This window comes from Gobio gobio (assembly GCF_949357685.1).
Source record: "Gobio gobio genome assembly, chromosome: 21".
NCBI lineage: Eukaryota > Metazoa > Chordata > Actinopteri > Cypriniformes > Gobionidae > Gobio > Gobio gobio.
In genome coordinates this window covers 6,769,953-6,842,041 of record NC_137117.1, presented here as the reverse complement: position 1 = coordinate 6,842,041, position 72,089 = coordinate 6,769,953, and the positions used below count along the sequence as shown (strand labels likewise).

The following is a 72,089-nucleotide window of genomic DNA, read 5'->3' as shown; positions in this document are numbered from 1 at the left end:
ATTCACTGGATGGTCATATACCTTTCCACCACTAGATGGGGGAAAATATCACACAGTGTAGCTTTAAAAGCGCTATATAAATAAAGTTGACATGAGTTCGGAAAAGGAGGATTTCGAACTCTGGGTCAAAAGCTACCTGTTATGGATAGGCAACCTCCCTTGGTCTTTTTTTAATCCAACACGGAAGTGACTTAAACTGCAATTCATCAAATGGCCACTAGGGACAGGCTCCAAATCTTAAAGGGTTAGTTCACCCAAAAATGAAAATTCTGTCATTAATTACTCACCCTCATGTCGTTCGACACCCGTCAGACCTCCGTTCATATTCGGAACACATATGAAGATATTTTAGTTGAAAGCTGATGGCTGAGAAAGGCTTCAGATAGGCCTCCATTGGCATTCAGTACATTGACATTTCCAAGACCCATAAAAGGCACTTAAAACGTTGTTACAAAGTCCATCTCACCACAGTGGCTCTACAATAATCTTACGATGCGACGACAATAGTTTTTGTGCGCAAAAAAAAATCTAAATAACACCTTTATCCAACTTGTTATTGTCTTCCGTGTGTGCCTCCACGACGCATGCGCGAGAATATGACGCAGATCCGGCGTTCGGACACATGACCCAGAAGCGATTTGTTTACGGGCAGAGGAAGACGCGCGTATCTCAGCTGTTGGATTCTACATTGATCGTGCTTTAGGTCTCGGCGTAGTGCTCAAAATGGGGCTTAAGTGTGCATTTCATGGATTTCCGAACGCCGGCGCTACGTCATATTCTCGCGCATGCGTCGTGGAGGCACACACGGAAGGCAATAACAAGTTGGATAAAGGTGTTATTTTGATTTTTTTTTGCGCACAAAAACTATTTTCGTCGCATCGTAAGATTATTGTAGAGTCACTGTGGTGAGATGAACTTTGTAACGACGTTTTAAGTGCCTTTTATGGGTCTTGGGAGTATAAGTGTACTGAATGCCAATGGAGGCCTATCTGAAGCCTTTCTCAGCATCAGCTTTACACTAAAATATCTTAATTTGTGTTCCGAATATGAACGGAGGTCTTACGGGTCTCGAACGACATGAGGGTGAGTAATTAATGACATAATTTTCATTTTTGGGTGAACTAACCCTTTAAGTTGACCGAACAAACACTTATTAAGTAATGTTGACAATACTCATTTTTAGTAGAAACAACTCAGTGAATTTAAGTTCATGTAGTTACATGAGTTTTTTAAGTAATGTGAACAAGGATGATTTGAGTGCAACTAACAACAGTGGAAGTTCTTTTTTTTTAGTGTAGAACACTAAAAAACCAAAAATGGAATCAAAAGACTCCATTTAATCTCTCCTCCCTTAGGAGACTGCAAAACAATAGAGATCTCATTAGTAATGTATTTCCTATGGGCATGCAGTTCTTTTACGATTGGAGGTCACTTTCACGGTCATTTCATGTACATCGGGTTGAGGAAAGGTGTTGTGGTTTCACAACACCAAGGCACGGCATCTCTCTCTTATTTCCTTCCTCGTGCTCTCTTTAAGCACTTTAAGGCTGCTGTGGAGCACAGGAAGTTAACGAGTGTAAACCTGAAAAGCCTGGTGAGTGGTAGGAGCTGATTCAGTGCCAGGTTGGTTTCAGGCGTTCTAAAATCAAAGCCAAGGCCGCTTCCCACATACAGGCAGCCACACAGGAAGAACTGCAAGTCGGACGGCAGGAGTTTAGCAGCGGAAGAGTCGTGCAGATTGGGTCTTGAAGTCGGGGATGCCCGGTGGCCGTTTCTGTTCAAACATTTGAAAGGATTAACCTGCCGTGCCGCGCGCACATCACCAGGGCATGTGGCGGGATTCCTGTTTTGGGCTTCCTGTTTCTCCTGACGCTGAGGAATTTTGGCGGTGAGCGGACTCCCCATGCTATGATCAAAACGCATGTATATACCTGGATCAGCAAAAATATGAAGGAGAGAGACCTTACACTTTCCAGGCACAAATATAAGAAGATAAACAGTACACAGCCGCGAGTTAATATCATGTTAATGGAAGAACATATTAAGAGGTAACCCATCAGCAGGCTGATGTGAAAGAGAGTTCAATGGGTACATTGACATTTCTTGCTAATGTTTAATACACAATTGTGTACATTTTGTGAAGAAAATGTGAGTGGTGTTTCTGTGCAAAACTCAGAAGTCAACCCCTTTGGGAAAAATGGTGTTCCGTTGCTTCTTGAACGTTTTGCGACATTTTCAAAGCGAAATGTCCAGTGATTGCCGTTAAAAGTATACGTTCTGTTTTACCCAAAACAAACACAATCTGCCAATGTTTCATGTTGGTTATTCTACATATCGCATCGGTTTTGTTTTTCTTGCAATGTTCAGAATAGATCTTCTTATTATTATGTGTTGAGTGTCACCATTGTCGTGTTTTGTATGTCGAGTGTTATTGATGTCTGTGCATCATTACGTGATGAAAGAACAAATATCTTTCCAAGATAAATCTCAGTTGCTTTACTATTGTGAAATATCCATCTACAAACAATTATGAATTTTAAATACGATATTGGTAAATATTTATGCTGAAAATAACACGAATAATAGTATAGTTTGACTAACTTAAAATCAGCCAATTAGCTTATTATATATTTTAGCTTGCTTTTATTTGTCACACTTCTGGTCCAAGTTTGAAGATCCCAAGCAATTGAACACTGATCACCATCATGGTGACTTCAAAACAATTACAGAACTAAAAATTATAATTTCTTACAGTGTTATGGTTGAAGACAACTTCATCATGTGAATTTACAGTAAATCAAGAGCACCACTGTGATGGTAAGAAAACGACCCAGCATGCATTTCACTGTATATTCCTGACTACAGTAATTTATTGTAAAATAATACTCTTTAATTCTGTAAATTCCTGGCAATATTTTACAGTGTAAGTTTAATCTCTTGGAAAAGTAATCGCACACCTCCCGTCAAGAAGCCACTGTATTATTATTTATGTTTGTTGCACAAACAATATCTGCACCAAAGATCAATATTTAAATATGAGCATTTGTAATGATTTATACATGCAAAGCCTTGACATGCTAAGAGTGTTAAACCAAGCTGGCACTACTATGCCCAGTCATTGGGCTCACCCAGGATGGTGACGAGTCTGCATACAGACAAGAGGATGAACAACAGGCTGTCTGGTGCAGTCATAACAACCTGGAGCCGAACATGCTCAAAACTGTGGAGATGATAGTGGACTTCAGGAGGAACAGCCCAGCACTCCCCCCACTCTGCATCATGGCAGCAGTGGAGTCATTCAGGTTCCTGGACACCGCTATCTCTTAGGACCTGAAGTGGGACAACCTCATTAGCCGCTTTTCCACTGTCGGGACAGTGCGAGCCAGGGCTTTCAACGGGCCAGGCTGGGCTAATAGCCTCAGACCTGTAGCACCGATCCCAAAACCATGCGTTTCCAACATCAGGCCAGAAGCTCCACAGTGTTTCACTAAAACCCACCCGTAACACACCTCTCTGCAACAACGTCACACAAGCCCATCATCTCACCAGCAAATGGGAATTTTATCAGAAATTAATCACTGGATACTAGCGAGATTGCAAAATGATCATGATAAAAGCGGCCGTTTGTTGGCATTTTTGTTGTTTAACTTAAAGATTTAAAAACCAAGCATTGCTGTTTTACTCCAGTTTTACAGTAATAGTTATACATGGATCATAACAATTTAATTTGTGTCAAGATTGCACATTAGTCACACAGAAATAAAGTGGTATTTACCGCTATTTCACAAAACACAGAGGAAACACATCTGTTTCTGTCTATTTGTAGTCAGGACAGTATGTTTACATCACAGAATTATAAAATGATGATCTAATATTTCTACAAATTGATAATTTCTACAAATTTTCTATTTGTAATTCTTATACATGGTATTTTTTTTCTTATGCATGTTATCACTATTTTAATTAATTTGCTAAAGCACTTTGAATTACCATTGTGTATGAAATGTGCTATATAAATAAACTTGCCTTGCCTATAATTTTCCACCAAGAATACGACCTGAGAGCTTTAGCACTCTCTCCAGTGACAGTCCCAGTACAGAAACAGAGGAAGCTCCCGAAAAACCGGCTTTATTTTATGACATATGCGGAGCTAAATATGGATATCAGACAGTCCAGTATAAAGAGATGAGACGTACTGACAGATAAAACTAATACAGGATTGTGAAAGCCTATATGATTTGTCTGGTTTCTTCAAGAGGCCATATTTACCATGTTTACTATAGTAAATATTTAATATATAAAATATATAAATATATTCTATATAAATATTTCTGCCTTATACGATGATCAGAATCCACATGGGACCACAAACAGAAGTTATTTCAAACACTCGCTGCTCTGTGAAAGTGAGTTTTGAGCTGAAATGATTTTAAAAGTCTTTAATGCTGATGTTAGCTGGTATATGAAATCTTCCGCAGCGCTGCCGTCTCCAGACTCAGATAAACTCCGCCTTTGTTCATGACCACTCCTCAAGCTCCAGCTGGCCCGCTGTGGACCAAGGTATTCGGGCGGCCAAAAAACCCTGGCTGTTGGCCCAGAGGAAGCCCAGACGAGGCCCAATCAAGCCCCAGAAGTGACAGTGGAAACGTGACTGGCCCTGGCACGCACTAGCACACCCGCTTTGGGCCCGATAGTGGAAACGCAGTTATTGACTCCATTGTCAAAAAGGCCCAGAGGTTGTACTAACTTCAACCTGCCACAGGAGCTGCTGACACAGTTCTACTCAGCCATCATTGAGTCTGTCCTGTGTTCATCTATAACTGTCTGGTTTGGTTCAGCCACCGAATCAGACATCAGGAGACTATAATGGACTGTCCAGACAGCGGAGAGGATTATTGGTGCCCCCCTGCCCACTCTTCCAGAGTGAGGAAAGGGGCAGGTAAAATCACCACAGACTCCACTTACTCCGGCCACAAACTATTTGAATTGTTGCCATCCGGACGACATCTAGGCACAGCACAGGAACAGTTTTTTTCCCACAGGCTGTTTCCCTCTTGAACAGTTAGACACCTTCCAAGTGCAATACCCCACTTTTTTGTGCAATATCCTTGTAAATTAATTCAGTTCTATTTATTCATATAACCATGCTATTCAGAATACTGTAAATAATGTATGTTCATTATCTGTAAATGTTTATCTGTCATTATACTTTTTTATATTTGTTATACTTAAATGTTATTATGTCTTATATGTACACTCACCTAAAGGATTATTAGGAACACCTGTTCAATTTCTCATTAATGCAATTATCTAATCAACCAATCACATGGCAGTTGCTTCAATGCATTTAGGGGTGTGGTCCTGGTCAAGACAATCTCCTGAACTCTAAACTGAATGTCAGAATGGGAAAGAAAGGTGATTTAAGCAATTTTGAGCGTGGCATGGTTGTTGGTGCCTGACGGGCCGGTCTGAGTATTTCACAATCTGCTCAGTTACTGGGATTTTCACGCACAACCATTTCTAGGGTTTACAAAGAATGGTGTGAAAAGTGAAAAACATCCAGTATGCGGCAGTCCTGTGGGCGAAAATGCCTTGTTGATGCTAGAGGTCAGAGGAGAATGGGCCGACTGATTCAAGCTGATAGAAGAGCAACTTTGACTGAAATAACCACTCGTTACAACCGAGGTATGCAGCAAAGCATTTGTGAAGCCACAACACGCACAACCTTGAGGCGGATGGGCTACAACAGCAGAAGACCCCACCGGGTACCACTCATCTCCACTACAAATAGGAAAAAGAGGCTACAATTTGCACAAGCTCACCAAAATTGGACAGTTGAAGACTGGAAAAATGTTGCCTGGTCTGAGTCTGGATTTCTGTTGAGACATTCAGATGGTAGAGTCAGAATTTGGCGTAAACAGAATGAGAACATGGATCCATCATGCCTTGTTACCACTGTGCAGGCTGGTGGTGGTGGTGTAATGGTGTGGGGGATGTTTTCTTGGCACACTTTAGGCCCCTTAGTGCCTATTGGGCATCGTTTAAATGCCACGGCCTGCCTGAGCATTGTTTCTGCCCATGTCCATCCCTTTATGAGCACCATGTCCCCATCCTCTGATGGCTACTTCCAGCAGGATAATGCACCGTCACAAAGCTCGAATCATTTAAAATTGGTTTCTTGAACATGACAATGAGTTCACTGGACTAAAATGTCCCCACAGTCACCAGATCTCAACCCAATAGAGCATCTTTGGGATGTGGTGGAACGGGAGCTTCGTGCCCTGGATGTGCATCCCACAAATCTCCATCAACTGCAAGATGCTCTCCTATCAATATGGCCAACATTTCTAAAGAATGCTTTCAGCACCTTGGTGAATCAATGCCACGTAGAATTAAGGCAGTTCTGAAGGTGAAAGGGGGTCAAACACAGTATTAGTATGGTGTTCCTAATAATCCTTTAGGTGAATGTATATGTGTGTGCTGGAAGCTTCAATACCATAAGGTAAATTACAGGGAGTGCAGAATTATTAGGCAAGTTGTATTTTTGAGGATTAATTTTATTATTGAACAACAACCATGTTCTCAATGAACACAAAAAACTAATTAATATCAAAGCTGAATGTTTTTGGAAGTAGTTTTTAGTTTTAGCTATTTTAGGGGGATATCTGTGTGTGCAGGTGACTATTACTGTGCATAATTATTAGGCAACTTAACAAAAAACAAATTTATACCCATTTCAATTATTTATTTTTACCAGTGAAACCAATATAACATCTCAACATTCACAAATATACATTTCTGACATTCAAAAACCAAACAAAAACAAATCAGTGACCAATATAGCCACCTTTCTTTGCAAGGACACTCAAAAGCCTGCCATCCATGGATTCTGTCAGTGTTTTGATCTGTTCACCATCAACATTGCGTGCAGCAGCAACCACAGCCTCCCAGACACTGTTCAGAGAGGTGTACTGTTTTCCCTCCTTGTAAATCGCACATTTGATGATGGACCACAGGTTCTCAATGGGGTTCAGATCAGGTGAACAAGGAGGCCATATCATTAGATTTTCTTCTTTTATACCCTTTCTTGCCAGCCACGCTGTGGAGTACTTGGACGCGTGTGATGGAGCATTGTCCTGCATGAAAATCATGTTTTTCTTGAAGGATGCAGACTTCTTCCTGTACCACTGCTTGAAGAAGGTGTCTTCCAGAAACTGGCAGTAGGACTGGGAGTTGAGCTTGACTCCATCCTCAACCCGAAAAGGCCCCACAAGCTCATCTTTGATGATACCAGCCCAAACCAGTACTCCACCTCCACCTTGCTGGCGTCTGAGTCGGACTGGAGCTCTCTGCCCTTTACCAATCCAGCCACGGGCCCATCCATCTGGCCCATCAAGACTCACTCTCATTTCATCAGTCCATAAAACCTTAGAAAAATCAGTCTTGAGATATTTCTTGGCCCAGTCTTGACGTTTCAGCTTGTGTGTCTTGTTCAGTGGTGGTCGACTTTCTGCCTTTCTTACCTTGGCCATGTCTCTGAGTATTGCACACCTTGTGCTTTTGGGCTCTCCAGTGATGTTGCAGCTCTGAAATATGGCCAAACTGGTGGCAAGTGGCATCTTGGCAGCTGCACGCTTGACTTTTCTCAGTTCACGGGCAGTTATTTTGCGCCTTGGTTTTTCCACACGCTTCTTGCGACCCTGTTGACTATTTTGAATGAAAAGCTTGATTGTTCGATGATCACGCTTCAGAAGCTTGGCTATTTTAAGACTGCTGCATCCCTCTGCAATATATCTCACTATTTTTGACTTTTCTGAGCCTGTCAAGTCCTTCTTTCGACCCATTTTGCCAAAGGAAAGGAAGTTGCCTAATAATTATGCACACCTGATATAGGGTGTTGATGTCATTAGACCACACCCCTTCTCATTACAGAGATGCACATCACCTAATATGCTTAATTGGTAGTAGGCTTTCCAGCCTATACAGCTTGGAGTAAGACAACATGCATAACGAGGATGATGTGGTCAAAATACTCATTTGCCTAATAATTCTGCACTCCCTGTATTTGTGTGTGCAAGCACACTTGGCAATAAAGCTCTTTCTGATTCCGATTCTCTCTTTGGTAGCTGAACAGGTGACTTCCAACAGGTGATGATTTGGGAACCTACGTGGGCGACTGAAGAAGGGAACATGAGAAAAGGAGGTATGAGAGTGAATCTGGGCATGACACATCTGAGGAAAACAAAACCCTCGCCTCTCTCACGGCACAAGCCTGCAGGAGGAACATGCAACGCTAATTGCCGCTTTTACACAGCCTTGAGACTCAACACTATTTCACATTCTCTCATCAAAGAAACCACATGCACAACTTTATGAAATTTTCATTCAGTATGTTACTTTCTTCTCTTTTTTTCTACCTCTATCTTCCCTTAAAACAACTGCCACCAAAAAAAGGGGGGAGAGACAAGGAGACAGTGAGAGCGAGTGTTTTGCTGGACCATTTCCTTCCTGCCTGGAAGCCCTACTGTAACTTGTTAGATCAAACTTAGAGAACTTCAACAGCTGCCAGGAGCGAAAGAAGAAGGAAAAAAAAACACCGGGAAAGAAGAAAAACATGTAGCAGGTTAGAGAATTTACTGTGTAGAGGCAGGAGCCTGATGGAGATCTGGAAACTAATTACTGAAACAGTGTGTGGGAAGGAAAGACAACAAGCGTTGTTGAAGCATCTTCTGTCCCTGTGGACAGTGTAAATAAACTTGCCGTTCGCCACTGATTGCTGGGAAGAGTTTCATCATAAATTCCCCTGTCACTCACAAAGAAGTGCAATTAACACTTTATCTACACAAACCCCAAACAAATGGGTTTAAAAAGCAATATTGAGGCATAGTGAGAGCTCCTCTTAAAAATTAAAGGTTCTACACATCACCTTCATCACCTTCAGGTTCATTATCAAGAAACATTTTCTTGGGGATTTTGATTTTTGCTACTGTGTATCAAATAGATCTTACAAGGGATCTCCTACAGTTTCATAAGAAACTTTGGTAACACTTTATTTTGATAGTTCACTTTAGATATTCTACATGTCAAATAGCAGTCATTATATTGGTAGACTGTCTATAATATCCGCTAACTCTATTTTGCAACTACATGTCATGTCACTGTTTGTCCGTTGGCCAGAGGAGAACTTCCACCCCGACTGAGGCTGGTTTCTCCCAAGGTTTTTTTCTCCATTCTGTCACCTGATGGAGTTTTGGTTCCTTGCCACCGTCGCCTTTGGCTTTTTTCTTGCTTAGTTGGGAACACTAAAGGTGCGTCCCAATTTGCATACTTATGCACTATTCTATAACGTTAACACCCCTTAACTGTCACCCCCCTTTTTGAGAATACACATGAAAATGCACTATCCAAACTTAAAGGGCTGTAATTCAAGAATACTTATAGACCATAGTTTGGTCTCGTGAAAGCAATTCAAAATATGAAAGTATGAAAAAGTTATGGAAGTTTAAATCTACTGTAAATGAAAAATACTGTACTAAATATTTTTTATTTCATATAAAATATATATTTTACAAAAAATGTTGTACTCTAAAATTACTATAAAATCAAAGCCATATGTCTAACCAAGTTGTGTTCCAAATTTGAAGTTGATATCACAAAAATTGAAGTCCCCATGAGATTTTATTTGGGCCCCTATACCAAAAATAGCCACCAGGTGTCATTCAAATTCCATTGATTGTTTTTTTGATGCATTTTCCTGTAAATTTCTGTCCAAATATCACTTCCATCACAAAACAGTCACCAAATATGGACCCTTGAGACTCAGACCTTTCCGACCATATGTGTTTTGTCAAGATTGAATTTTAATTCTAAAGTAGTTCAAATAATATGAAACATGACACCGCCCACTAGAATAATTTAGAGTACCGTTTCCATATAAACACAATGTCCGAAAAAAAAGTCCTGGTCCGCTTACCGTTCACATTGGCTTTTTAACACAGAACCTAAAAATACAGAGCCAAAAGGCACAGGGATACGTTCACAACCTGATTGGTCGGCTTTTATTACGTATATTTTGTGACTATTCAAAACAGTGCTGTGTGCTGGGCTAAATGCGCTCGTTGTATGAGTGATGAAGAGCTTATAAAATAAGGAATCCCTCCGTCACACACACACAAGCGAAGATCTGCTGCAAGGAGACGCGGTTCTGACGCCTGTACCGGACTGTGATGGGCAACTTCACGACTATAACGAGAAAAAACTGGTGTGCTGGAGCACTCTGTCCTTTTTAGGGTCACATAATGTCCTGTTTTTGGTTCGTTTACATGTCTTTGGTCTGTGTTGCGTTCTTATTTCAGTGGAACCGCACCAGAGTTGGTTTGGAAGCGGAGCGAGACCCATCTTTACAGCGTCTCGGTCCTCTTGTTTGGTGCGCTCCAGGGTTCAGACGGCAGCGTTCACACTCATTCAAATTAGCCGCTCTAACAGAGCAATCGCACCAGGGTTCGTTTTAATCCAACCAAACATGCCAAATGTTGAACACACACTAAGTGAATAGTTTTCTTTTTTGGTCCAGATCAAAAGAGCCAAGTGAATCGAAGTGCAAGTGTGAACACCCTCATCCAATTGACAATACCTGGAACCAGGTCCAAGCCTTTCTGTTTCAAGTGATAGCACTCAGAAGCCACTACTCATTTATTGCACACTTGCTAAAAACTCGCAGTGTGCACTACAGTCTCTGGACTCACAACATCAACGTTACAACCAGTACAACGATTCATAAAAGATGAATCACTGTCCAATGGAGATTTTAGTAAAGTTCACAAATACGGACAAACCCAACCATTGGGTTAAAAATGTAACACAAAAATTGAACCCAACAGCTGGGTTTGTCCATATTTGACCCAAATTTGGGTTGAAACAACCCAGGATTTTTAGAAGGATCATGTTTTTTTCATTAGTATTACAGCACACCATGTGTGTATGCTAGCAGTGTGTGTTGTTTTGTTTTGGGATCTGAAGGAGCATTCGGAAACTGTGACGTGAGATGTCAGACTAAACAGGTGATAAGGAACTGAAAATGGTTCCTATGTTCTATCATACACTCACCTAAAGGATTATTAGGAACACCTGTTCAATTTCTCATTAGAGCAATTATCTAATCAACCAATCACATGGCAGTCGCTTCAATGCATTTAGGGGTGTGGTTCTGGTCAAGACAATCTCCTGAACTCCACACTGAATGTCAGAATGGGAAAGAAAGGGGATTTAAGCAATTTTGAGCGTGGCATGGTTGTTGGTGCCAGACGGGCCGGTCTGAGTATTTCACAATCTGCTCAGTTACTGGGATTTTCACGCACAACCATTTCTAGGGTTTACAAAGAAGGGTGTGAAAAGGGGAAAACATCCAGTATGCAGCAGTCCTGTGGGCGAAAATGCCTTGTTGATGCTAGAGGTCAGAGGAGAATGGGCGACTGATTCAAGCTGATAGAAGAGCAACTTTGACTGAAATAACCACTCGTTACAACCGAGGTCTGCAGCAAAGCATTTGTGAAGCCACAACACGCACAACCTTGAGGCGGATGGGCTACAACAGCAGAAGACCCCACCGGGTACCACTCATCTCCACTACAAATAGGAAAAAGAGGCGACAATTTGCACGAGCTCACCAAAATTGGACAGTTGAAGACTGGAAAAATGTTGCCTGGTCTGATGAGTCTGGATTTCTGTTGAGACATTCAGATGGTAGAGTCAGAATTTGGCGTAAACAGAATGAGAACATGGATCCATCATGCCTTGTTACCACTGTGCAGGCTGGTGGTGGTGGTGTAATGGTGTGGGGGATGTTTTCTTGGCACACTTTAGGCCCCTTAGTGCCTATTGGGCATCGTTTAAATGCCTGAGCATTGTTTCTGACCATGTCCATCCCTTTATGACCACCATGTCCCCATCCTCTGATGGCTACTTCCAGCAGGATAATGCACCGTCACAAAGCTCCAATCATTTCCAATTGGATTCTTGAACATGACAATGAGTTCACTGAACTAAAATGTCCCTCAGTCACCAGATCTCAACCCAATAGAGCATCTTTGGGATGTGGTGGAACGGGAGCTTCGTGCCCTGGATGTGCATCCCACAAATCTCCATCAACTGCAAGATGCTCTCCTATCAATATGGGCCAACATTTCTAAAGAATGCTTTCAGCACCTTGTTGAATCAATGCCACGTAGAATTAAGGCAGTTCTGAAGGCGAAGGGGGTCAAACACAGTATTAGTGTTCCTAATGATCCTTTAGGTGAGTGTACAGAATTTAGGAAATTCCTTTTACATCATCAGGCTGTAATGTCTCAGAGACTTTATTTTTAAGAATGATGAGCAGTTTTTGTGATGGGTACCTTTATAAAGGTTTCTGGGAAAGGGCCTGTAACTGTTATAGCGTGTAGTGTTGCTCCCCCCTCCATTTAGTCATCCATCAGAGAGGTGGGTGTTGTTTCTGGCCCAGCATGTCTAACACATCGGTATAAATCACTCACGGTGATTTCAGGGTCCAGTGTTTAAATAATTAAAGAGCTTTAATTTATCAGGATTTAGCACCTTCAGACATGAGAGCTGACAGTCGCTGGGGGACAGGAAATGAACAGCAGTAATGGAGTTAGAGCGGACGGGAGGGAGAAAGATTCACACTGTAACCATATTGAATGCACATGCATTAAACAGGGGGACGGAAAGCAATATGTGAAGGGGTAATGCAATAAAGGCTGCTTTTGAACGTGCTCCTAATAACATAATCAAGGACTGAGAAAAGATACACTGCAAAAAAATACCTTTTAGTCCAAATATCTAAAAATACTAAGATGCACGGTGTATTCTGACACCTTTCTATCAGAACCAGCATTAACTTCTTGAGCAGTTTGAGCTCCAGTAGCTCGTCTTGATTGGACCACACGGGCCAGCCTTCACTCCCCAAGGGCATCAATGAGCCTCGGCCGCCCATGACCCTGTGGCCGGTCACAAGATCCAAGAAACAAGATTTCTTACCCCATATGCAGATAATGTTGCTTGTTCTAAGCAAAAACTCACTTCATTTTGATTTTATTTTCCAGAAAACAAGAACAAATCTTTTCATTTTAATTAGTGCTGGGCATCGATTAAAAAAAATTACCTAATTAATTGCATTTTTTTCTGTAATTAATCGCGATTAATCGCAAGTTTTTAATATTTTGATATTGTAATAATTTCAGTTACTCTCCAAATTAATGTAGAAACAATTTAAAGACAGCATATTTTAAATATGTGTTGTATTGTCATCTTTTTATGAATGAAGGCCAGTATCACTAATACTAAAGTGTCTATGAAACATTAATGACGTTACATTACAGTATAACTGAAAGCTCCCAATTTCAACATTTATTAGGCTTTAAAAAAACAACTTTTAATTTAAGTGAATTTAAAACAATCTTTACATAAACCCAAAATAATAAATGTTATATTTACCCATGGCCTTCCCTGTTATACATATACATAAATGTAATAGTTATCAAACACCTTTCTTAACTGCATAAATAATAAATGAAATATAGATTAATCATCATTAAAGCTACACTTTTCTCTGTTCCCGTTGTTCTTTGATGAACATTAATGACATCATAATCAGTGCTACTGTCACTTTAAGAACAGCCGCGGATCTCACGCGCTGTCCCGCGCATCTCATTTCCTCACAACTCTTTAAGTTCATTTAAGACGTTATTTAACTCATTTAAGACCCTAATATGAGAATACTCAAAATCCTCTGTGTTATTGTTTGTTCAAGAGCAAAAGAGAACTCGATGTGAGCAGGAAACTGTCGCGAGTCTATGCGTCGAGTGTTAGAGCAGGAAACTGTCGCGAGTCTATGCGTCGAGTGTTAGTGTGCACACACACACACACACACACACACACACACACACACAGGACATTGGCATACAGCGCGTTCTCTTGTGTCTTGTCGCGCTTGGAAGCATTTACGTGAATAGGAGCGTGATGATCATGTAACGCTAAGCAAAAATGGATATAAAAACGGACGCTGTGTTAAATATTTTGAATGCGTTAAGCTGAAAAAATTAAATCGCCCGCGTTAACGCGTTAATTTGCCCAGCCCTAATTTGAATACATCTTCGTTTAAGATTTTTAGACTAGAAACACAAATAAATGAGAAAAGCATTATTTTTGCAGTTTAACACTAAAGCAGTTTTATTTGAAACATTTAAAAGGCTTTTGAAGGAAAAAAAAAAAAGTTTATTAACTAAACACAAGCAATTCACCCAAGAAATGTACAGGTTAATGAACCAGTAACATTAAGCACTAATAATAATAATAACAACAACACATGAATTAAACACGCAGATGATATTATTTATCTGCATCATCAAACTACATGCAACACTTTATAGTTTCACTTTATAGTCTGCAATATTATAACTTTGTTTAATATAATGTAGGATTTCAAATTACATGTATTACAGAACATATTATAAAACTGCTATCTACAGAAGGACTACTATATACATTAAGCAGTGCAAACAGCCTCTACTGGGTTATATGAATTATGAGCTTAAAGAGATGACCCAAAAAAATGAATATTCTGTCATCAAAAGAAGATATTTTGGAGAACTTTTTTTGGTCCACACACTGAAAGTCAGCATGCATGTCCGGGACATCATATTTCCTTTTGGGTGTGGAACGAAATGAGGGTGAATAAAGGCAGAATTTTCATTTTTGAGCGAACTGTCCCTTTAGGAGCAGATTCTGTCAGCACAAACCTTTTGATAAGTCAGATCAAGAGGAGAGAAGAGAGAACTGCTTAGGTCAGAGTACAGGGACGATAAACATTACGGCGGATTAATGATACAACACTGCCCCCTATTGGTTTGAACATAAACTCATCTCAACACATACAGCAGCTCAAGACTAATCTCAAAGTCAAACACACCTTGTAGCAACTCATAATGTAATAACTGCACATAATGTAAAAAGTATTGCATTATTATTTTTATAATAAAACGTATTGATTTTCTCAAAATGTAATAAAATCCTTGTTAAAATGATTACATTATGAGAAAATTATTACATTATAAACTCTTATAGTACTTAAAACATCTAAATCCTGTCTTAAACTACCTGCAAAATGCAACATTTAAATAATCATGTAATTATTATTAGCCTATTATCCTGTATGTTTATTAAACATAAAATATTGTTATTCTTTTACAGTAAATTTAAGAAATCTAAATCCAGATAAATACAATTTTACAGAACTTTTGCACCTTTAAAACTACCACTACTACTACAAGTAATAATAATAATAATAATAATAATAATAGCATGCATATTTAAATATGTAGCCTTTCGAAGGTAGTTTAAGACTGGATTTCGATTTTTTATTTTTTTATGTACTGTAAGGGAATACTAATTTTTTTTATGTTTTAAAAGCTATTACTATAATGAAAATATGACATGTTTTGATGAGTTTTTAATGTAATACATTTCTCATAATGTAAAAATTGTTGCTACATTATGAGCTCAAGATTTTATTACGGTTTGAGAAAATTATTACATTATGAACATTTTATTACAATAATAAAATAATGCTTATTGTATTATATTATGAGTTGCTACACACCTCCAACAAGTGTAAAACTGAACTGCTTCTTAAAACAACTAAATAATACAAAACAAGTGGTCAGAAAATGCTTATTCCTTTGTTTGCTAAATTGCCTCTGAATTGGCGGTCACAATCTCAGGATCAGAAGACTGATCTGATTCAATATCAATATTTCCACCCTATGAGCTCAACATGGAGGAGGTTTCAAAATAATCCATAAAGGGGAAGAAAAACTTTCAAAATCCACTGTTTCAGTGCAACAAAATCTGTTATACAAACCTTACTATATAAACAAAAATGTGATAAAATTTGAATTAATTATAGATTGCCAGAATATATTGATATATTTTGACAGCTAAGAATGTATGAGATATATGACGGAGTTTGAATAAGCAAATCATCAAAATTACACCAATAGGAACTTTGGCATTACCAAAATGAGTGTATGTATAATTATAATAATAATATATCAGAATAGCCCTGAATACCCTTGTAGTTTGTTGATTTTATTAAGCATCATCAGTAGTTTTTGGTTGTGTTGTTAAGTTTAGCCTGGGGTCCATGTGTCCATCACATCAGTTTTCCACCAGGGAGCGCTGTAGAGCTTCCTGGATCATGGCTTGCTCATCTGTACCATAATCCTGATAAAAATAGAAAAATATATACAGTATGTATTTAAGATTGGTTACAAGCAGTCTCAGCTCGGCCCACCAGCATTTCATTCACTTAATGACTGAACTATTTTGTCTAGGAATAAGTTGGCATTAGATACAAATTTAATAATCAACTTTTAGACAATTTAATCAAATCAACTTAAAATATTAAACAGCAAAGAATCAGAAACTGAAAGTTTGATCAGTGAGGGAAGGCATTTAGAGCAGAATAATTCCCCCCTGCTCATAATTGCTTTCCTACTTTAAGAAAGAATATTTTGAATAATGTTGGTAGCCAAACAGTTTCTGGTCCCCATTTTTGTCCCATACTATGGAAGTCAACTGTCTGGTTACCAACATCCTTCAAAATATCTTCTTTTGTGACATATAGGTTTAACAACTTGAGGCTGAGTAAATGACAGATTTTTTTTTTTGGCTGAATTTATCAGGCATAACATTATTATTATTATGACAGAATAACACGGATTATCTCTTCATCACGGCACCTGTTAGTGGTTGGGATATATTAGGCAGCAAGTGAACATTTTGTCCTCAAAGTTGATGTGTTAGAAGCAGAAAAAATGGGCAAGCGTAAGGATTTGAGCGAGTTTGACAAGGGCCAAATTGAGGTGTTGACTTGGCCTCCAAATTCCCCAGATCTCAATCCAATCGAGCATCTGTGGGATGTGCTGAACAAAAGTCAGATCCCACCTTACAGGACTTAAAGGATCTGCTGCTAACATCTTGGTGCCAGATACCACAGCACACCTTCAGGGGTCTAGTGGAGGCCATGCCTCGACGGGTCAGGGCTGTTTTGGCAGCAAAAGGCGGACCAACACAATATTAGGTCATAATGTTATGCCTGATCTGTGTATATTCGACTTGTTTTGGTGCACAGAGGTAACTCTATACAGCTTCATAAGTTTGCACAACTATGTGATACACAAGTTAGGCAAACGTCAATTGTTCAGTACAAAGCTCTGCTAAACTAAAAGGCTTTATATCAGTAGGACACAATATTAATGCCCAGCTTAACTTAAATTAGATCAACTTTGTAGACAAAAGGTAAAGTTAGGTCAAATATTTATTATGTTAAATCACTGAAAAAGCAAACCGCAAGATTAAATGTGTTGATAGCTGCATATATAAGAATATGAACAGTATGACATTATTCTTTTAACAGTGGAAAAGCAGAGCATGTGACAGTTTTAACCTACTCACCACAAAAGTGTCGTAAGAAAAAGCATGTCTCATTCTGAGGTGCTGAAAGAAGTCAGCGCTCCTGTAATTGGGGTCGCCCCAGGGCATTGAGGCACATATCGGACACACCTGCAGGGGTGGAGACCAGGTTTACACACTCAGATTAGAAAGAAAAACTCCTGACACCACGGCTGGGTGAATAAGTAAATCCTGATATTAACGATATTCAATATACAATCACAATATATGTACAGTATATGAACATTGATTCCAATACTCTGCGCCACTTCTAGGAATCTTCACTCAATGGAGAAACTCGGAGATGCTCAATTCTTTCTGGTAAATTGTTCAGTACATATATCAAATGTACGATATAACAAACTGGTTGCAGTAAAGCCTGATATGGCCGGTTGCATAAAAATAGCCACTTACACTTACATAAAAAGGGTCCCTTTGGGTCAATTTGACCCGAAATGAGTTATAAAATATTTTTTGAGAATAAAAAATTAAATCAAGTGTTCATCTGAATGGTATTACACTTGAAATAGGAACACACACACCCAAACACAGATAGAAATACACACATTTATGTAATTTTCTCTTCTTTTTTTTCAAAATATAGATTTTTTTTTAATGTCTTAAAGGGTTAGTTCACCCAAAAATGAAAATTCTGTCATTAATTACTCACCCTCATGTCATTCAACACCCGTCAGACCTCCGTTCATCTTCAGAACAGAAATGAAGATATTTTAGTGTAAATCTGATGCCTCTGAAAGGCCTCCATTGGCTCAATGGCACTTTACACTCTCAAGACCCTTAAAAGGTACTAAAGACGTCGTTACAAAGTCCATCTCACTACAGTGGTTCTACAATAACTTTATGAATCGCCGAGAATAGTTTTTGTGCGCATAAAAACCCCTAAATAACGACTTATATACACTCTAAAAAAAAGGCTCGTAATCATAGGGGAACCTTTTTTAGTGCTATATAGCACCTTAGTCAAAGAACCGGTGAAGAACCTCTGAAGAACCTCTGAAGAACCACTGAAGCACCAAAATTGGTGCTATATAGCACTAAAAAAGGTTCCCCTATGATTACGAGCCAAGAACCATTTTTGGTGCCATATAGAACCTTTTTTTTTTTTAGAGGGTAGTGATGACGATTTCAAAACACGGCCTCATGAAGCTTCGAAGCGTTATGAATCAGTGAGTCGATTCAGCAGTTTGAATCGCCAAATTTCAGCAGTTTGACACACGATCCGAATCATGATTCGACTCACTGATTCATAACGCATCGAAGCTTCATGATGCCGTGTTTTGAAATCGTCATCACTATATAAGTCGTTATTTAGGGGTTTTTTTGCGCACAAAAAGTATTCTCGCCAATTCATAAAGTTATTGTAGAACTACTGTAGTGAGATGGACTTTGTAACGACGTCTTTAGTACCTTATAAGGGTCTTGAGAGTGTAAAGTGCCATTGAGCAAATGGAGGCCTTTCAGAGCCATCAGATTTACACTAAAATATCTTCATTTCTGTTCCGAAGATGAACGGAGGTCTTACGGGTGTCGAACGACATGAGTTTTCATTTTTGGGTGAACTAACCCTTTAATATATATCCAAATGCATAAAAAGCATTCAACTTAATACAATATAAAAAAATAAAGGGTTTCAGATTGGAGTTTTGTTCCCATATTCCAGTGTATTTGCTCTGTATAGAATCTCCATAGAGACCCTATATGCCCCTCTAGTGGAAATAATCATAAAATGCAGGTTAATTAAATTTTTTCCCCCATAAGAGGTCAGCTGAGACACTTAGGCCTGGTTTCACAGACAGAGCTTAGACACGCCTTATAAAAAAGCATTACTGATACGCATCTTGAGACAAAACAATGACGCTGACATATTTGAAGATATCTCAGTGCAAGTTACTTTCAGTTACAACAGCTCAAAAACAGCTCAAAAGCCTTGTGAAACTCAATGCGTGATCTATTATGATGTTTTCTCTAGAATTGGACTTGCATGATGTCTTTGTTGTTGTATTTTGTGAAATAATGCTTATTTTCAATTATTTTCTTATAAAATAATACAATTAAAAAATGTTGAGGTAAATGAAATACAAATTTTGACCTGTTGTTTTACACTGTGGGGAGAAGAGTAGTCAGGGGTAACCAATCTTACTTTTTCAAATTCAATTTGCACTATTCTTATGTAACTGACTTTTAAAAGTTATGACTACTCTTGAAAAAGAAAAAAAAAACATAACTAACTTGTAAGTCTAAGCAGTTTATTCAACCAGCCTCTACTAGTGTTTAGTCCCCCGAACCTCTGGCCATGTGAAAACAAATACATTCCATGGAAAATTGTTGGCTTTTTTCACATATTTGCACCAGTGAAGATTTGATCCTCTTTGAAACAATGCCTATTAATCAAATTGAAATAAAAATCTACATTTTGTAGTAATTTTTGCATTTTAAATAGGGGAAAAAAGATCAGTCAGATCATTCACATGGAAAAGGTAAATCCACCCTTTCGTTTATCACACACTCAAAAATCCATCAAATTAGAATCCGGTGTTCAAGACTGGGTGCCAGTGATTAGAACCGGCTTAGGAAGTGCAGGTGGAACCGGTTTTATTTAAACAGGTTGTTTACATATCTACCGCTCAGGCAGTTTGGCATAAAGTTGCCTTGAACGCTACAAAGTCGTGAGTCGTGGTTTGAAGTCGTAACTTACAGGCTCAAAAACCTGCCTGGAACACAGTATAAGCCCTTGATCACTTGGAATCCATCATGGAGTTGATTTTTTTTTTTTTGTGGTGGGGTAAATTAAACGCAATATGCAGTGACGTCACAATCGTGTTGCATTGTGGGATATGAAGCTGCCTGAAGTGTACATATGAAGTCGATTTTGAGCGAGGGAGCGAGGGTCTGTCCATATAAACGTCCCTCGTCCCCAGTGTTGGGGAAAGTTACTTTGAAAAGTAATGCATTACAATATTGCGTTACTCCCTTAAAAAGTAACTAATTGAGTTACTTAGTTACTTTTTAAGAAAAGTAATGTGTTACGTTACTTTTGCGTTACTTTTTCTCACCTGGGCTGGGCTTGTTTTTGTTTTGTTTTTTATAACAAAAAAGTTATATTTTTGTGCAACGGTAAAGACCTCTTCATACCAAAATTGAAATAATAAAAATGGTAAAAATGCAGATTCCCGCATGAACAGTAGAGGGCGCAGCTCTGGATAATGGTAGAATAGGATGCAGGAGAAAAAAGTTACCAATAAAAACTAAAAATCTAGTAATTTTCATCATCAAAGGTCAGCAGCAAGACATTGGTCAATTCAATATAAAGGTAGATTATGCATACAAATATTATGTTTTATTTAACATTCAATTATTGGAGGTTTGCATAGTATTTTGATTTTGCATTTGACTGATTTTATTCATTCTGAGGAGTACAGAATCTTTATTGTGCAAGTGAGATAAATAAATGCTCACATTTAGTCTAGAACTACAATAACCATCATGTTCACACACACACGCCTCTGCACTTATTTTTCTCAACATGAGGGCAGGAGAGCTGTCAGTCAAATTAATGTGAAAAAGTAACTTGCGTTACTTTTTTAAAAAAGTAACTCAGATATTTTGTTGTAAATTTGAAAAGTAATGCGTTACTTTACTAGTTACTTAGAAAAAGTAATATTATTACGTAACTCAAGTTACTTGTAATGAGTTACCCCCAACACTGCTCGTCCCCTTCACAAAGTGGAACGCACTTCAAAATGGCGGCAGTGATTCCCCCGAGGGGAAGTGCTTAGGGAAGTTTGCAACTGCGCGTCTAAAAGTGGAGTGGAACGCAGCCTTACAGGGCCCTACGCAGTGTTCACTGTCCCCTACTTCCGGAGCACAGGATCTCCGCTGAAGTGGACTTCACTGACAATAAATCGCTCATTTGGAACGCCCTGCAAAGTCATTAAAGAATTAGTTCACTTCAAAATTTAAATTTCCTGATAATTTATCTGCATTGATTTGGACCTTCAACCGTTGCCATTGAAGTCCATTACGTGGAGAAAAATCCTGGAATGTTTTCCTCAAAAAACGTAATTTATTTTCGACTGAAGAAAGAAACATGAACATCTTGCATGAGGTGGGGGTGAGTAAAATATCAGGACATTTTCATTTTGAAGTGAACTAATGCTTTAATGAGTGATTTGGTTAACTGTGTGCATATGCGTTCTTAATCCAAGGTCTTAATAATGGAATTGTAGCGGTCACATCTTGTGCGCTATTTTAGAAAATAGGTTCATTTTCCAGCTCCCCTAGAGTTAAACAGTTGAGTTTTACCGGTTTCGAATCCATTCAGCCGATCTCCGGGTCTGGCGGTAGCACTTTTAGCATAGCTTAGCATAGATCATTGAATCTGATTAGACCGTTAGCATCTCGCTCAAAAATGACCAAAGAGTTTCGATATTTTTCCTATTTAAAACTTGACTCTCCTGTAGTTACATCGTGTACTAAGACCGACAGAAAATGAAAAGAATCAAGGAGCTTTGCTGCCGTCCTATGGGTGCAGCGGCACAATATTCCGATCTATTATGACCAACCGGTAAAGTTGCCAGAATAATAATCATACGCTGTTTGTTAATTGGTCAGAGGAGAACTGGCACCCCGACTGAGCCTGGTTTCCCCCAAGGTTTATTTTTCTCCATTAGGTCACCTGATGGGGTTTTGGTTTCCTTGCCACTGTCGCCTCTGGCTTGGCGTGCTCAGTTGGGGACACTAAATTTTTCAACTAAATATCCAAATAAATCGAATTATTAAACTAAATTAACCATATAAACTAAATTACGGATCTAAACCCCACAACAAAAACGAAATAATCTGCACTGTAAAACATCTTCACAAACTAGCAATGTGAAGCGTTCATAAACCTGTTGTCCAACAAAATACGTTTAATAACTCACTTCATATAGTCAGTCGAGCTGATGTGGCTTCTTATCACAGAATGTCAATCAGCACTGAATACTTTATTATTATTATTATTATGAAAATACCCGAGAAGGCTTGAAGAACTCAATAAACCATATCTTGTCGCTATAGAGATTGCTAATGTGTCGTCATCATGACGTATTCCCAGTGGTAAACGCAAAGCATTTTGGGAATCCGCGGCACAAACGCCGGGCGCCAGTCTTCTTTGCATGGAGGGAAGAACGCAGTGTTCAAGATGCCGTCTACCTACTGTTATAAACTGCAATAGTCCTTCTCACGATAGAAGTGGCATAAAGCTTAAGAACGGGGTATACAAATATAAGTAAACACTTTGCCGTTTGAATGATGTCCTGTATGAACAAAATGACGGAGTATATTTTTATGTGTCCACTGTTCCGCACCCCCCTCTCTCAGGCCGGCTACACACTGCAATCGTGGCGTTTTTTGTCTTTGCACACCAGAAGCGTGTCTGACGCGGCGATGCTGCTGCTAGGTGACATAGTGGAAGGCCTATACTTCATGTTAAACGCTTCCAACGTGTTGCGTGAAAGATAGGCGTCGGTTCTATTTGTAGCATGCACGCGTTTTCCGCGCGGCTCGCGCTAACCTGTTAACATGGGAGCCGAAATAAAAACGGACACCGCCCAGTTGGTCACATGTCTTAGCGATCTCTATAGTATTATCTTCATGTTTAATCAGTCAAAGCGTTTCGATCATGTTTTATTCCGCCCACAGTGTGAGCTTCACATTAGGGATTTCCTGAAAACGAACGATTACTTCTCTGAGGAAAATGTGGAGTTTCTGCTCGAGGGCGCCCTCTTGCTTCCAGTATGAATTAAACTTGTGTGTAGAAGAATACTTCTAAATAAATGTATATTATATGACAATCCATATGTTTTTCTTCAATGTACAGGAGTTTTAATCCCCACAGTGGATGCATAAGAGGCTCATATTTTATATTAAAGACATAGACTTTAAGAAATTGATATCACAGATAAAAAGCACAGATTTTTATTATAATAATATATATTTTTTACTACAAATCCTTAGACCTTTCTAATGATTTTTAGTCATTGGTTGTCTGCATACTAACAGGTAACCCATACGTTTTCTGTAAAATGTAAATATTATGATTATTATACTGTTATATTTATTCTTAAATGCGATTTTACATTTTTTATAATGAAAATGTTATTGTAGTAGTAATATTTCTTAATTTTATTTAGCAAAACTAATAATCATAATTATTATTAGCCACATTAATATATAAACACAAAAAGTTATATACACACACACACACTTTTCAGTTGTAAAAGAAAAAAATTATAATAAATCGCATTTTAAATCGCAAAGCACCATTTTAAATACCCCAAATCATGCAGCCCTAGTAAAAAACAAATCTTTTCAGCAATAGATAAAGGATTAAAGCAGTTTGGAACTGGTTTTCTTCGCGGAAGCTTTGCATAAGAGCTAATAAAATATTTAAACTCAAGACAATATTTCGTGTCTAATTTACTTGAGACAGGTAGCCGTGTAATAAGCGGGATAATGTACATCCAGCCGGTTGTTATCACAGAATAAACCCCTTCAGATCTGATCACTCTATCAAGGTTTAATCTGCGATAACAACCAGCTGGATGTACATTATTCCTTACATGTTGCCCTTTGGAGGAGGATTCGGTTCAGAACTACAAACACGAGAAAAAAAGTGTTAGATATGCGCAACCGATGTTCAGATAAAGCTTAACAAAAGACAGACTAATAAAAGTTTAACCTGATAAAAAATATTTATTTAAAGGGTTAGTTCACCCAAAAATGAAAATTATGTCATTAATTCCTCACCCTCATGTCGTTGGACACCCGTCAGACCTCCGTTCATCTTCAGACACAAATGAAGATATTTTAGTTGAAATCTGATGGCTGAGAAAGGCTTCAGATAGGCCTCCATTGGCATTCAGTACATTTACACTCACAAGACCCATAAAAGGCACTTAAAACGGTTACAAAATCCAAAATCGCAAAAAAAAAAAAAATCAAAATAACGACTTTATTCAACCTCTTCTTGTCTTCTGTGTGTGCCTCCACGACGCATGCGCGAGAATATGACGCAGATCCGGCTTTCAGGAATCCATGAAATGCACACTTTAGTCCGATTTTGAGCACTACGCCGAGACCGAAAGCACGATCAATGTAGAATTCATCAGCTTAGATACGCGCGTCTTCCTCTGCTTGTGAACAAATCTCTTCTAGGTCATGTGTCCGAACGCCGGATCTGCGTCATATTCTCGCGCATGTGTCGTGGAGGCACACACGGAAGACTAGAACAAGTTGGATAAAGACGTTATTTTGATTTTTTTTGCGCACAAAAACTATTGTCATCACATCGTAAAATTATTGTAGAGTCACTGTGGTGAGATGGACTTTGTAACAACGTTTTTAGTGCCTTTTATGGGTCTTGTGAGTGTAAATGTACTGAATGCCAATGGAGGCCTATCTGAAGCCTTTCTCAGCCATCAGCTTTCAACTAAAATATCTTCATTTGTGTCTGAAGATGAACGGAGGTCTGACGGGTGTCGAACGACATGAGGGTGAGGAATTAATGAGAGAATTTTCATTTTTGGGTGAACTAACCTTTTAATGTTACCCATGTTATATTTCATCTGCAATAACAATGTAGACTTCTATAAAGATCCATTTGTCCATTAATATGAGGAGAGTCTCTGCATGAAAGACTGCAGATCAATGTTCTCTCTGATGCGGTAGGAAATGAAATGAAATGTGGAGGATGTTACTGCGACAGAGAGCAACCATTAAAGACGCAGTTATATGATGTGATAGTACGTCCCAAAGCTTGTCTACTCTTTTGCTACACACTCAAAGGTATGTACTTTTTCTTCACAGATGGAGTACATACTTTTAGGGCGTAGTATAAGTACCGGTAGGTGAATTGGTATGCAGCAAGAGCCTGCACAAATCTGACACGGGAGGCGTGCCAGGAAAAAGCCTTCACTGTCTAAAAAGAACATAAAAGCAAGACTACAATTTGTGAATGAACTAGGCAAAGACGAAATGTGCAGTTCAATCGAATGCGGACCTTTAAACAGGATTACAAAAACGGGCAGTTTTTGTAAAAGCCATCAACAAACATCTTGAAACTTGCTACTGCAGCCACTGGATGTACTTACTTTTTCCACAGAAGAAAATAACATTCAGAGCTCGACATTAAATCTGTCATTCACTTGTCCGAGTAAAACATTTGCTTGTCCGGATTTTTTTTGTTAATATAATCTACACTGAAGCAATATTCTCACCAGTGTTTAATCAGCTTTGACATATTTAAATATGCATATTTGTCATATTTGTACCTTTTTATAAAGGGCATTTTTCCATAATCTTATTAAATATAGGGTATGCTTCGGCTTTCCTTTTAGATTCTTAAATTTGATCAATAAGTTAAATTCGAATAAGACACTATAGGCTGTTACCAATCAAATTAAATCATTTACACTGAAAAATTACAACTGCATTAAATAATGTTATGAGATTATTTTAAATATTTTTGAATATACAAATAAGAAATGTTGGAAAGATGAAACTAAACCACCAGTAGGTGGCAGCATGTGACCGTCTGAATGAGCGAATCATTGAGTCGATTCATTGAAACGGCTGATTCATTCAAGAATTTGGCGGTCGTTTACGAATAGGCCATTGAATCTTTGATTCAACCGATTCTTTAAACCGCTGAATCATTCACTAACACACACTGATGTTGTGATATTTGTTTGGAACTATTTTCGCTGCTGAAATAGAACAAAAACAGTCCATATTACATCTACAATGTAAGTGACTTAATGTTAAATTGTTTATGGAACTGGCGTATGAAATCAGCCTCATGTTCAGTCGTGATGGTATTCAGGAAAACAACACTCTTGTTAGTGTAATGTTGCTTAACTGTATCATATGTTATAAATATAAAAACTGCACAATTTTAACCGTGTATGTTAACTGAGTTTCTGTGTGTGAGCGGCGCTCATTTGTTTTCGATTTTTTCCTCGTGAGGCGGCGCGACCCTCAACAGCTCAACCTTGTCAGTTGGTTTTATATTATTATCCACTATCGATCTCCACTTACACTGATGAATGCAGAATCATTATTGCACTTTGGTGATTCCCTAGTTATTTTTTGTTTTGACGTTTTAACCAGGATACTTGTCCGTCGGGCAAGTAGAATTGTTTTTCACTTGCCCCTTCAAAAAAATCCACTTGTCCCGGACAAGTGTTAATGTCAAGCTCTGATATTCATTGTATTTCTGTTGAATAAATAATTTGCTTGTCCAAATAGGTCAACAATTTCCAACGGGGAAATTTCCGTACTTATTTCTTCACATGATTGTAACTACTATGCTTTGATTTCTTTGTATCAAGACTAAAGGGGCATTTACGTCTTCACATAATAATTAGGAAAACTACATTAAAGGCATTAAAAGATTAAAGAGGGAATCAAGAAGGGCACATCAGTGTATTTTAGACCCAAGCAGAAGCCTCACCACTGGACGCAGGTCGTGTGTGTGCTGAGAGGTGCAGTGCTCCACCAGCCCATCCTGGTCAAAGTTCTGCTGCTTACAGAAGGGACAGGTGAACGTGTACCGGTTCGGCACTGAACTAAAGCAACAAGAAACCAAGCAGTGTGTAAGTCAAGAGGAAAAACTCAGGGCCACTTCAATCAGGGCCACTTTTGAATCATTTAAAGATCTTATTCAAGATGGAATAAAGGAATACAGATCTGATCGTGTCCTTGATCAATCTTCACGTAAGGATCGTGTGGAGATTTCATATTCTTTGTGGCGGTAATTACTTTTTTCCACATTCTTGAACAAGCCTTGAACTTGCTAACACAAAATGTTAACTACCAAATAATACTTTAAAGAGATTAATTTAGAGTAAAGAAATGATTCGTTGTTATACATATACACCGATCAGGCATAACATTATTCCTAATATTGTGTTGGTCCCCCTTTTGCTGCCAAAACAGCCCTGACCCGTCGAGGCATGGCCTCCTCTAGACCCCTGAAGGTGTGCTTTGGTATCTGGCACCAAGATGTTAGCAGCAGATCATTTAAGTCCTGTAAGTTGTGAGGTGGGGCCTCCATGGATCTGACTTTTTTGTTCAGCACATCCCACAGATGCTCGATTGGATTGAGATCTGGAGAATTTGGAGGCCGACAAACTCGTTGTTGTGCTCCTCAAACCATTCCTGAACCATTTGTGCTTTGTGGCGGAGCATTATCTGCTGAAAGAGCCACAGACATCAGGGAATACCGTTTCCATGAAAGGCCATGGTCTGCAACAATGCTTAGGTAGGTGGAACGTGTCAAAGTAACATCCACATGGATGGCAGGACCCAAGGTTTCCCAGCAGAACATTGCCCAAAGCATCACTGCCTCCGCCGGCTTGCCTTCTTCCCATAATGCACCTGGTGCCATGTGTTCCCCCGGGAAGCCACACACACACATCCGGCCATCCAAGTGATGTACAACAAAACATGATTCATCAGACCAGGGGCCTATACCATGAAGCCGGTTTAGCTGGCTAGCCAGATATGTTTAAGCTTAGTTTGTGCCAATCCTGGGTTTTAGGTACCATTAAAGTGGTTTGGCTTTTAGCCGTGTTCATCTCCATAGTAGCTTGCGCTCCACGGCTAACCTGCTCCAGGACAGGATATGTTCTGGATAAGAGATCTCAAACTGGAATTAGACCAATCAGCTGTGAGCAAAGTGACACACCTCTGATGCAATGAAGTCACTCCCCCTGTTTCTACTCCAAATTAAAGGTCACTACATAGCAAATGGTTTTTAAAGACTAAAGTGTCTGGCTTTTAACAATGCTTATTTATTATAATAACAATTTTGAATGACTTAGATATCATTTAAGTAATTATTATACCCGTAATCGATTACACATGTATCATTTTAGTTAATCAATCATTAATAGGCACATAGTTAAAATTAATATAAATAGCCTATATACAGGTCATACAAATAAGCTTTAAAATCAATAAATAAAGCTAAAAAAATGACTACATGTGAGTTTAAATGTTCAATTATCTTTATCAACTAAACGAACTTCATAACGTTTACTTGCACTGACTAAGTAAGATTTTTCTTAAAGTTGTCCACTTTCATAGACAGCTCTTTTCTTCTTCCTGTGTACACATTTTTAAATTCTTAATATTTTCAATCATGTAATATTCTGCAGAAGAGAGAAATCAATTTCGCTGCTTCTCTCACGAGAAGTGAATCTCAGTTTCACTGATCCACAGCGTGTGATTGGCTGTTCACTACTGATGTCACAGCTAAACTCCTAAACTCAGCATCAAAGCCTGAGTTGACAGAGAAAGCTGATGATCAGCATCATGGGACCAACAAAACCTGAATACATTGGTTTGGTTTTGTCAACTCTAAACTAATCCTGTAACCCTGAGTTTGTTAAACTACCATCATGGTACCTGGCCGCCTTCTTCCATTGCTCCCTGGTCCAGTTCTGATGCTCACATGCCTCTGTTGGCTCTTTGGGCGGGGTCAGGGGTCAGCATGGGCACCCTGACTGATCTGCGGCTATGCCGCCCCATGCACAACAAACTGAGATGCTCTGTGTATTCTGACACCTTTCTATCAGAACCCGCATTAACTTCTTGAGCAGTTTGAGCTCCAGTAGCTCGTCTGTTTGATCGGACCACACGGGCCAGCCTTCACTCCCCACGGGCATCAATGAGCCTCGGCCGCCCATGACCCTGTGGCCGGTTCTCCACTGGTCCTTCCTTGGAGCACTTTTGATAGACACTGACCACAAAATGTTCACTTGCTGCCTAATATATCCCACCCACTAACAGGTGCCGAGATAATCAGTGTTATTCAGTCATAATGTTATGCCTGATCGCTGTATATCATAATTGAAAAAAAAAAACCACCCATATGTACAGTATTAAACACTGTTTAGTACGTTATATTACCTGACAATGGAAGGTTGGTTCTTTGATATGGACTTCATCCCATCCTTGATGTAGTCTTGATATTTGGTGCAAACTCCAGTGTGGCTTCTCATGTCAGACAGAAGAACCTGGGAAGAGGACACACATTTTAACTAGTCACATCTTCAGATTCAGACAGCAAGCTCACGGACCACCCACAGTCTGTTCACGGCCCGTCTGATGCATACCACGCACTAAACTCAAGAGCACTTGTGAAAATCGAAAGCTCCATCAGATTGCCTGATAGTACACAATTTCCACAAGTCAGGGTGCACAAGTTTCGATCAGTATGACTTGAATCACAATTTTGTTTAGAAAATTTTGTTTTCGGGGGATCTCCCTGGTCGCTAGTTACTATAACTGAGTTTTTATGGTGTGAAAGCCCCTTATCTCCAGCCACGGCCTGTGTCGAGCTGCTCGCTCACGTGCAATACTAAATATAGTATTAGGAAATATAGGGAAGCCCCGCATCAGGGTCTTGCACAAGGGCAGGTAGTGCTGGGCGGTATACCGGTTCATACCGAATACCGGTATTTTTTTATTTTTTATGATATGAATTTTGATGATACCGCAATACCGGTATGTCGCTTAAACGACGTTCGGAACGCGGCGCAGCGCGTCATTGTTTGAGAGGGGACCCATTTCATTGATGCACTGTATTAAGGGCAGTCAGAGCACAGTTGAGATCGCATTACAGCACAGCCTATGGCTGTATCCTATACTCTCATTCACTATTCCCTACATTATCACTTTATTTGAAGTAGTGAATGAAAACGTGCGTGAAATCGGACAGCAATGTGTGTACATCGGCTGCACACTCGTTATTGCGGTGCGATGTGGGATAGAATGAGTGCACTCAATAATGTCCACTAGGGTTTCGGACACCACTACAAAGCGCTGTCCCCTCAAATAATGCCCTATTTGAGGTTATGGGGGCGATTTCAGATTCAACCCTTGATTACAGTTAAAGGGGCTATATGCAACTTTTTCCCCAAAATAAACGTAACAATAGCCTTTTTATTTTACCATTTATGACTCAAACATCTCCTGATGAGCATACTGACACCTTGTCCGCTCACAGTGGGTGCACCTATAAGCCTGTCTCCTATTTTTCCTATTTTCTGGCGGGTCGTCTTTTCCCGCGCTGTCTGCGGATGTGACGTCACCACCGCTGCGAGAGCGAGCAGAAAATGAGAGCAGTTCTGTTTTTTGGCCACAAGTGTCAGTCGCGAGTTTAAATTTCAGAAAAACGCATATAGCCCCTTTAAGAATTCAAACTACACGCGGCGCGCGAGAGAGAGCGGTTTCTGCACGGAGCGCCGTGATGAGATTGACGCCCGTTTCACACATACTCCGTTTGCAGTGCGTATGCAGTGCGTATTTTTTTCCGTACCCATGTTAACGGATTACAGCTTTCACACTGCGCGCGGATGCTGTCCGTCAGTCCGTTCCAGGTGCGGTGCCTCTGCAGCAGTCCGGCGATCGTTTCCGTACCGAGTCTATTTTTTGCTGTGCTGCACTGCGGAATTAAAGTGACAGCACAATGTTCGCTTTAAAATAAACATGTACTGACACGAAAATCTAGTAATTTTACCACAGATGTATGTAATTTAAAATATACTCTGTTTCAAAGTCAACACATGGCTTTTTTTTCTCGGGTAAAGCAAGGAAACGACACCTTACCTGGCATTTAGGTTAAAAAAATTGAAATAATGAAGAGCACGTACGTTCCTGGAGGTGGAAAAACAAAAAGGTCTTTATGACCTGCTTTTAAAAGGGTTTAAAAACGAAAGAGAAGACGAGAGTCGGCTGTTTCTATTGTAAGTTTCTAATTTAAAATGTTTATAGGCTATAAGTTATATTTCAATGTTTTGCCACTTGTGTGAGCTAAAGTAGGCTATATAAAGTTATATAGGCTATATAAATATAAAGTAATGAATTGAATAAAACGTTGTTTAAATGTACTACGTTAAAACGTGACATCTATGAAAGTGTAAACAAAGAGAATTGCAATTCTGACAAGCCATGTTCAGTAACAACTTTTGGATTTGAAATGAAAATAATAATGAATAAATGCTGTGTTTGTGGTATACAACCGCGGATCAGTTGCGCGCTGCAAACGCAGCATATATGAAAGCACAACAGCGCGTGCTGCTCCTGCACCGCATACGCACCGCAACACGCACTGCAGACGGAGTATGTGTGAAACGGGCGTTAAACGGGCGTTAGCGTTCTCCACATGGATCATATAGCACTGATATAGACCGGAGCGATCGCATTTACATTTTTTATGGACATATTTCATATACTATAGTGCTCTAGACATGAACCAGAAGTGTGTATGCGGGCATATTTCATCACGTCTTATTAAAATGAAATGTATGCACTGATTACACTGATACAACCGCCTATGATCACGAACGCGCTGACACGATGGATTATTCTGCTACACAGAAGATAATGATGTAAATTAATAAATAAACTGACAATTCAAAGAAGAATTGGCCAAAAAGTAACTGCTTTATTCTTTCTGTGTTAAACTGATGTGTGTCATTCGTTCAGCGAGTGCTCTTAAATGTATTGCAAAGATCGGCGTTTCTCACTTGTTTTGGCAGTTTGTTGTTATATAAGGTTAGATTTTTTAAATGCTTATGGTGCCCTCACTCAACTTTTAATATTCAGGTATCTGTAAGTATGACTCTGAGTGTGTTGCAGTTCTGTGTTTTATTGGTTCAGAGCTGCCAACTTTTCAAAAAAACTTAGAGTGAGATTTAGTGGGGCCAACCAAAATTTTGCCGCGAACAAAGCAAAAATTGCAACAAAAAATAAAATAAATAATAATATATATTTATATATATATAATAGCTATATACACACACATCACAGAAAACACTCTCTCTGCATCAGCATTTGAATGGGGTAGTATTGGTTTTTGTTGTTGATTTCTTTTTTGCCTTTGATAGATAAGGTTGATAATTAATTATTTCTATTAAGACAAAATGCATCTATATGACGCTTTGTATACAGTATATCCTATAGACACACACACACACACACAATTTTAAAGCACTATGTAGAGGCATGGTTTTGTCTAAATAGAACAAATTGATTATACATCAACCTACAGCATACTTTTACAGGGAAGAAAAAGGAAAATAACTGTCTGTCCTGTCTGTTGCTTTTCTGTCTGTTGTGTGATTCTTTTTTGCTGTGGCTGATCTAAAAAAACAGTGTTGTAGTAAAAACTACTTTGAGTAGTTAAGTTATATTCAAGCTACCTTTTTGAAAATGGCTACACTAGAAGTTACTATCAAAAAGTAGCTGGCTACATTGAAACCATGTTTCTTTTTCTTCTTTTTTACAATGAGATTGTTACAAATAACTGAATAATTGTTCATGAAGAATGTTATAATATTTGGGGTTTCAAGCTTCATAATGTAATTATGATTTCAAAGAGTATGGGCATTCAGGGTTATTGGGACACTTTTCCCCAGTCATTTCAAAGGAAAAAACTGTCAGAATCATTACACACAATACTCAAATATAGCCTATATCTCAAACTGGCTGCCCAAGTGCAAAATGGCTACAAATTTAACATCAGTGCAAGAACAAAATGTATGCAAATCAACTTTGCGATGCTGTTTGCGAACGTTCGTTGGAACTATGGTTTCGGGAAACACGACTCGTTTAACTATGCTTATAATGACGGAGCTTGTGACCATAGTTAGCGAACGACACTTTCGGGAAACGCACCTCTGAGCGTCACAGCGCTCAACTTCGCTCATTACAGGCTCGTTCTCGTCAGAACCCAAAACGGAATGTAGCTTTAGGTCGCGCAACACCGTATTTATTTGCCCATTTATCTTGAACCCCCTCACCGAAAGCATGATCGGCTCAACATGTAGATATAGATATAGATAAACTCATCTTTCAGGCATTTGACAGACCGGGTTGGCACTTCAGCGTGAGAAATCGGGGGTGTGGCGTGTGAGCGTGTGAAACCAATCAAATGCGTGTGTCTCACGGCCAATGCGTGAGATTTGGCAGCTCTGTTGGTTGTTGTCTCTCCACAGCATCATTTTGTGGGGCTTTGTAAACCTGTATTAACTCTAGTGTGGAGTTTTTCTCCAATATTCACTCGTCATGACAGTAAAACAGGGTATTCTAGTCAATCTCCTGTAGTATTTCCTCCCTCAATCAGTTGAAAATGTGATTAACACCCGGTCATGCATAGGGGAAAAAATACCGTCATATACCGTGAAACCGATATCATTTAGAAAATACATTTTTGGTCATACCGCCCAGCACTAAGGGCAGGTACGACGGGTGAACCGATAATATTCGAGGACTGTAGTTTGAGGACGGTCAAAGGTTTCTATTTACACCGTTTGCAGTGCTCCACGCGGCTTCAATGGGTTAATAAAGGCCTTCTGAAGCGATTCGATGGGTTGGTGTTAGATAAATATCAATATTTAACACATTATAAAGTAAAATAGACCACCTTCTGTTTTCAACTTTATTAACCCCCGGAGCCGTATGGAGCACTTTTATAATGGATGGATGCACTTTTTTGGCCTTTAAATTTTCACTGCCATTATAAAGCTTGGAAGAGCCAGGACATTTTTTTAAGGTCCCGTTTTTCCTGTTTTTTTGAAGCTTTGATTGTGTTTACAGTGTGCAATATAACGTGTTCATGTTTCGTGTGTAAAAAAACCCAGTATTTTTCACACAATTTACTTATCTGTATACCGCTGTTTTCACTGTCGTAAAAACGGCTTGATGATTTCCTCGTTCTATGAAGTCCCTCCTTCAGAAATACGTAACGAGTTCTGATTGTGCCAGCGGTTCCCGTGTTGTGATTGGACAGCAGCTTAGCGCACGTTGCACGGAAAGGTCACGCCTCTTACCATAACGGGGAGATGCATGTGCTCAAAGTTATTTTAAACATGTCTATTTTTTCCGTATCAATTTGAGCCACAAAGGTGATTTGACTGACTCCGGGATGAAAATAACAGCGTCTCGACGACATGGCGGCGAACGCAACACTTCCTCTTCTCCACGTGGGAGAGCAACAAGACCACGCCCCCTTTTTGCGTATTCTTGTGGGCGGAGGTTAGTCGACAAACTGTTCTACTGACGTAATTAAAGCAGGATGTACCAGGATGTAGTCCAAACCGGCCGTTCGCTGTAGGCTTTGAAAGGGAACTTCTGTCAAATAAAATATCTTGCTTGGCATTGAACTTTGAGCTTTATAATTTTACAGGTATTATTTATGCTCTAACAGCAACATTACACACTAACTAAAGTTTGAAAAATGCGATCACGAAGAACAGGACCTTTAATATAGCTCCGATTGTATTCGTCTGAAAGCCAAGGATGGCTTGAGGGTGAGTAAATAATGGGATAATTAAAATTTTTGGGTGAACTATCCCTTTAACAGCCCTATCTTGTATAATGTGTCATCTTATTCTAATTGAATGTATTGATTAAATTAAAGAGCATTGATTATTTTCCAAACTTATTAAAAATGTGTCATATTTTATGGTGATTGAACATAAATGTGTGTCCGCACTGTGTTGCACAACTACCCTATAAATGGTAAAAACCCTCCACTTCTTTTTTTATATTACCTATAAATCATAAACAAGGTCTCAAAATGAGTCATCTCTCATCTTTTATAGCGTCTAGCACAGCAAACGGCATTCTAAAAGCACAGCGCTCAAGTAAGGAAGATTCACTTTAAAAAAAAAACCTGGGAATGGCATTGAATGGGAGGGAAAACGCAAGGTCCTTTTAGTGTATGTTTACATGGAAAATAATGGAAAGGCAGCACAGTGGAATTCAAAAATGCGTTTTGTGGAAATAACACAATGACGTTTCTCCTGTTTTGGAGTATCTGAGGCAGGAAGATCTGGAAAGGGGGGCGGGGAGCCGCAGCTCATTTGCATTTAAAGATACACACACAAAAACAGCATGTTTTTGCTTTCACCCAAAAGGGGGCATTTTGAGCATGATCTCTGGGGTATTTTAAGCTGAAAATTCACAGACACATTCTGGGGACTTGCTAATAAGGGCATAATAGGCCCCTAAGGTCCCTTAATCACTGCACAGATTATGAAGAATATGGAAATTTCTAGGAGTCAGCGGTCCACAACAGGCCGAAACCTTCCAAGGTATTAGCACAAAAACACACTCAGTAAAATTAAATATATATGTATCAAGATATCATTTGTCAATATTGCACCCATTATTCTCACTAGTTTATTTAAAGGCCCACTGAAGTGCCTTAAAGGGATAGTTCACCCAAAACTGAAAATTAGCCCATGATTTACTCACCCTCAAGTCATCCTAGGTGTATATGACATTCTTCTTTCAGACGAATACAATCTGAGTTATATTACAAAAGTCCGGGCTAATCCAAGCAGTAATAGTTGCTCTGTTTTTGAAGTCCATAAAAAAAGCATCTGTCCGTCATATAACTGCTCCACGCGGCTCTGGGGTGTTAATAAAGGCCTTCTGAAGCGAATCGACGCGATTGTGTAAGAAAAATATCTATATGTACAAATGTATAAAGTAAAGTTTCGGCCGACCGCCTTCTGTGTTCTATTTATGGAAAAATTGTTGAAAGGTGCTCTGCCGATCGAAAGACTAACGCGACCAGGTCCGCTCGTAATGACGTCACATACGCATCTTGAGTTTCACTTTCAACTTTCAACACTTTTCCACGGAAGGCGATCGGCTGGAACTTTACTTGATAATTATATTTTTCTTACAGAAACACATCGATTCGCTTCAGAAGGCCTTTATTAACACCCCGGAGCCGCGTGGAGCACGTTATTCAATGGACAGATGCACTTTTTATGGACTTCAAAAACAAAGCAACTATTATTGAAATTATAATGCTTGGATTAGCCTGGACTTTTGTAATATAACTCCGATTGTGTTCGTCTGAAAGAAGAATGTCATATACACCTAGGATGACTTGAGGGTGAGTAAATCATGGGCTAATTTTCATTTTTGGGTGAACAAACCCTTTAAACGCGCAGCATTATTCAATGTGTTGACATTTCCCCTGAAACGGCTCCAGCTGTTAGCAGCTCCTCCCCTTTTTTGAAACAGCCAATAGAGTTACGTTAATATCACAGTTTGACTAGAGCCTTTCTGTTTGGTAAAGTCAGAGTTTCCAACTAATCTTTAACCGTATCATCATCCATATCGCTTTAAAATACAGCTTTAAAATACATATGATCCGCGCTGCGCTCTCACATCTCTAGTCAACGGCTCTGCTCTAGAATATGTGTGTGCGCTGCTGCGGTGCGCGTGAAACTAACGTGAAACCAGACTTCATTCGCCTCAACTGAGAGCATATTTACACGGAATCGTTTCCTATCGCATGTATAGTGCGCTGTGTGCCATTCACCATGTAGAAATTAGTAAATGTGTGAACAGCTGACCGATTTCAGCTGCAGCTTCAGCGTCTATTTATAGTGTAGGGGGCGGCGCTTCAGATTCTAGAGAGCATTTGATTGGACAGAAGATGTGATGAGAAGGTGAAGTCTGCGATGATTTCATCAAAATCTGTGATTCGTTTTAACGGAAGTGAGAGACTGTAAGTTTTGAATGCTTATATCTCCTAAATGCGATTGTGTCATTGTTTTGGAACACCAGATTATTCATAACCTTAAAGCGTTAGTTCACCCAAAAATGAAAATTCTGTCATTAATGACTTACCCTCATGTCGTTCGACACCCGTCAGACCTCCGTTCATCTTCAGAACAGAAATGAAGATATTTTAGTTGAAATCTGATGGCTCTGAAAGGCCTCCATTGGCACAATGCACGGTTCACTCTCAAGACCCTTAAAAGCTAGTAAAGACGTCGTTACAAAGTCCATCTCACTACAGTGGCTCTACAATAACTTTATGAAGTGGCGAGAATAGTTTTTGTGCGCAAAAAAACCCCTAAATAACGACTTATTTAGTGATGACGATTTCAAAAAAAGGCCTCATGAAGCTTCGAAGCGTTATGAATCAGTGAGTCGATTCAGCAGTTTGGATCGCCAAATTTCAGCAGTTTGACACACGATCCGAATCATGATTCGACTCACTGATTCATAACGCTTCGAAGCTTCATGATGCCGTGTTTTGAAATCGTCATCACTAAATAAGTCGTTATTTAGGGTTTTTTTGCGCACAAAAACTATTCTCGCCGATTCAAAAAGTTATTGTAGAACCACTGTAGTGAGATGGACTTTGTAACGACGTCTTTAGTGTCTTTTAAGGGTCTTGAGAGTGAACCGTGCCATTGTGCCAATGGAGGCCTTTCAGAGCCATCAGATTTACACTAAAATATCTTCATTTGCATTCTGAAGATGAACGGAGGTCTTACGGGTGTCGAACGACATGAGGGTGAGGAATTAATGACAGAATTTTCATTTTTGGGCGAACTAACCCTTTAAGGCTAACATAGTCATACTAAAAGCTAAAAAACTTCCATTTTGATTTCAGTGGGCCTTTAAAGGGCTACTTCACCCCAAAAAAATTATTTCTGTCATTAATTACTCCCCCTCATGTCGTTCCAAACCCGTAAGACCTTTTAAGATATTTCTGATGAAATCCGAGAGGTCTCAGACCCCTCCATAGACAGCTAAATTAATTACATTGCTGTCTATGGAGGGGTCGGAGAGCTCTCGGATTTCATCCGAAATATCTTAATTTGTGTTCAGAAGATGAACGAAGGTCTAACGGATTTGGAACAACGTGAGGGTGAGGAATTAATGACAGGATTTTCATTTTTGGGTGAACTAACCCTTTAATATTTCCTGTACAACCATTCAATTGGTTTTCTATTATCTATTAGTCAATTATCGCCGTATAATCCATTTCAGATAAACACGTCTGACGGTCTCTTCCTGACTAAGTGGGTGGTTTTTGGCCAGAATAAGCACTTATGCATATTAATGCCATTTAAACATAACATATACAGTTTAACTGAGATACATGCACCCACACACCTCTTTTGTACAGCCTTTGCACCTCCCGATTGATCTCTGCATCAAGTCTTGTAAGCGATCTGCTTTGTCCCACTTGCGCAGATCAGACCTGCAGACTGCACACACAGGTTTCTGAGGCCGCAAACACTCCTGAAGGCAGCGGTCACAGAATCTGACCAGACCAAAGGGATATATTTCATTTAAAACAGTTATGTGAGATGCAAATATGCACATTTGGCTGACAACAAAACAACCCCACTTTCCAATAAGATACATGGCTCTGTATCACACTATGTATTTGTTAGTTGACAATGTACACTTGAAGGTTTCATCAACACCATTTTCCCCTATTTAAAGTAATACAACTAAACCATGAATCAAAATACTCTGTACTCGATGTATTTTAACAAGGTATTCTTCTTTACAGTTTATTTGTTATGGTTTTCAGTAATGTACGACCCTTAAAATGAATATAAAAGTACTTAAATTAAAACCTAATCAAGTGGAAAAGACCCCGTTTTGTGGGTGTTGTAGTGTGTTCACAATTAAGCGAGCACTACAACTCCCACAATCCCACACTGCAAAGTTTTCTACACAAGAAGCAAAACTGAAAGTAACCTATTTCTGTCTTCTAAAAAAAACTCTCATCACAGCTGCATTTATTGGTCATTATTCGGCACAATCATATTAAGTTTAAATGACGTGACATGGAGGCTGTGCGTCGGTTTTACGTGATAACGAAATGAACATTAAACATGTCAATCGAGAAGTTGCTGCTGTAAGACCTCATGGATACTCACGTATGTCCGCACTGTGTGGTCATCGGACAGATAAATATCTCCAGACACACAGGACATGTGAATTCTTTATCTTCAGCATCGTTCACATCAGTTTGAGGCACTGTTTTGAGCATTGCCATGTCTGCTGCGCTGTGTTTGTTCCGTGTTCTTGAACTCCAGTCCGGTGAGATTCACTGTCGGGATGGGAGGAGCGAAAACTCAGCTGATCTCATGCACACGCACGAGAAATTACATTATTACAGACTTATCTGACTAATGACAAAAAGCCTCGGAGGTTAACCAAATGAGTGAAAGGTGGCACATGTGTAGTGTGTGCGTGTGTCGTCTTTTAATCAAGAGTTGAGCGTGATATTGCTGCTAGTGGTCTCCGATTCATGAACGAATCAATTGAACCGGTTCTTTTAAATGATTCGGAAGGCGTGAATGTGAAAATCATGAATCACTCGACTGCGAGGTAGAACAGCTCCAGATCAGACAGTGTGTGGTATGGCAAGCCTGCTTGACTTTTATTCATTCATAGGATATGAATTCTTGATAACAATTACATTTTCACCAGTTAAAATGCTAATTCTTGATATCAACAATTCAATTTTCACTAAGATGCTAATTCTTGATATCAACAATTTAATTTCAACTAGTAAAAACTCTAATACTTGATATCAGTAATTGTATTTTCACTAGTTAAATGTCACCATAGGCTGCAATTCAAATTCAATTGTTGATATCAGTAATTGAATTCTCGATATCAACAATTCAATTCCTGATATCAACAAGGCAGCCTCTTTGCACTTGATGTAAATGGCATAACCAGTAAAACATTTTTTTTACAGTATGGGGAGGACCCACCCACATGTTTTTGAATTTTGACACCCATAAATTATTGAATCGATATAATTTCAGATCTAAAATGTCTTTCTTAGGCTAGTAACAGGGTCATTCCTACGGTGGCCCAGTGGTGCACAACACAACGCAATATAAAAAGCAAACATAGGTTCACAACACAACGAAAACAAGCCACAGCACATATAAATCAAGCCACAACCCAACGGAAACAAGCCACAACTCAATGAAAACAAGCCACAGCACAAATAAATCAAACCACAACACAACGGAAAAGCCCCAACACAAATACATCAAGCCACATCACAACCGAAACAAGCCACAACTCAACGAAAACAAGCCACAACACAACCGAAACAAGCCACAACTCAACGAAAAAGCCACAACACAAATACATCAAGCCACAACACAACCGAAACAAGCCACAACTGAACGAAAACAAGCCACAGCACAAATAAATCAAGCCACAACACAACGGAAAAGCCACAACACAAATACATCAAGCCACAACACAACGGAAAAGCCACAACACAAATACATCAAGCCACAACACAACGGAAAAGCCACAACACAAATACATCAAGCCACAACACAACGGAAAAGCCCCAACACAAATACATCAAGCCACATCACAACCGAAACAAGCCACAACTCAACGAAAAAGCCACAACACAAATACATCAAGCCACAACACAACCGAAACAAGCCACAACTCAACGAAAACAAGCCACAGCACAAATAAATCAAGCCACAACACAACGGAAAAGCCACAACACAACGGAAAAGCCACAACACAAATACATCAAGCCACAACACAACCGAGACAAGCCACAACTCAACGAAAACAAGCCACAGCACAAATAAATCAAGCCACAACACAACGGAAAAGCCACAACACAAATACATCAAGCCACAACACAACCGAAACAAGCCACAACTCAACGAAAACAAGCCACAGCACAAATAAATCAAGCCACAACACAACGGAAAAGCCACAACACAACGGAAAAGCCACAACACAACGGAAAAGCCACAACACAAATACATCAAGCCACAACACAACCGAGACAAGCCACAACTCAACGAAAACAAGCCACAGCAAAAATAAATCAAGCCACAACTCAACGAAAACAAGCCACAGCACAAATAAATCAAGCCACAACACAACGGAAAAGCCACAACACAAATACATCAAGCCACAACACAACCGAGACAAGCCACAACTCAACGAAAACAAGCCACAGCAAAAATAAATCAAGCCACAACTCAACGAAAACAAGCTACAGCACAAATAAATCAAGCCACAACACAACGGAAAAGCCACAACACAAATACATCAAGCCACAACACAACCGAAACAAGCCACAACTCAACGAAAACAAGCCACAGCACAACCGAATCAAGCCACAACACAACGGAAATGCTCCCGACCAGTCGGGGGCTCTCGAAGCGCGGTAAAGTTGCCACTGTTCTATACAATCGGCAATCTTACAAAGATATCAATACCACAATTAGTTTTAACAGTATGTTGGCTAACCATTGTTTATCGACATGAAATATTAATTCAAAATCACCTACAATCATTATAGCTGCATATTTATGCTCGAGAATGCTTTGACCCTATACCACGGCGCTAAGGAAACGTCTGCCAAATGGTTGAAACGTATATCAATTTTGATATATGTGATATATGAAACGTATATCAATAGTCTTCCACCCTGTTATACTCGTTTCCACCCTGTTAGATGAGACATTTTTTTTTAATAATTTGACAGCAACGTTAAATGTTTTGCATATTTATGTCTTATTTTGGGAGGTGAGAAGTATTAACAGCAAATACAGTATATGTTTTAGAATTTTTTTTGTATTATTATTTACCATCCTGTTGGCAAAAATGGGTACAAAAAGTACCTGATGTTCTTAATAATCAAGACATTCTATTCATCAATAATAGTTTTGTTATTGTTTCAAGAATAAAAAAAAAAAAAAAACATGACGGCATAAGGGACATATACTATCCAAGAAAATCTCCTTATTGTTTACATTATTAACATGTTGTGATAAATATGTCCCTAACAGGGGGGAATACCTTCACAGCCAGTGTCTGAAAAATCAATCTACCCATAATTATAATTTTTTTTAGTCCCTGAGCTTGACCAATATGTATTCCTAATAGTTAAACATGTCACTATTTTGGTAGAATGCTAAAAAAAATTAAAAACATGCGCTTTTTTCCCCAAAATTATGAAGCCAAAATGTTACAGGAATGACCCAGCAATCACATTCATTAATCACATGCACTAGTTAAAATCGAATTATTGATAGCAAAAATGAAAATTTGTACTAGTAGCAATTCAATTGTTGATATCACGAATAGACAGTTGCACTTGTAATTATTGATATAAAAAATAAAGGTTTTTACTTGTGAGAATTGTATTCAACAATTGAATTTTAATGGGAGCTGTGGTGACATTTCACTAGTGAAAATACAATCACGGATTAGCATTTTAACTAGTGAAAAAATGAATATCAGGAATTCATATCTGGGAATGAATAAAAGTAAAAATGGCTTGCCATAGTGTCGAACCTTTTTAGAGTGTAAACTGGTGGTTGAGAAAGGTAAACAACGTAACATTTGACAGAAAAAAAGCTCTCAAACGGATTGACCACAACTGCTTTATCACTAAATATTTATATTATTACAATCCTACGTTAACTGAAATCCACTCAGTGTTTGAGCAAACTTTACTAAAAGTACAAAAAAAAGAAGACGCTGAACGCAGCAGCGCAGGGACTTCTGGGAACTATTTTGAGCGGTGACTCCAATGAATCGAATCGTGTAGCCGAACCGACTCGCTGAATGAATTGGAGATTTGAACGCTAGTTCCATCTGCAGCCTGCAGCCTCGGGAGCGCGCAGAGGAGGCAGTGTGGCGCATGCGCAGTGCGGCGCTGGGGATTTCCAGCGGAACATGAAGGTAAGAGGCGCTGGATGATGGGGAGGAGGGCGGCTCATTAATGGTGCCCAGCACTACACGACACTGAACGGGCATGTTTACATTCACGTCTCGCTGTTATTGAGGTAATTAAAAAGTAATTGTAGGACGGTGTATGGTTAAATTATATGGTGTGTGGGTTTACAGGGCCCTGCAACTGCGCTAATGTTAGCAGTGGTGTGCTAACTGCATCTGATATCTGCCATAGATGGGGTTAAACGAGTTAGACTAGAGTAACGACTTCTGTAATGTCTATCCCTTTAATAAACACCAGTTAAGAGATCAGATCGGACTGTCTGGGGCTTTGACACATTCATTTACTAAGGAAACGAGACTCATTTTAGCTCTGTGGCTAACACACGTCACTGTTTGTCACTGTAGCAATGCAATGTAGGCAGAAATCATCATTTGGTCAAACTTCACTGTTCTCTGCTAACTCTGATTTGTTCAGGTGGGTTTTTTTCACCGTTTCTATGTTCAGTAAGATGTGATTTTATGATATCCTAATGCTGGTGATTAGATAGATAGATAGATAGATAGATAGATAGATAGATAGATAGATAGATAGATAGATAGATAGATAGATAGATAGATAGATAGATAGATAGATAGATAGTAAAGTGTGATGTTTAGTATATGCTTGAATGACCAGTTTTTGATGTGTGACTGTCAGTTGGCAGCCTAACCAATGAGCAATGAAGTCGTCAGTCCACATTCACTGCTAGAAACTGTATAAAATATGTATTATGCTTACAGCCTTACCAAACAAAATTCAGACACCTTCAACGTTTTCTCACATTATCACAGTTTATTCGCTATAGCTTAGAAAATGGTAATAAAATATGACGAAGTTCATCTTGATAATGTCAGATAACTTTGATAGAAAGGGATGTAATGGATTCCATATCAACCAATCAGCTGTTAAATGTAAGTACACAATTAGAAAATACCAATTTTGGTCAACCAATGACCAAGCAATGCTTCATTTAGTTCAGTCTGTTGTGTAAAAGGTTGCATTAGCTATTAAAGAAAAAACACTTCAGGAAAACATGGTCAGGTGTCTGAATCATTTTGTTCCCAACTTAAAAAAAAAAAAAAATCAATTTCACTGGTAGTCCACTGTAAAATATATCACAGTTAACTTTATTTTGCTCTCCTCACTTTCAGAAATGAACTATAGTGTTCTGGACCCACTAGTAAACAATTATATCTGGTGTCTGAATAATGTTTGATGTCAAAAGTCTAGTCCATTTTGCATTAATCCAGTTGTAAATTATATATTGGCAGTGTATATATTATGTTGCAAAAAAAAAAAAAGCTTTTTGTTTCCCAAATACATCCCTACATGTTAATGGCTGTTAGTGGAGGCGGATTCTTTTTGTACCCAAAATGGTGTCGTTATGCTGCGTTCACACCAAACACGAATTGAGCGTCAAAATCGCGTCTACCGCGTCTAGTTTCACGCGCGAACATTTTGAATGCATTCGCGCGTCTGCAGAGAATTGGACGCGCGTAGAAATCGAGCGTTTGAAGCGAAATTGACGCGCGTTCAAGGCACTCCAGGAGAAATATGTCATAAAACACCACTCTGCCTCTTTTCATTTTCATTAAAAATATATATTAAGCATTAATAGCCACACAAATGTGGTCCAGGCAACTCCTACATTATCTTCACTGCATGTATATTTAAATATCCTTAAAATATAAAGTTATTAAACTTCTCTTTGCCCTCAGTCAAAACGATTTGGCAGACAACAAATTATAGATTCATGAGAGCAAAGCTCGGCCGTTAGATCTACACAAAACGAACCAATACAGGACATCAGAGCCAGCGGCAAACATCAGAAGGACTGGCCGAGGAAAGGCTGCCTTCGCCGGGGTGATGAGCAGTGATTGCCCGGTGATTGCCTGGATCTCACAACTCCAAAAACACAAGATTATTTTTTTTAAATAGGCGCTCTCTTTATAAATAAACCACAGATTTGAGCTTTAAACAACTACATTCCTACCTGAAAACGTCTTAAAACTACATTTTGTGACACAATAGTACTGTTTTTAATTTATGCAGGGTTTCTCATACACGTCACTTTACCACGTGACAGCAGCGAGCAGCCTCCTGATTGGTTAACGCGGCGCGAATTGACGCCAAAGTTCAAATTTTTCAACTCGGGCGTCAGACGCGAATTCGCTTCAAATGCGTGAATGCACAAAAGCACCATTCGCGTGTAACGCGCGTATCGTGCAAGACACTCAATTCGCGTCCAATTCGCGCGAACGAAGCGGATTCGCGTCCTTCGCGCCGCGGGACCTCCAGACGCGCGTCAACGCGCCTTTCCATTGACTTAACATTGAAATCACTCGCGCCTGACACTCAATTCGCGTTTGGTGTGAACGCAGCATTATGGCGTCTTCCAGCAGGAGCTAATTTTCAAACATTTTACTCAGTTTAACCCACATTTAAATGACCCAAATAAACAAATGTCCATTCACAAAAGCTCAAAAATCTTTATAAAAAATAGATTCCATCTAGGCCTGACTAGGTGTGTAACGATACACTCATGTCACGATTCGATACAAATCGCGATACTGAACTCACAATATGATACTATCGTGATATTTTAAACCGACAAAAATACGTTAAAAAAAAAATTATAATTAAAATAATAATTATTATTTTATTATCAGGATCCACAAATATTCCCCTGCATCATTATATTCAACATTATATAATGTTGCTGAAACTCTGTAAACTTACTTTTTTCTTACTTACTTACTTCTCATGCATTACTTACCAATTTCGGTAATCGGTACCACAGCTAAATGTTTTTAAAAAAATGTATTTACCTATTTAAAAAAAATATATATTAGATTTATTATTTATGGTGATAATCATTTTAAGTAAATAATACATAAACATTTAAAGGCTGTTTAAAAGTAAACATTGTTTATACAAAAAGATCAAGTGAAAAATAATCAACCATCTAAGCATAATTATTATTATTAGTAGAGACAAATTATTATTACATAGAGCCGGCGCTAAATCTACTGTAGACTACAACAGTAACCTAATATATTCTGGCAAAATTTTTTTTTTTTTTAAACAGAACTTTTATTTTGATGGGTTGCCGTGAAGACATTTGAGTGTCTGTGTTCATGATATGACAGTTTTCTCAAATAAAAAGGGTAAATTCTCATGACGTGATGGTTTATGCGTTCATGTCCTCATATAGTGACACACAGCAGAGACTACAAAGACAGCGAGGGAGTGTCGTGTGTGTGTGTGTGTGTGTGTGTGTGTGTGTGTGTGTGTGTGTGTGTGTGTGTGTGTGTGTGTGTGTGTGTGTGTGTGTGTGTGTGTGTGTGTGTGTGTGTGTGTGTGTGTGTGTGTGTGTGTGTGTGTGTGTGTGTGTGTGTGTGTGTGTGTGTGTGTGTGTGTGTGTGTGTGTGTGTGTGTGTGTGTGTGTTTTGAACTGCTCAGTCTTTAATGTTATGAGACGGTGATTTTTATCAGGAAATTTTGATGGATCAACACAAGTTTTAGCACAGGCACATTTAAGTAATCTTTCATAGAATTGTACTAATTTTGTGCATGTACTTTTTTGTGTGTCAAAGTTGAATTTTATAAAATATTTCTTTTCATTATGTTGTATTTATGATATGTGACCCTGGACAACAAAACCAGTCATAAGAGTCTTTTTTTTTTTCTTTTAGGAGATTTATACATCATAAATAATCTTTCCACTGATGTATGGTTTGTTAGGATAGGAAACATTTTTAAATCTGGAATTTGAGGGTGCAAAAAAAGTAAATATTGTGAAAATCACCTTTAATGAAGCTACCAAATGAAGTCCTTAGCAAGGTATTACTACTAATAATATATTTTTTATATATATTCAGGGCTCAACATTAAGCCTGTTCACACGCTTGTCCTTCGGACAAATAAATCTGTCATTCACTTGTCCGAGTAAAACATTTGCTTGTCCGGATTTTTTTTGTAAATATAATCTATTCTGAAGCAATATTCTCAGCCGTGTTTAATCAGCTTTGACATATTTAAATATGCATATTTTTCATATTTGTACCTTTTTATAAAGGGCATTTTTCCATAATCTTATTAAATATAGGGTATGCTTCGGCTTTTTATATTCTTAAATTTGATCAATAAATTAAATTAGAATAAGACACCAATCAAATTAAATCATTTACACTGAAAAATTACAACTGCATTAAATAATGTTATGAGATTATTTTAAATATTTTTGAATATACAAATAAGAAATGTTGGAAAGATGAAACTAAACCACCAGTAGGTGGCAGCATGTGACTGTCTGAATGAGCGAATCATTGAGTCGATTCAGTGAAACGGCTGATTCATTCAAGAATTTGGCGGTCGTTTACGAACAGGTCATTGAATCTTTGATTCAACCGATTCTTTAAACCGCTGAATCATTCACTAACACACACTGATGTTGTGATATTTGTTTGGAACTATTTTCGCTGCTGAAATAGAACAAAAACAGTCCATATTACATCTACAATGTAAGTGACTTAATGTTAAATTGTTTATGGAACTGGCGTATGAAATCAGCCTCATGTTCAGTCGTGATGGTATTCAGGAAAACAACACTCTTGTTAGTGTAATGTTGCTTAACTGTATCATATGTTATAAATATAAAAACTGCACAATTTTAACCGTGTATGTTAACTGAGTTTCTGTGTGTGAGCGGCGCTCATTTGTTTTCGTTTTTTTTCCTCGTGAGGCGGCGCGAGCCTCAACAGCTCAAGCTTGTCAGTTGGTTTTATATTATTATCCACTATCGATCTCCACTTACACTGATGAATGCAGAATCATTATTGCACTTTGGTGATTCCATAGTTATTTTTTGTTTTGACGTTTTAACCAGGATACTTGTCCGTCGGGCAAGTAAAATTGTTTTTCACTTACCCCTTCAAAAAATCCACTTTTCCCGGACAAGCGTTAAGTCAAGCTCTGATATTTACGGTAGGAAATGTACAAAATATCTTCATGGAACATGATCTTTACTTAATATCCTAATGACTTTTGGCATAAAAGAAGAATGGGTAATTTTGACCAATACAATGTGTTTTTGGCTATCGCCACAAATATACCCGTGAGACGCAGGTCTGGTTTTGTGCTCCAGGGTCACATATTCCCCCGGTTTCACAGACAATGCTTAAGCTAATCCTAGACTAAAATGCATGTTTGAGCTATTTTAACTGAAAGAATCTTGCACTGACAAATCTTAAAATATGTCAGTGGCATTGTTTTGTCTCAAGATGCACACCAATAATGTTTTTTTCTTGGGCACGTTTATAAAAGTTACTTAAATGTCCTAATTGAACTAAGGCCTAATCCTGGCTTAGTCTAAGCCCTGACTGTGAAACCGGGCCTATGGCAATAAACTCAAATACTAAAACTAAGGCAAGCCCCCACTTATTACACTGAGTGGTGTTATTCAAACACTTGTTCTTCTCTCATTGCAGGACATGGTGTTTTTTAATGAGTGCTCCTCTCTGCAAGCCCTGACCTTCAACCTACTGCAGGGGGGAGACCTGACAGTGAGGGCTTAAAAAGGTGAGGAGACTCCATTCAGCCCCCAGTCCAACCACCTTCTCATGCCATGTTGCTTCTTTTGAGGTGTTTTGGCTAAAGAGGCACCCAGAGATGCCTATAATGGTAGGAAAGAGCCCTGGGCAAGGTGTATGCCCAAATTAAACTGAGCACATCTTCGCTTTCATTATTCCATATCCCTCCTTTGGATGATCGCAGCTTGCTGATTTTCCCCACCACACTGCACCGCTGTCCCAGGTCTTTCGGTGTCTAGGGGGAGAGAGGCCTTGAGATGGCAAGGGGGCCCATTTAAAGAAAGGTTAAGAAAGGAGGTTGCAAGCTTCGCAGCCCACTGCCACCAATGGATGCCAAGTTGCGAGAAGATCTGTTCCGCAGGTATGTGGCATCTCTGGAGAATCGTCTTGAGGAGGGAACCGGCGAAGGAGGAGGAGATAAGCAAGGGGCTAAGACCGAGGAGGCACTGATTTCTACTGCAACAGCACTGCTAGGCTCATACCAGCCTGATCCGGGGCAGCGCTTCCGCATGATTCGGTTCTATGACATAGCTGAGAACTCACTGAGAACTCAGAGAGGCGCAAACTTGCGTACTTTGGAGACAGCCTTTGCAACGCTGGAAACCATCTGTACCAACTTGCTGCTCTTTCCGTGGAAGAAGGAGTTCCGTTGCATTAAGGTGAGTCAAGAGATTAAAGGGTTAGTTCACCCAAAAATGAAAATAATCCCATGATTTACTCACCCTCAACTCATCCTAGGTGGATATGACCATAGCAGACCTGCCAACATGTACGCATTTTTCGTACTCGGCACGCATTTTGACCCTTTGGTACGCTTGTACGATTCGCTGCTCTCTATGTACGCATTTTGTTTCATCTCGCATTTCGCCGGTTTCAGTGCAGTCTATGACGTTGACTCTGCTGCTGAGCCACAGCGTGAAAGTGGAGTGAAAAGCTTTCGGCCAATCAGAGCGCTTCATTTTAACCCTCCGCTTACATGCCCGCCCCTCCTATGCAAATGCTTCGAGCCCGCGCCGCGCGCGTTCGTTTCATTTCAGTCAGTGCTTCAAGCAAGCTAGGCAGGCCGGAAAACTGCAGCGTGCATGCCATGGCTGAACCGCCTCACAGAGATGCGCTGTTGGCGGTTACAGCCGCGGATGACTTGACGAAAAAATATATTTTAAATTTGGGCGAGTGGCGGTTGAACCAATCAAATGGAAAAAAATATATATGCATTCTTAAATATTGTTACAGTGCACTAAGCAAACCTGCAAGCTATGAGCCCAGCTGTCAGTATGGAGGCCTAGGCTAAGTTACTTCTCGTAGATATTTTAAAACAGCCAGTCGTTGTAGCCTACCACTCGGGGAATAGGCATTTAAACAGACAGATTATGGAGTGATATAAAAATGGCATCGGGCAATGGCAGCGCGAGATGTTCAGAAGAACACAAGAGCTAAACTTCTACAAGCTCAATAACATCCACAGCAACAAAAAAAAGGTAAAAAAGTAGTCGAAAAACTTTGCCCATCGTTTTATTAGCAGATGTGCAAGGCAAGCGGGCAAGTTTTGGGGTTGTTATGGATAATTAAAATGTGAACATGCACGTTGCACAGTTGTGCGGTTGACTTTCAGCGAATTTTAGTGAATGAATAGAGTTGGCGTTTCTGTAATATCAAATCTCCATAATTCTTTTCTTGTATGATTTTGTTTGACCTGCTGGTATAAAATGAATTAACGTAACGGTTGTGTTGTGTTGCGTCGCGTCTTGCCACATTCAATGTAGAAAGCATTGCTTTCGTTTGAGGGTGCTTAACTCGCACCAGTAGACAAAAAGTTACCTGATTGTGACAGATGGTCGAATTCACATGACACATTATAAATTAGCATTATAGTCTGCCATAGCCTACGCTACAGTATAAAAAAGACAAAGCCCTCTGATGCAGGGAAGATGGAAAATGTGGATAAAGACAGGTAAAGTGATGTAATGAATGAACAGTTTATCTAATTGCATAGTATTAAGATACTAGTAAATGAATGGCCGTTATTTTTACCTTAAACTTTATGCTAACAATTGTGCTGGGTTGTCTAGAGAGGCACCAGACAGTGTGACTTTGCCTTAATCTTGTCAGATTTTTTTAAACGCATGGAATATCAGTTTTTTTATTAATGTTTTTACTCTACAGTTGTGTAGTTGTGTTAAATTATATACATTTTTATTTATTAATTAAAATTCATATTTAATTTGATTAAATATTAAATTAAATGTACATGTAAATTAGTAATAAAATGTTGCTATTATATAAATAGACTATTATGTCAAATTCAAATAAAATATCTACTACTCATTTTCATTCATTGTGAAAATATGAAATGTGCCATAGTTTAGTGGAAGATTGCTGCCATCTACTGGAAAACAAACACTTTTGCTATTGAATACGGTAGTTTGGGTCGGGCGGGGGGGACGCGTACCCACCAGATTTCGTCATGAGTCCTTTTGTACCCACCACTTTTTTTTTTTTTTAAACCTCGAGTTCAATTTTGCGGTGAAGCATTGCTGACACACACATATTATTTTTTCCACTCAATTCATAGCTGTCAACCCTCCCGTTTTTTCCGGGTTTCTCACGTATTTTAGCTCTTTTCCCGCTGTCTTCCCGTTTTAGTATTTTCCCGTAAAATATCCCGTATTTTTACTTTGTTTGCGCGCGCCGTTGCGATCTGCCTGCCTCATCTTGTCAAAAATGCCTTTTTACTGTGATGGTGGTGATAATAGGCTAAACGTTTAAACGATGCTTTAAGTGTTTTTTTATGGATTTAATAAGCAAGACAAGTCAAGTGTTGATTTCAGAGGCTAAAGTGTTGGGTTAACTCACTGTCGGCCGCTGGCCGCTTGGTCGTCACTTTAAAAAGCAAAAACTTTAGTTTAACAAACATTAAATGCTTTAAACATTTTTCTAAATTAACTTAATAAAGAAACAAAACTAAATATATCTACTTTGACATTAAAAACAAAACTGAACTATTTTAATGGCTGTAACTAATGTGTAATAGGGAGGATAAAAAAAACACGGGCTCCATAATACTCTGATAATGAAGTGGTAAAAAAAATTGCAAAAATGAAAAATATTAAAGAATTCGCGGGGCGCTTTCGTCAGCATGAGTAAGATAGGCTATAAGACCCGCAATATGTCTCTCATCTGACATTTTTATTTATTTACATTAGTAAGCTGCAGGACATAGTCTTTCAAAACATGACCTGCGCGAAAGAGAAAAAAAAATGTACCCAGCACTTCTGAAAATGCACTTCTGAATGCGTCTCTGTCCCCAGCACATTTCAAACCAAACTGACGCCCATGGATATGACATCATGACTTCTTTCAGACGAATACAATCAGAGATATATTAATAAATGTCCTGGCTCTTCCAAGCTTTATACTGGCAGAGAATATAGCCCAAAAAGTGCATCCATCATCATAAACGTCCTCCACACGGCTCCGGGGGGTTAATAAAGACCTTCTGAAGCAAAGTGATGCGTTTGTATAAGAAAAGTAGTTCTATTTCAGTGTTTCCCCTAGAATTTTTTCCAGCAGCGGTGCTGTTACGTGCCGGTGGTTTGTTACCAAGCCGCGCGTCGGGGGGTTCGGGGGCGTGCACCTCCGAAAAAAAACAACCTTAAACCATGATTTCTGGCAAGTTTTGTGGATAGAAATAGACATTTTGAACATTAAAATCCAAATTAAGCTTTTTATTAGTTTAAAAGGTGACTAGCTTCTAGCCTATTTTACTTCAATAACCTCCAGGGACGTGCAAAAAGTTCCTAAGGGGCAAGGGCTCAAATGTAAGAAAGGGGCAATATGTAAAAATAAAAAATAAAAAAAGTGTTTGGATACTATTTTATGTTTTTGCAAAAAGTCTCATGCTTATCAAGCCTGCATTTATTTAATCAAAAATACCGAGAAAAAAAGGCATCATGAAGCTTCGAAGCGTTATGAATCAGTGAGTCGAATCAGCAGTTTGAATCGCCAAATTTCAGCAGTTTGACACGCGATCCGAATCATGAATCGACTCACTGATTCATAACGCTTCGAAGCTTCATGATGCCTTGTTTTGAAATCGTCATCACTATATAAGTCGTTATTCAGGGTTTTTTTGCGCACAAAAACTATTCTCGCCGATTCATAGTTATTGTAGAACCACTGTAGTGAGATGGACTTTGTAACGACGTCTTTAGTACCTTTTAAGGGTCTTGAGAGTGAACCGTGCATTGAGCCAATGGAGGCCTTTCAGAGCCATCAGATTTCAACTAAAATATCTTCATTTGTGTTCTGAAGATGAACGGAGGTCTTACGGGTGTCGAACGACATGAGGGTAAGTAATTAATGACAGAATTTTCATTTTTGGGTGAACTAACCCTTTAAAACCTTACATTTTCTTGTTTGTTTATGTGAAAAAATATGAGACGGTCATAATTCTCTTTGACAGCTTAATGACTTCTCTTTCACTCTTCCAGACCTTCACAGGGCCATACGTGTACCAGTTGCAGTCAGTGATATGCGATGCGGACCTGCGTTCACTTCTGCGTTCCATGGGCTATTCAAGAGACCAGGAATTGCAGTACCACGTCAGGGACCATCCAGGCGGAGCCTCCCACCTTCGACAGCTTTCCTTTGAGATGCTTCTCGCCCAGGCAGAATGCCGTCTACTCGGCGAAGTGGTGTCCATGTCTCGGGGTTTTGCCTCGGAGCTGGATGCCGTGGAGGTGAGGAGGAGCACCAGAGAAGATGCAGCAGGGTGTGGCGACGCCCTCCGCCGCCGAGACGGTCTTACAGGAGACTTGTCCCGCCTGTCGGTGCGGCCAATGGATATCGACCGTGCCCACCTAAGGCGAAGCGGGCGGCCGTCCAAGTCGGTGGATGTAACGGACAGTGCAGGACACTGGCACCAAGCCAGCAAGCCAGTGTTAAAGGCTTCACTCAGCCTCCGCAAAGAGCCATTGTTTGTTGACACGGAGGAAGACATGAAGGATGAAATCATCCGACCGAGCCCCTCGCTTTACCCTGTGGCGGCACCGCCCTCTTACAGCCCAGTGGCTGACTTCTTTCCCATTCAGTCGCCGCCGTCTGAGCCATACTCCTACCACTTGTCTTCCCTGGATGAGGTGGACTTGTACACTGAGAGGGGTTTGGGTGGCCACCAGACGCCCTCTAGACCACCGAGCCGGGAGCCTCGGGAATCCCGGGACAGTTGGGTTCTGAAGGGGCACATGATGAAGTGCCAGGGGTGCGGCTTGGGCTGCCCGTCACTCTCCTCTTGCCAGAGGTGCGACATGATCTTGTGTTCATCCTGCCACGCGGTGGAACCGTCGCCTTGTTGCGGCTTCCAGGATTACGCTAAAACTTCCCGCCCTCTGGATGGCTACATGCCCATCAAGGAGAAGTTGTCCGTCTACTCCAACGCCCACTCGCACACTCACCCTCACCCTCATCCACTTCCCCACGCTCAGTCCCACTCGCTGTTGCTGGACAAAGCTGTGATGAGCGCCAAGCTGTTTCCCAGTAAACCCATGGGTTCGGGCTCTAGTCCGGCGGTGGGCTCCGGTGGGGTGGAGCGGCTGAGCGTGGGCTCCCGCTGTGGCTTTTGCAACAAGCCAGGGGCGTCTCACACCTGTGTGAACTGCTCCAAGGTGTCATGTGACATGTGCATGAGCCTTTACGGCAGTGATGTGTGCACCCGCAAAAGTCCTCATCATAACTTTGTGCCCAATCATCAACTCAATTTCAAATCCAGCACCATATCCCACCTCGTATATCGATAGACCAGGAACAAATCGTCGTGCACTACACCTCTATTGCTCCTTTTATCCCTACTTCTTTCACCCTTGATTTGTTTCGTATTTATTTATTTAACTCTTCCTGCTTCCTTTCTCAGTTGGCAATGATTTGTTTTCCGTCATGTGATGTTGCCGTGCATTTCCTGTTCCTCAGTAGCTCTACTTTATTAACGACAAAAAAGGTGTTTGAAATCCATTCAGTATCAATGTTTGTTAACTTTAAAATAACCATGCAGCGTGAACTGTGAAAGATTAGCCGAGGCTTCACCCTAGAATTGACTCGAGTAAGTTGGAACTTCTCAAACTTGAACAAATGATTAAAAAAAAAAAAAGTTACACTGGACGTAAATAGTATATATTTTGAATTGTGAAGCTATAGATCTATGTAAGACTTTTCCAGTTGAATGGGGTTTCAGTTGTGAGTTTGTTTCAGAACTTCTAGTTGCTGTTCAGTCACTATATTGAGTCCTCTGACAGGAAATGCCTTGTGGGTTTACCCCTATGAAGTCAGCCTACGCTGTTCAAAAATGCTGCTGTTGAAAGTAAAACCAGGAGGGGGCGCTCCTGGCCTCCACATGTTTTGCAAGTACCATGAATCTCTTCTTGGTCAACTTCATGCACATTCTGTATGATTATGTCTGTGTATATTTTTTCTCTCCCTCTGTCCAGGTTTCCTTTACATTATTGTAACCTGTTAAGATTTGAATTAATTGAAATGGACAGTAATTTAATATTTTGCTACGCTGACTGTCGTTAGAAACAGTTTAACGTTTGTGTTATTTTTGTTAATGAAATTTATGATGGTGTGTACACGTAACATGACAAACAAGTATTACTACTGGGTGAATGCCACAAAGGATTGTATGGGTCATATTTCACCTCAAAATCCAAATTATAAGATGCTTTGAGAAAATAAGACTCTTAAGAGTATTGAAAATCATCCTTAATGGCCCAGAATGATTTATTATTTCATTAAAATAAGCATAAACTAAGTTCTGTACAACAAATACTACTGTTTTTGTTTTGTTTTGTACAGTAGTACTTTACAAATGTTATCACATCACAGTTATGTGAAATAGTGTATTTTACAGGGAATTGTACTTAACTGTTAAGAAATCGGCCAACATAGACTTTATTTTCATAGACTTCTTATTTCTTCCGGTGTTTTGTTTTTTATTCTGGAGTAAAATATGACTTGGACATGTTTTTGTGAAATTCACCCTATTAAAGACATTTCTAGGCATCATATGTGACCCTGGAGCACAAAACCAGTCCTGCGTCTCACGGGTATATTTGTGGCGATAGCCAACAATTCATTGTATGGGTCAAAATGATCCATTTTTCTTTTATGCCAAAAATCATTAGGGTATTAAGATCATGTTCCATGAAGATATTTTGTAAAATTCCTACCGTAAATATGATCAAAAATGTATTATTATTAGTAATATGCCTTGCTAAGTTCTTAATTTAGACAACTTTTAAAGGCAATTTTTTCAATATTTAGATATTTTTGCACCCTCAGATTCCAGATTTTCAAATAGTTGTGTATCGGCCAAATATTGTCCCATCCTAACAAAGCTTATTTATTCAGCTTTCATGTGATGTATAGATCTCAATTTCAAAAAAGTAACCCTTATGACTGGTTTTGAGGTCCAGGTTCACATATTAGCACAATTTTAGAAAGTTGGCCTGATTTATATTATCCCATGAAGATGACACTAATATATATATAACAGTCGAGCCCAACATTATTCATACCCTTGGTAAATATGAGCAAAGAAGGCTGTGAAAAGAAATCTGCGTTGTTAATCCTTTTGTTTAAAGCTACACTGTGTGATATTTTCCCCCATCTAGCGGTGGAAAGGTATATGACCATCCAGTGAATATTAGTTTCTGTTCCTCTCAATTCCGATTTCGTTTTAACTCCTACGGTGGCCGATTTAGTCCAAGATTAACATGGCTTCCAGTTCGACCTCGTCCACATTCGACACGGTGCCATCGAGTGTTAAAACGCCAAAGGCGAAGCTTGAATTTACGGGTATGTCCCTCTTTGGCTGATGTACTTTCACGATGGAGGGGCAACATGGCGACCCGCATTCAAACCCCTCACCCGTGTGTATTTTCAATAAACTTACGAGTACTTTATTACTTGAAAGAAGTAAATATACATTAATGAGCACATTTTTGAAAGAACTAAGTGTTTTTAGCTAAGAACAAACTATAAAAGTTACACAGTGTAGCTTTAAAAAATGTTATACATTCTAACCTTTCATTGGAGAATAAGAATTTTAAATGGGGGGAAAATCTTATTATGAAATAAATGCTTTTCTCTAATACACATTACTCACAATTAATCATACCCTTTAATTCAATACTTTCTGCAACGCAGCAAAAAAAAAAAAGATTAACGCAGATTTACTTTCACAGCCTTCTTTTGGTCATATTTACCAAGGGTATGAATAATTTCGTGCTTGACTGTAAATATAAATCTTTTTTTTTCCTGCAGCTTCTACTGTTGTTTTGGTTGAATTTTGTGTGCCGTACAGGCAGAACAAATTCAACAGAACAAAGTCAGTACGTCATTCTGGATGCATATCTTTAATTTCAGAGACCTTTCAGCCTGCTCTCCTCGCTGCCTTAGGTAACCTAAAGGCTGCACATAATGCAGGACTTGACGCTTAATGTCTGTACGCACTCCGCAGCATAAAGCGAGGGCCAAAAAAACTCGTCAGGGAAACAGAAACTAGCACAAGACATGAAGATGGCATGTTCTCAACTTAACTATGTGTTTTTGACTCTCTGTTGAATGAAACTCTGCCGCCTCCTGCAAATTCTGCAGTGGTTTCCAGTACAATACAGCAGCCAAGACTTTTTGACACCCAAATGACAGCATGATTTACCAGTAAAACTGCTATGTGCCAAACACCCACAGGCTGTGAAGGTAGAACCGGACCTTACTGCTTATCTGCACGGTATCTGAGCCATTTGAAAGTGTTTTAACCTTGGGTGATAGATGACACTTTTTCCTCACACACAAGTCAATTCTCATCTTAACCTGTGTTTGTGTGATTTTCACTGGAGATGAACTGATTGTGATAAGTGAATTGACCCTGACATCCACACACACACACACACACTCGTACTCCTCTGCTCCTTGTTTTCCAGCTGTTCATGAAGCATTATTCAGACATCTGCAGAGGTCAGATCTCTCTCTGGCAAACAGGTTTTATCTTCAACGGAGGTGTGGCGTGGCGGGTCAGGGGGTGAGGAGTTTGCCAAAATGGTTGTCAGTAAAAGTATAATCCTATAATTATATAAATTAATTAAAGCGATGATTTTATAAAATAATTTCAAAAATAAAGTTCTACAAAAAAGCGCTGCCTTTGGTGTTTGAGTTTTGGATAAAACAAGCTTAAATTCACAGGATTTTTCAGTAAATAAGTGCTTTCAACACAACTTTGCAAAAAACAACATTAAACCATATTGCTCAACGATTTACACTCTCAAGACCCTTAAAAGGTACTAAAGACGTCGTTACAAAGTCCATCTCACTACAGTGGTTCTACAATAACTTTATAAAGCGACGAGAATATTTTTTGTGCGCAAAAAACCCCTAAATAACGACTTATATAGTGATGACGATTTCAAAACACGGCATCATGAAGCTTCGATGCGTTATGAATCAGTGAGTCGAATGATGATTCGGATCGCGTGTCAAACTGCTGAAATTTGACGATCCAAACTGCTGAATCGACTCACTGATTAATAACGCTTCGAAGCTTCATAAGGCCGTGTTTTGAAATCGTCATCACTATATAAGTCGTTATTTAGGATTTTTTTTGCGCACAAAAACTATTCTCGCTAAGTTATTGTAGAACCACTGTAGTGAGATGGACTTTGTAACGACGTCTTTAGTACCTTTTAAGGGTCTTGAGAGTGAACCGTGCATTGTGTCAATGGAGGCCTTTCAGAGCCATCAGATTTCAACTAAAATATCTTCATTTGTGTCTGAAGATGAACGGAGGTCTTACGGGTGTCGAACGACATGAGGGTAAGTAATTAATGACAGAATTTTCATTTTTGGGTGAACTAACCCTTTAAAAATCTCTTAGAAAGTCTTGAAACAATGGCATTCATATTTAAATCTAAACAAAATATACACATTTGTAGCTTAATGTGTCTTAAAATTATTACAGAATTCATATTCCTCTCATACGGGAAGACATTTTCAGCATATAATTCAAAGGTTACATATTTAATTTTTTTTAACAAGTGCTACACTGTAAACCCGAATAAGTTCCCAGAACTCAAAAAAAATTGAGGCAATCGATTGCCTCAAATTTTTTAAGTTGGATAACTTAAAAGTCACAATTTTCCAGAACTTAAAAGGTTGGATTACCTGCTTCTTGTACCTTTTGATAACAGTTAAATTAAAGTGCTCATTTAGCTCAACTCAAATATTTGCAGTTAATATGACTTACAGTTTTCTGTTAAGGCAACTCAATTATTTTCAGTTATTATAACAAAGTTTTGAGTTTTCACAGAACTTTACAAAATAAGTACACAACCATTTTATGTTAACAAAACTCAATTTTTATTGCTTTGTGTTGTCATTGTTTTAAGCACACGTTAGTCAAACATGTTGTTTGTTTACTTAAAAACATGTGACTCAAACTTAAAATTTTGAGGCAATTGATATCCAGCACGGTTTTAATCAGAAAAGCTGAATAAGTTATAAAATAGATTGTATGTTAAGTACTTTGATCACCTGTGAGATTTACTCACACACTGACATCAAGAATCAGCCTATGAATCTCAACCATGGTGACACGCTTCATGCCGCAATGCATTATGGGAGTTTTGCATGATGCACCCAGAATGCATTGCGGCATGAATCATGTCACCATTGTTGAGATTCATAGGCTGATTCTTGATGTATGTGTGTGAGTCAGTCTCGCAGGAGTTAGAAGTGCTTATTGTGTGATGTGTTAAACCGGAGAACAAAACTTATGTACACGTTTTAAAAATCGTTTAGTTTATAGGCTACATTAAACTGATGACAATAAAAATACTATAAATAAATAAAATAAATACATTTTGTCTTCCACTAACGCATTTCAGTTTGCCCCAATTAAATTGTTTTAATAGGCCATGGTTGTAATTTATTTGTTAAGATGGATTTTACTTATTTGGTTAAGCACTTTGAGATTTTATTGTATTTTAGCATGTGCTATATAAATTAAGTTTATTTTTAAATCATCTCTATTTGAAACAACAGAAATAACAGGACTTCATCATTCTTAGCATGTAATTACTTAATTCTATTAAAGGGTTAGTTCACCCAAAAATGAAAATTCTGTCATTAATTACTCACCCTTATGTCGTTCGAGACCCGTAAGACCTCCGTTCATATTCGGAACACAAATGAAGATATTTTAGTTGAAAGCTGAGGCTGAGAAAGGCTTCAGATAGGCCTCCATTGGCATTCAGTACATTTACACTCACAAGACCGATAAAAGGCACTTAAAATGTCGTTACAAAGTCCATCTCACCACAGTGACTCTACAATAATCTTACGATGCGACGACAATAGTTTTTGTGCGCAAAAAAAATCAAAATAACACCTTTATCCAGCTTGTTATTGCCTTCCGCGTGTGCCTCCACGACGCATGCGCGAGAATATGACGTAGCGCCGGGGTTTGGGAATCCATGAAATGCACACTCTAACCCCATTTTGAGCACTACGCCGAGACCTAATCCAACAGCTGAGATACGCCCGTCTTCCTCTGATTGTAAACAAATCTCTTCTGGGTCATGTGTCCGAACGCCGGATCTGCGTCATATTCTCGCGCATGCGTCGTGGAGGCACACACGGAAGGCAGTAACAAGTTGGAAAAAGGTGTTATTTTGATTTTTTTTGCGCACAAAAACTATTGTCGTCGCATCATAAGATTATTGTAGAGTCACTGTGGTGAGATGGACTTTGTAACGACGTTTTAAGTGCCTTTTATGGGTCTTGGGAGTATAAGTGTACTGAATGCCAATGGAGGCCTGTCTGAAGCCTTTCTCAGCCATCAGCTTTCAACAAAAATATCTTCATTTGTGTTCCGAAAATGAACGGAGGTCTTACGGGTGTCGAACGACATGAGGGTGAGTAATTAATGACAGAATTTTCATTTTTGGGTGAACTAACCCTTTAAGTTGTACTTAATTTATGTTTTTAAGTTATGTTTATTTATTCACAAAAAAGTTCAATTTTAATCAAAAAATATTAGTTGAAATTACTCAAAAGGAAGACCATGTTACACCAACTTGAAATAATTAAGTTAGTAGAACTTTTTCTAAAACTTTGAGTATACACTACTTAATCTATTTAATTAACATGAACATTCGGGTTTACAGTGTATAGGCGAAGCTTGACCGCGCGCCTCATAGGCACGAGCAGTAGCATCCCAATGTGACATTGTTTGGTGGCGGCAGAACCTCTGTTACGGCCCCCATGGCAAACAAACAGTTGCTCTGACTTACGCCACTGGCTAGTGCGGTGGACGTAGGCCTGAAGAGCATGGACTGGACACAGTTTATGAAGTTTCTCCTGATCCGGCGTTGTGAACGGCAGAGGGCAGAAGGTTTCAAGAGTGACAGAATGTACAGTCGAGAAAGGAACCTTAGGCAGGTAGTCAGGGTGGGGATGCAAAATCACTTTCACCAAACTTGGGGCAAAGTCTAAGCAGGATGGCGATATTGACAGGGCCTGCATGTCCCCAATTCTTTGTTTAAGAATTAACTAAGTTATAGCCATAATAAAAAACATCTTTAGAGTCAGAAGTTTGTCAGACGCTGAATCTAGTGGTTCAAAGGGGGTCTCAACCAGACCCTCGAGGGCTAAAAAAGTCCCATGGAGGGATCTTGGCTCTTAATGGAGGCCACAACTGCTTGGCACAACAAAGTGAGGAGGCAGAGGATGCCTCCCAAGCGGCACCCCATCCACCAGGGCGTGGCAAGCCAAAAGAGCGGCCACATAAACCCTGAGAGTGGAGGGGCAAGTTCCTGTTGACAATTCCTAGCAGAGAGTTGTAGCCAAAAGAAAAAACAATTCTAAGGGTCAGAAGTCTGTCAGACGCTGACTCTAATGGTTCAAAGGGGGTCTCAACCAGACCCTCGAGGACTAAAGCTAAGTCCCATGAAGGGATCTTGGTTCTAACAGGTGGCCTCAACCGCCTACCCCATGAATGAAGCGAGCGAGTCTCTGTCTGGACATTAAATCTGCACCCACATTCAACCGCCCTTGAATGTACACTGCTCGAGTGACAGGAACTTGTTCTGAGCCCAGAGAAAAATCTGTCTCGCTATTCTGATAGCGTGAGCACAGACCCCCCCCTGGTGATTATATATGAGACTGTACTGTACTGTCAGCTGTACTGTCCACCTGCACTAGGACATGACAGCCCCTCATTTGGGGGAGAATGTATTTCAGGGCCAGAAATACAGCCATCAACTCGAGGCAGTTGATGTGCCAACTGAGTTGATGACCCTCCCATTCCCGTTGGGCTGGACGACCACTTAAGGCCACACCCCAGCCCGTCAGGGAAGCGTCCGTCGTTAGCAACTTGCGACGACAAGATACGCCTAGAGTGGGACCCAAGGCAAAAACCGGGGTCTGAACCACATAGTTAGTGTACGAAGCCACATGGCGCGCCACTTTATTTGCCTGAGGATTGGCCCTAAGTCTTCTGGCTTTGAGCCACAACTGAAACGGTCTTATGTGCAACAACCCCAAAGGGCTTGATGCCATTAGACCTAACACTCTTAGGTGTTGATGATCAGTAAGATTTTGGTCTAGCCTGACTTTGCTCAGGGTATACTGAATGGTCTTGATTCGAGCGGGAAACCGTTGTGCCCAAATTGTGACCAAAAACCGAACAAACCCTAGATAAGTCGTTCTCTGGGCAGGAGAAAGAACACTTTTCTTGGTGTTGAGTCTCAACCCTAGAGAAACTAGATAAGCTAACACACTGTCTCTGTGTTGAAGCACCATCTCATGTGATTGTGCTAATTTTAGCAATCGCCTATGTAATTCAAAATGTGAATGCCCCGGAATCCCAATGGAGCCAGTAATACATCCATGCATTCCATATACGTGCGGTTACAAGGCTAGCCGAATGGAAGACCCGAAATTGGTAAGATTTTGCCCCCAAGAGCGAAACTCAGGAACTTCTTGTGTTGTGGCAGTCTTTATATGCGAATACATGCGTCCTTCGGATCAATCGTGCCGAATCCAATCACATGTTGAATATGCGACACGACCGCCTTCACTGTAACATCTTAACCTTGAGTACTTTAACCTGCTTCACAGTTTAAGACTCGAAGATCTAAGATTGGACACCCCCCCACCCTACTGGGGACCAGGAAGTAACTGCTGTCACTTGTGACAGTACGAACGCCAACTCCGCCTTCACGGAAGTGGAGACCACGCCGTTCAAACACGGACGACGACAAACAAATTAGTTTACAAATTTTTACTGTGCTTAACACCCATGCAGAAACGCCTGGCAGAAGTTCACACACTGCCTGAGACTCTGAGAGTGACAATTTTAACACTTCCTGTTGAGGGGATGTTAGACGTTCTATGTCCTGGATGATAGCAGGATTTAAACACTGAACGTCTAACATTTCACTGGAAACCACTGCCCCCCCGAATCACCAGAGGCGGCGGGGATGGAGTGGTTTTGAGGATAACGGGGTGGGGCAAGCAAATGTTTGACATGCCCTGTCCCGTGGGGGCAGACTGGGCACCAGACCACCGGACTTCTTATATTGATGACAGTCCCGAGGTCTGCCCTGAGAGGTTGTTGAGGATGACGAGCCGGTCTCCAGTCTTTACGAGGGAGAGCGCGACTCGCCACACTCTGCTTATTACCCCCCTAAATCTTGAAGGACTGAAGAGAGGTTGTGTGGCTGACAGCCCCTCCCCTTGAGTGCATTGAGGAAGAAACTGAGTGAACACTTCCTCATGTTTCTTCCACTCCTTTAAATCTGGCCACTACAGAGTTAACTGAGTCACCAAATGAACCACTCAAATCCTTCAGAAGGTCAGCCTGATATGCCTGCAAGACAGCCATTGTGTGCAGCGCAGCACCAGCCTGTCCCCTTATATTTATAAGTCTTATATAAATCATATAAAATATATATTATATATATATATTCCATATAAAATAATATACAATATATAATTCATACATATATAAGCTTTGCCCACGACAGCCGACGTTTATTTTCTACATGGCTTCGTGGGGAGGTATGTCTCTTTAATGAAAATGCAGACCCAGGAGAGAGATAGCTCGTGAGCGTCTCTTCCACCTGGGGTATTCTCACATATCCACGCGATTTCGCACCCATGATAGTCGAAAATGTCGACGTCAAGGGTACAAAAACACGTGAAGTAAATGTTTTTTCTAGACAGAAACCTCAAGCTCACTGCGTTTGGGGATCTCTCATTCACGGTACCAGACAAACTGCCCTGGCCACCGCGCGAACAACCACCTCGATAAATTCCTAGTATGGATTCACTATCATGTGAGGAACGATCGCAGGCGGCTGCTCGAGGTCCGCGGACCCAGAGATTCATCATCATTCCCCGCGCGAGCCGAAGAAACGCTGGAGCGTGCTTTGGGATCAAGCGGGGAAATATGCATTTGTTGAACGAGCAAGCGAAAGGGACGGACCCGTCTCTTGCTCGTCAACAAACCCATTCGAGAGCCCCGAACACTGGTGCGGACTGAAAGTAGCCCAGACGAGCATAAAGCATTCTAACTGTAAAGGCTTTCAATGCTCGCACTCGTCTCTGACTCAATGCAGCGACCGCATGCTCCAAACACACACAGCAACAAACGTGTGCATCCAGTTCTGTTATTTGAAAGAGAACATGGATATACAGCGTTTTACTCTGCTGACTCGTTTCCAACTGATCAGATTTAACTAGAACTCTTTCCACTAATGTTTCTTTGTAACAGAGATGAGAAAGAGAGAGAAATCTGCACACTGCCATGTTGAAAACTAACTCCTAACAAAGATCTCGAGTTGAGTCTTGAAAGAGAGAGAGAATTTTTTTTTTTCAGAGACTTTGTAACACACCATAACACAGAGTTGGTCTGAAAACAAAAAGACCTGGTTTGCTCCAGCTGAAGCTCATCTATTTATAGCCTCGTGCAGCAGGTGCGCCTATGACGTCACCAGCCGAGGCTATAAATACCTCCCGGGTCAATTTCATTGACGTGTTTTCACACTATTTTCACAGCTGGTTATGTCAAAGACATTCCCATTTGCATAAGCTTATGCAGCATTGAGTGTAGCTTTTGAAAGGGAACATCATGTAGTGAAGCAGAGACTATTGAACATGTACTTTTACATTGTGCAGTATCTATCAGGGAAAGAGAAGAGTTTATTAATACATTGAAAGATATAGGTTTTGTCAATTTCAGTATATCAAATCTATTAAGTTGTGCCTCAGGACAATCAAGAATACAGAGAGAAATACTTAGTTATCTCAAAAAACAGGATTGGAAAGCAGAATTTAAATTACATATGGCATAACATTTATTTTTTGTCGTTTGTTTGTTTGTTTTGTTTAAATCCCTGTTGATGCTTCACACTCCAGTACAGTTGGTGGTGGTTATGCACCATAAGTTGGATTGTCAACCGCCATTAAACCCTACAAGAAGAAGAAGAAGGACTGGACGCACACACGCTGGGACTCGATTTTTCAACGAGACAAAATTAACTTTTTTAGGGCAACGAGTTTCCATAAATTTTTTAAGTTCAATCAACCTGTATAGGCTTACAGTGTAGTTTATATCTCACAATTTCGAGGAAAAAAAGTCACAACTACCTTTTATACTTATTTTTTATTCTGTGGCGGAAAAAAGCTTCCATAGTAACCAAAGGATCTGTTCCAACCAATGTTGGATTTGCTGTTGATCAATGGCAGCAATTTCATGATTTCATTTCGATAAAAGCTTCACGTAAAACGTTTTATTTAGTGTAGGGCACTAACTAAAGAGATGTACTATTAGAAATGTAGCCTACACAATCAGGGACATAGGGGACCCATTTGACCTGCGGCGGAGCAATTCTGACCCTGAGCAATTCTGTTACTTTCTACTTGATTTCTACTGTACATTCTATAAAATAATGCCTTATTTACTTTTAGATAGTATGTTGCCAAGATTGCACACATTCAACACTCAACCATTGAATCGTCGAATGGCTTACAGTAACTGGAAGCTGAATTATAAAAACAATGGATTTCATATTGTCTGCAGGTAGAAATGAAAGCTCTAGTGTAAAGTTCTGCCAGGAAGATTCAATAGAGACAGAGCGACACGCGTCATAATCTGAAGACCACGCCCACCGGGGGGGGAACAATCAAACGCTCTCCATTGACTTTGCATTGCGTGAAGCGGCATCCTTGTCATTTCGGATTTATAACAAAAAACAGAACAATGTCTAAAAGCGGATATGTGACAAAGTGTACAGCAAACAAGCTAAGCAAAACCCACAACCAAAAACCCAGACGTTTTTACAAGCTATTGACCCAAAAAACGAGCGTTTAAGGACAAAGTGGATTCAGGCCATTGAGACACGTTATATTACACTGAGAAGTACACACACTAGAGGGGAACGTCATCAGAGACAGGAAATATCATATATAAAACTGACATTTGGATATTTGACTTAACATTGACAACATATTTACTGCACACATAGGCATACTGAGACATCCTGAGTGTCAGGATCCCAAAATGTCCCCATTCTTCAGCTGAAGTGTCACGTTTTACTGCCTTTATCCACTTTTGTCTCCTTAAACTCTCATTTTTTGGGGTCGACAGCTTAGAAAAACTTGTTGTTTAGCTTGTTTGCTGTACACTTTGTCACATATCAGCTTGTTTTTTTTATAAGTCCGAAATGACAAGGATGCAGCCTCACGCAATGCAAAGTCAATGGAGAGCGTTGGATTGTTTCCCCCCCCGGTGTGGGCGTGGCCTAAATACGCTCTGTCTCTATGTTACATCACTTATTATATTCAGACCTAACCAATCATGTCCTAATTCTCAGAGTATAAAAGATGGTCGCTCACACATGTTTGAGTTCACAGATGCTGATGCCAACATCTACCTCCATCCTCCCCACCACCAGGGAGTCGGCTGCGCCCCTGCCTTCATCTCCAGGCAGGAAATGCAGAGTCCGAGACGTGAGCTACGGACGGGGCCTATGCAAAGAAACTCTAAATATAATACTTGCTGGTCTGTTAATGAATTTGTTACTTCATTGTACTTCATCTGGCCTCCCGAGTCTTTCTGGTAGAGCTAAAACATGACAAGTAATGCAGTTTTCATAATGCCATCCACTGTCATTGCACTATGATTGACTATACACCGATCAGGCATAACATTATGACAGGTGAAGTGAATAACACGGATTATCTCTTCATCACGGCACCTGTTAGTGGGTTGGATATAATAGGCAGCAAGTAAATATTTAGTCCTCAAAGTTGATATGTTAGAAGCAGGAAAAATGGGCAAGCGTAAGGATTTGAGCGAGTTTGACAAGGGCCAGATTGTGATAGCAAGATGACTGGGTCAGAGCATCTCCAAAACTGCAGCTCTTGTGGGGTGTTCCCGGTCTGCAGTGGTCAGTGTCCATCAAAAGTGCTCCAGGGAAGGACCAGTGGAGAACCGGCCACAGGGTCATGGAGGACCAGTGGAGAACCGGCCACAGGGTCATGAAGGACCAGTGGAGAACCGGCCACAGGGTCATGGAGGACCAGTGGAGAACCGGCCACAGGGTCATGAAGGACCAGTGGAGAACCGGCCACAGGGTCATGAAGGACCAGTGGAGAACCGGCCACAGGGTCATGGAGGACCAGTGGAGAACCGGCCACAGGGTCATGAAGGACCAGTGGAGAACCGGCCACAGGGTCATGGAGGACCAGTGGAGAACCGGCCACAGGGTCATGAAGGACCAGTGGAGAACCGGCCACAGGGTCATGAAGGACCAGTGGAGAACCGGCCACAGGGTCATGGAGGACCAGTGGAGAACCGGCCACAGGGTCATGAAGGACCAGTGGAGAACCGGCCACAGGGTCATGAAGGACCAGTGGAGAACCGGCCACAGGGTCATGGAGGACCAGTGGAGAACCGGCCACAGGGTCATGGAGGACCAGTGGAGAACCGGCCACAGGGTCATGAAGGACCAGTGGAGAACCGGCCACAGGGTCATGAAGGACCAGTGGAGAACCGGCCACAGGGTCATGAAGGACCAGTGGAGAACCGGCCACAGGGTCATGAAGGACCAGTGGAGAACCGGCCACAGGGTCATGAAGGACCAGTGGAGAACCGGCCACAGGGTCATGGAGGACCAGTGGAGAACCGGCCACAGGGTCATGAAGGACCAGTGGAGAACCGGCCACAGGGTCATGAAGGACCAGTGGAGAACCGGCCACAGGGTCATGGAGGACCAGTGGAGAACCGGCCACAGGGTCATGGAGGACCAGTGGAGAACCGGCCACAGGGTCATGAAGGACCAGTGGAGAACCGGCCACAGGGTCATGAAGGACCAGTGGAGAACCGGCCACAGGGTCATGAAGGACCAGTGGAGAACCGGCCACAGGGTCATGAAGGACCAGTGGAGAACCGGCCACAGGGTCATGAAGAACCAGTGGAGAACCGGCCACAGGGTCATGAAGGACCAGTGGAGAACCGGCCACAGGGTCATGGAGGACCAGTGGAGAACCGGCCACAGGGTCATGAAGGACCAGTGGAGAACCGGCCACAGGGTCATGAAGGACCAGTGGAGAACCGGCCACAGGGTCATGAAGGACCAGTGGAGAACCGGCCACAGGGTCATGAAGGACCAGTGGAGAACCGGCCACAGGGTCATGAAGGACCAGTGGAGAACCGGCCACAGGGTCATGAAGGACCAGTGGAGAACCGGCCACAGGGTCATGGAGGACCAGTGGAGAACCGGCCACAGGGTCATGGAGGACCAGTGGAGAACCGGCCACAGGGTCATGAAGGACCAGTGGAGAACCGGCCACAGGGTCATGAAGGACCAGTGGAGAACCGGCCACAGGGTCATGGGCGGCCGAGGCTCATTGATGCTCGTGGAGAGTGAAGGCTGGGCCGTGTGGTCCAATCAAACAGACGAGCTACTGGAGCTCAAATTGCTCAAGAAGTTAATACTGGTTCTGATAGAAAGGTGTCAGAATACACAGAGCATCTCAGTTTGTTGCGTATGGGGCTACGTATGGGGATGTTACTTTGACACGTACCACCTGTACACCCTTTCATGGAAACGGTATTCCCTGGTGGCTCTTTCAGCAGATAATGCTCCTATCACAATGCAGAAATGATTCATTTGTTTGAGGAGCACAACAACGAGTTTGAGGTGTTGACTTAGCCTCCAAATTCCCCAGATGTCAATCCAATCGAGCATCTGTGGGATGTGCCGAACAAACAAGTCCGATCCATGGAGGCCCCACCTCGCAACTTACAGGACTTAAAGGATCTGCTGTTAACATCTTGGTGCCAGAGACCACAGCACACCTTCAGGGGTCTAGTGGAGGCCATGCCTCGACGGGTCAGGGCTGTTTTGGCAGCAAAAGGGGGACCAACACAAAATTAAAGAGGTGGTAAACCACGATTTCACTATTCTAACTTTAGCTAACGTGTAATGTTGCTGCTTGAGCATAAACAACATCTGCAAAGTTACAACGTTCAAAGTTTAAAGCAAAGGGAGATATTTGCTTTTAAAGAAATCAGTTTCTAAGAACTACAGCAAACGGCCAGTAGGCGACTACACACATTCCTCCAGGGTTGGTGACATCACCAGGCTCAATATTTACATAAACCCCTCCTCCGAGAATATTAAATAAGGGGGGGTGAGGCCATTTTGTATCGCGGCGCTGTTGTGGTATAGTTAGGCTGGAGTGTTGTTGCCGCGATGCCGAGGAAACGCTGTTATTTTCATCCGGATTGCAGGTCGGGGGTACTTGCTCTGTTCAGCCTTCATATGGACGGGGGTGCGTTGCAGAGCGTTTAACATACAGCATGTTATATGCACGTGTGTTTGAGTCAGCGGGGAATCAGGCGCGCGCAGGGCTTCCTGCAGCACATCTAACAGAGGAAAACATCCACCGTCTTCGCGATTTCAATGCCAGATTTGCACAACGTCAGCTGCGTGAAAAAAACACTGCCGGTGCGTGGATGCACGACGCGCGCGCTGCACATTTCACGGAGGACAACACAAACTTCCACAAACTTCGCGAGTTCAATACAGGATATGCACAACGGCTTGTCCTGAAAGCTGGATTTACAAACAGAAGCTGTTTACGGGCCACAACCTGTAAGTCTGATTTATTTTTCATCGATGTGTTTTCCTGTAATAGGTTGTAGCAAGGAAGTAAACAGATGACAGCGCTGTTCTGCAAACCAGTCTGTTAAATGCTCATTCATACTTAACGTTATCCGACGAACACCTAACGTTACAAACATTAACGTTAAAATCTCAACAGCGAACCTGGCATTAGTGTAAATGATTCTTTGAGTAGAGCTTTTATGTATTGTTTATCTACAGGCATGCTAAACATGCTTCTGTGTGTGATTTGGCTAACTTACTAGTTAAAGCCAGTGCTTAGTGTTTGTTTTGGGTTAGTTCTTGCGACAGATATTTGGCTATAATCGTTCTAAAAATACAAAAGTAACAGTGCCATTCAGTAGCGATCATTATAGATCCGCAGTCTTTACTCTTGAGGACTGAACAGGTTCTGCTCGATCATCTTCACTCAAATGTTCTGGGTCTGATTCGGGCTCAGATTGGTGTGGTTTTATTGACGCCGTTGTTTCTAACACTGACCAAAGCACAGCCTCCGGTAAGGAGCGTGACGTTTCCGACAAACGTGCACTAGGCGGTTGGCGAATCACAACACACTGGGCCAGCTAACCAATCTGAGCCCATCGCGTATTTTTGAGGGACTGGCTTCATACAACCCGGAAAGCATCAGACCGTTTTACAAGGAGGGACAGAGCAGTGTAGAATAAAGGTCAAATATATGAAAAATAAGGCAATTTTTTTTAAAACGAAGCATGAACACATGTTACAGTGCAGCCCACAAACACAGTCAAGCCTTCAAAACAATGTGTTTTACCAGCCCTTTAAGGTCATAATGGTATGCCTAATCGGTGTATGTTCACGTTGGCAAAAAAAATTCAATTTTGAATCGGGTTTGCAGTGTTTTTGTAGTATTATGTAGAAATTTGTAGAAAAAGGTTTTTAGCATTTTGAAATGTAGAGTTTGTATTTATTTAACAAAATGTGGTTTTGGCCAGAAAATTTACTATTTGGCCAATTGTGTGATTTAAGTGTGTTGCTGTGTTAAAAGTTTAGAAAAAAAGTACTTTAAATATTGGTAAACGCTTGTTAGCAACTGTAAGTGAAAAAAAAATAAAAAAATAAAAAAACAACATCAGCAAAAAAAATAATAATAATAATTCCTGAAGCAATAATTTTATTTTAGTTTGTATGTTCTCTCTGTGTTGACATTGGTTTCCCACAATCCATGTCAGGACATGGTGAATTGGAGATTGTACGTTTGTGTGTAGGTGTGAGTGTGAATATGAGTGTGTGTGTCATCTCTGTGGATGGACTGGTCATCTGTCCAGGGTGTTTTCTTGCCTACGACCCGAGAAAGACTCCAGCATCCTCATGACCCCTAGGATAAGCGCTTTGGAAAATGTATGGAATGGATAGATGGATGGATTTACAGTACTGTGAGGGTTCTAGTCCTTCCTCTCTCTGCCACTCTTCTTTCCCCACCAATGTATCTTCCAAACATAATCATTCTGAAGCCATCCCAGTTCACCAAACAATAACCGCGAAAAAAATACTACTGTAATCAGTGTTGGGGGTAACGCATTACAAGTAACTTGAGTTACGTAATAATATTACTTTTTCAAGTAACTAGTAAAGTAACGCATTACTTTTCAAATTTATAACAAAATATCTGAGTTACTTTTTCAAAAAAGTAACGCAAGTTACTTTTTCACATTTATTTGTTTATTTGACTGACTCTCCTGTCCCCATGTTGAGAAAAATCGAGAGTAAGTGCAGAGGCGTTGTGTGTACACATGAGGGTTATTGTAGTTCTAGACTAAATGTGAGCATTTATTCATCTCACTTGCACAATAAAGATTCTGTACTCCTCAAAATTAATAACATCAGTCAAATGCAAAATCAGATTACTATGCAAACCTCAAATATATAAATGTTAAATAAAACAAATATTTTTATGCATTTAATCTACCTTTATTGACCAATGTCGTGCTGCTGATCTTTGATTCAGTTAAGCCATGAGCAAAAATTACTAGATTTTTTGTTTTTATTGGTAAAAGGTTTTTCTCCTGCATCCTATTCTTCCATTATCCAGAATGGCAGCACAGCACGGCAGTATGGTTCATGCGTAGATTTGCATTTTTATCTCAGCCTGAG

The 72,089-nt window shown here is 40.1% G+C and overlaps 2 protein-coding genes across 4 annotated transcripts; one reads left to right on the top strand and one right to left on the bottom strand.

Annotated features, from left to right (window-relative positions):
- Positions 1–14,203: 14,203 nt before the first annotated feature.
- On the bottom strand, positions 14,204–39,700 carry rnf114 (ring finger protein 114). The gene is made up of 6 exons (XM_079802768.1): positions 39,294–39,700; positions 38,515–38,665; positions 29,485–29,591; positions 27,023–27,137; positions 17,512–17,619; positions 14,204–16,278 (listed from the first exon to the last, which is right to left on the bottom strand). The coding sequence occupies exons 1-6, from the start codon at positions 39,410–39,412 to the stop codon at positions 16,213–16,215; spliced, it is 666 nt and encodes a 221-aa protein (XP_079658894.1). The 5' UTR covers positions 39,413–39,700; the 3' UTR covers positions 14,204–16,212.
- A 3,375-nt stretch (positions 39,701–43,075) lies between these two features.
- On the top strand, positions 43,076–56,935 carry spata2 (spermatogenesis associated 2). Of its 3 annotated transcripts, none has more exons than XM_079802740.1 (4): positions 43,079–43,110; positions 48,634–48,724; positions 48,920–49,394; positions 53,226–56,929. In XM_079802740.1, the coding sequence occupies exons 3-4, from the start codon at positions 49,062–49,064 to the stop codon at positions 54,528–54,530; spliced, it is 1,638 nt and encodes a 545-aa protein (XP_079658866.1). In that variant the 5' UTR covers positions 43,079–43,110; positions 48,634–48,724; positions 48,920–49,061; the 3' UTR covers positions 54,531–56,929. The 3 variants fall into 3 exon arrangements, with proteins under 3 accessions (XP_079658865.1, XP_079658866.1, XP_079658867.1); XM_079802741.1 differs by having other exon boundaries at positions 43,079–43,214; XM_079802739.1 differs by having other exon boundaries at positions 43,076–43,214; positions 48,634–49,394; positions 53,226–56,935.
- The last annotated feature ends 15,154 nt before the right edge of the window (positions 56,936–72,089 follow it).

Coding starts and splice junctions, on each gene's coding strand:
- spata2 (XM_079802739.1), top strand. CDS start 49,062: ATGGATGCCAAGTTGCGAGAAGATCTGTTCCGCAGGTATGTGGCATCT. Junction 49,395..53,225: donor AGGAGTTCCGTTGCATTAAG/GTGAGTCAAGAG, acceptor TCACTCTTCCAG/ACCTTCACAGGGCCATACGT.
- rnf114 (XM_079802768.1), bottom strand. CDS start 39,412: ATGGCAATGCTCAAAACAGTGCCTCAAACTGATGTGAACGATGCTGAA. Junction 38,666..39,293: donor ACCACACAGTGCGGACATAC/GTGAGTATCCAT, acceptor TGGTCTGGTCAG/ATTCTGTGACCGCTGCCTTC. Junction 17,620..27,022: donor CACACGACCTGCGTCCAGTG/GTGAGGCTTCTG, acceptor CCACCCCTGCAG/GTGTGTCCGATATGTGCCTC.